The sequence below is a fragment of the Stegostoma tigrinum genome, chromosome 1 (assembly GCF_030684315.1).
Source record: "Stegostoma tigrinum isolate sSteTig4 chromosome 1, sSteTig4.hap1, whole genome shotgun sequence".
Lineage (NCBI taxonomy): Eukaryota > Metazoa > Chordata > Chondrichthyes > Orectolobiformes > Stegostomatidae > Stegostoma > Stegostoma tigrinum.
Genome location: NC_081354.1, coordinates 107,876,259 through 107,948,347, shown reverse-complemented (window position 1 = coordinate 107,948,347; position 72,089 = coordinate 107,876,259). Strand labels below are relative to the sequence as shown.

At 40.0% G+C, this 72,089-nt stretch overlaps 1 protein-coding gene across 2 annotated transcripts; it reads right to left on the bottom strand.

Annotated features, from left to right (window-relative positions):
- Positions 1 to 18,649: 18,649 nt before the first annotated feature.
- Positions 18,650 to 67,240, bottom strand: pdgfra (platelet-derived growth factor receptor, alpha polypeptide). Of its 2 annotated transcripts, none has more exons than XM_048525079.2 (23): positions 66,769 to 67,240; positions 50,024 to 50,099; positions 47,879 to 48,190; positions 45,400 to 45,666; positions 43,131 to 43,261; positions 40,942 to 41,116; positions 39,144 to 39,333; positions 38,091 to 38,206; positions 36,830 to 36,956; positions 36,387 to 36,583; positions 33,755 to 33,849; positions 32,138 to 32,270; positions 31,239 to 31,343; positions 30,470 to 30,580; positions 30,099 to 30,252; positions 27,687 to 27,853; positions 26,320 to 26,438; positions 26,068 to 26,190; positions 25,594 to 25,705; positions 24,306 to 24,405; positions 24,088 to 24,193; positions 23,024 to 23,262; positions 18,650 to 21,874 (listed from the first exon to the last, which is right to left on the bottom strand). In XM_048525079.2, exons 2-23 carry the CDS (start codon positions 50,082 to 50,084, stop codon positions 21,727 to 21,729), a joined length of 3,288 nt encoding a protein of 1,095 aa, XP_048381036.1. In that variant the 5' UTR covers positions 50,085 to 50,099; positions 66,769 to 67,240; the 3' UTR covers positions 18,650 to 21,726. The 2 variants fall into 2 exon arrangements, with proteins under 2 accessions (XP_048381036.1, XP_048381118.1); XM_048525161.2 differs by lacking the exon at positions 66,769 to 67,240 and adding an exon at positions 65,955 to 66,234.
- Between the last annotated feature and the right edge of the window lie 4,849 nt (positions 67,241 to 72,089).

Sequence of the window (72,089 nt, the reverse complement as noted above, 5' to 3'; positions counted from 1 at the left end):
TGTGGAAACACGATGGGCCAAATGGTCTCCTTCTGCATTGTACCATTTCTGTGATTCACTGATTTAGTGACCATGCTGACCTGAATGTTTAGTGAAGTCACAAAAAGTTTTGTATCTGAGTATTGCTGAAAAGGGAGACATTCTGCCAAATTCCTGCACAAAACTATACGCCCTCTCCCGCTTCTCACCAACTGGAAATGCCCAAACCCTGTTCCGCATTCCTGTTCCCAAAAAAATTATCACACAATCTCTCAGGAGGGGGAATTATATACTTTCAATTTAGAAAAGAACTCTGGGTCTCCCCCAGCTTCAGTTAAAGAGGTTCCAGTTGACCACAATGAAGTCACCTTTCCCAATATCGACTCATAACATAACATAACATTTAGAGATTTGTTCGGTTTGTTTTTCAGAACAAGCAGCAATTCCACGCTTACTGTAAACAGCAGCACATTATACATGAGGTCAATGACTTCACTGTGAATTACAGTAATTTGTAACATTTAACCTAGTTCGCTGTTCACATGAGCAAACTCATCACCAGCAATGTGGATCAAAACTAATCCCTTGATCAGATCTACTCTAATATAGAAAGAGAAAATGCTAAAAATATCCAGTAAAACAGACATTGTCTGTGGGCAGAAGAACAAAGTTAACATTTTAGACTGCTGACCTTTTGTCAGAATTGGACAATGTTAGAATAGTTCTCAAGTACAGAGGTAGGAAAAGGAGGAGAGAGGAGAAGAAAGGAGCAGGCAAGACTAAAGAGGCAGTTCAAATGAGCAAGGGGAGGTGTATTTGAGAGCCTGAGAGGAGCTAAGAACCTTAAAAGTGATATTGAGTTAGCATCCTGCCACTCATAGGTTGCACCAGCAAATTTGCAAGCAAATACCAATCCATTTGGAAGTGTTAGTCTATCATTGGGAGATGCAAATAGAGCAATAAATTCTGTTTAAATCAATGATTGAAATTTAATAGGGTGACAAGTCTGTTTCCTGAGTCGTGATCAAAGTCACTGAGGTGTGGATACATTTTGGAGACCGGGAAGACTTCGGACTGAGCAACTGAAGAGCTCCAGCCATGACCAAGTGAGAAACTGCTGTTTGAAGCAGAGAGTGTAGGAACTGCCGATGCTGGAGAATCTGAGATAACAAGGTGGAGAGCTGGATGAACACAGCAGGCCAAGCAGCATCAGAGGAGCAGGAAGGCTGACGTTTCAGGCCTAGACCCTAAGCCCGAAATGTCAGTCTTGCTGCTCCTCTGATGCTGCTTGGCCTGCTGTGAACATTCATTTCTACACCTTGTTATCTGTTATGCTGTTTGAATCACTTGCTCTTGAAGAAAGCTATTTTTGCTTGAAGGGTAGTTATGAAATTCTTGAAAGCCAATTCATCTATTGTGCAGTTCATTTACACAGGACTTAGGAATGAGAGTAGACCTACCCTTCACTGCTGTCAGTATTTCACTGTACTGTGGGAGCAGCTCTTGCAGTGAGTGAGTGCACCTTCTACAACTACTGAGGAACAGCACCATTCACATTCGCAGCAGGAGTAACAATCATGGTGAAAATAAACTTTCAATACTCAAATTTCACCTTTTGACTTTAATACCTCTGACTTTTAGGAACTTAAGCTGGTCCGTCTTGGATTAGTTAAATAGTGTATGCTCAATTTATGAGTGGTTTCTTTGCTATTAACCATCATCTACTAATATTATTTCCCACGAGCCACTAAATTTGTCTTTTAAGAGGTATTTTACTCGAGAGGTCACCCAGCTCTTTGTACCTTTACCCACTGTTTAATTCAATTTTACAGCCTAACACACAGATAACAAAATCTTTCATATCTTTTTTGCCCATATGTTTAAAATATCATGGCCCCATGAATGATACTTTGAGCTCATCATCTCAGATCTCGCGGTCTGACTTACAGGTCATCTGCTATTTTTCTTCTCTCTCAAACTGGCAGTGTTTGGAAGCATTTTCTTTAAAATAATAAACAGAGTGGCAAAGTCGCTTACAGCTTTCAGCATCAAACGAACACCAAAAATCGCCAAGTATTCACAGAAAAAATCAGAAAATAGGTTACAAAGTTATACAGGTTACACAAAGACTGCACAAAATAAACAATGTACAGAATGTGAGCTATCCTTCCACATCCAATCAATATAATTTCTATGATAACTGTCCAGAAGAAATATACTGCTTACAAAACCAACTGTACGTTGCCGCAAAAGTTAAATCTAGAATATTTAGCAAAAATGCAATTGTTTGTCCGAGTTAAACACTATGAATTAACAGCATAGAACACAGCTGTCGTCTTTCTTTCCTCTGCTTGGTTCTCAATAACGACTTAATGACATGAAAAATGTAGCTTGGTCATTCAACATTAACAGTTTGTCACTTTTATTCTGTTTAAAACCCTGTCGTTCCTCTGTCAAGTGAAACTAAGCAGCCACATTTCTTAAGTCCTGCACTGGTTACAATTTAAACAGAAACACATAATACTAGATTAATTGATTAATACACTCTGAACTAAATTAACTAATCATGAAACATTAATTTCCTTCTGTGTTTTTTTTTATTCTCACAATCCGAGGAACTCTCAAGATCTGTAATTGGGTTTGGCTTTACCTTCTCGTCTGCCCACCTTCTTTGTAAGCAAATTACCAGCATTTTGAGGTTGGTTGGCTCACCAAGCTAGTTCCTTCTTGTGCAGGTATTTCATTACCATGCTGGTAATGTGCAGCCTCCGATGAAGCGTCAGTGTGTTTTACCTCCTGGTTTTTAACCTCTGGTGTCCATTGAGATTGATTGCCTCACTTCCAGTTTTTGTAGTGGAAAGTATATGGGGTCAAGTTCAATGTGTTTATTAATAGCATGTTTCATGGAGTGCCATGCTTCCAGGAATTCTCGTGCTTGTCTCTGCCTAGCTTGTCCCAGGGTTTTCGTGTTGCCCCAGTCGAAGTGGTGGTTCTCCTTGTCCATGTGGGTTGAGATGAGTGAGTGTTGGGCCGCGTCTTTTTGTAGCCAGTTGGTGCTTGTGTGCCCTTGTTAGTTTCCTTCCTGTTTGTCTGATTGTAGTGTTTCTCACAGTCTCTGCAGGGGATCTTGTAGATGGCAATGGTCCTGTCCATGGCAGGGAGTGGGACTTTAGTTTGGGTGAGGAGTTGTTGTGGGGTTAATGTGGGTTTGTGTGTCACTCTGATGCCCAGCGGTCATAGGAGTCTTGTGGTGAGTTCCTATGTGTTCCTGATGTAGGGTAGTGTGATGAGTGTGTTGGGGCGTGTAGAATCTTTCTGTTGTTGTTTGTGTAGGCATCTTCTGACACAGTTTTTTAGATATCCATTATCCTTGAAAACCGGGAAGTCCAACTGCCCACCCGAATAAAGACCCACTCCTTGCCATGGACAGGACCAATGTCATCTACAAGATCCCCTGCAGAGACTGCGAGAAACACTACAATCAGACAAACAGGAAGGAAACTAACAGTAAGAGTACATGAACACCAACTGGCTACAAAAAGACACGACCAACACTCACTCATCTCAATCCACGTGGACAAGGAGAACCATCACTTCGACTGGGACAACACCAAGATCCTGGGACAGGCTAGGCAGAGACAAGCACAAGAATTCCTGGAAGCATGGCACTCCATGAAGCAGGCTATTTATAAACACGTTGAACTCGGCCCCATATACATTCCATTACGGAGGAAACACAGAAGTGAGGCAATCCATCTCAACGGACCCCAGAGTTTAAAAACTAGGTGGGAAAGCACACCATCACTTCATCAGAGGCTGTACTGAGGATGTCACCCAGCATGGTAATGAAACATCTGCAAAACAAGAAACCAGCTCAGCGAGCCAACCAACCTCAACACCCGAGCTACAAATCTACTCCAATACCTGCATTTTGTTGATGGTTCTTTTTGTTGTATTTGACTTTTCTCATTGTGGGTGTAATCTTCTCTTCCAACCTGTTCCATCAGGCAGAAGATATGGAAGCCAAACACATACAAAAAACAAAGAAAATTACAGCATAGGAACAGACCCTTTGGCGCTCCATGCCTGTGCTGATCGAGATCCTCTGCCTAACCTGCCACCTATTTTCTAAGGGTCCGTATCCCTTTGCTCCCTGCCCATCCATGTACCTGTCCAGATAAATCTTAAGAGAGACTACCATGTCTGCGTCTATCACCTCCGCTGGCAACGCGTTCCAGGCGCCCACCACCCTCTGTGTAAAGAACTTTCCACGCATATCTCCCTTAAACTTTCCTCCTCTCACTTTGAACTCATGACCCCTAGTAATTGAGTCCCCATACTGGGAAAAAGCTTCTTGCTATCCAACCTATGTATAGCTCTCATAATTTTGTAGACTTCAATCAAGTCCCCCATCAACCTCCGTCTTTCTAATGTAAATAATCCTAATTTACTCAACCTCTCTTCATAGCTAGCACCCTCCATACCAGGCAACATCCTGGTGAACCTCCTCTGCACCCTCTCCAGAGCGTCCACATCCTTTTGGTAATGTGGTGACCAGAAGTGTACACAGTACTCTAAACATGGTCGAACCAAAGTCTTATACAACTGCAGCATGACCTGCCAACTCTTGTACTCAATACCCCGTTTGATGAGGGAAAGCATGCCATAAGACCATAAGACATAAGAGTGGAAGTAAGGCCATTTGGCCCATCAAGTCCGCACCGCCATTTAATCATGGCTGATGGGCATTTCAAATCCACTTACCCGTACTCTCCCCATAGCCCTTAATTCCTTGTGAGATGAAGAATTTCAAGAATTTATCAATCTCTGTATGCCTGCTTGACCACTCTATTGACCTGTGTTGCCACCTTCAGGGTACAATGGACCTGGACACCCAAATCTCTCTGTACATCAATATTCCCCAGGACTTTTCCATTTACTGTATAATTCACTCTTGAATTAGATCTTTCAAAATGTATCACCTCACATTTGACCGGATTGAACTTCATCTGCCATTTATCTGCCCAACTCTCCAATCCATCTATATTCTGCTGTAATCTCCGACAGTCCCCTTCATGATCTGCTACTCCACCAATCTTAGTGTCATCTACAAACTTGCAAATCAGACCACCTATACCTTCCTCCAATCATTTACATATATCACAAACAACAGTGGTCCCAGCATAGATCCCTGTGGAACACACTACTCTCTGTCTCCTGTTGCCTAGCCAGTGTTTTATCCATCTAGCTAGCATACCCTGGACCCCATGTGACTTCACTTTCTCCATCAGCCTGCCATGGGGAACCTTATCAAATGCCTTACTGAAGTCCATGTATATGACATCTACAGCCTTTCCCTCATCAATCAACTTTGTCACATCCTCAAAGAATTCTATTAAGTTGGTAAGACATATACCAACATGTTCAAGAACAGCTTCTTCCCTGCTGTTATTAGACTGCTAAATGGACCTCTGTAACCTCACATCTAATGTTGATCTTGTTTTTGTTCTCCTCCCGTGCAGCGGTAACCTTGTTTGCCTCATTCTATCCAAGCACCATGTGATCTCTATGTCGTTGTTTGCTATAATCTGCCCATGCTGCTCGCAAAACAAAACTTCTCACTGTACTTCGGCACACATGACAACAATAAATCAAGTAAAGTCTGATCATATCAACTGTATTCTTTTTCACTCAAGAAAACCTTAGAATTCACTTTATTTCATTTTTGATTTGATCAATTATGTTTAAATGAAGTGTAGTAGATGAAGAAAAAAAATAAAAATTTTCTTTGCCGACCATAATTCCAAAGCTAAACTAGTCCCACCTGCCCGCACTTGGCCCATGTACCTCCAAACATTTCTTATTCATGTACTTATCCAGGTGTCTTTTAACTGTTGTAGCTATACCCACATCCACCACTTCCTCTGGAAGTTCAGTCCACACATGAACCACTCTCTGTGTAAAAATATTGCCCCTGATTTTTTTTTTAATCTTTCTTCTCTCACATTAAAAACATATCCCCTAGTCTTGAAATCCCCAACCATAGGGAAAAGACCCTTGTCATTCACCTTATCCATACCCTTCATGATTTTACAAGCCTCTAAAAGGTTACCCCTCAATCTCCTACGCTCCAGTGAAAAACATCCCAGCCTATCCAGCCTCTCCTTTTAACTCAAATCTCCATTCCTGGCAACATCCTGGTACATCTTTTCTGAACCCTCTCCATTTTAATAATAGCCTTTCTATAACAGGGTGACCAGAACTTGACAAAGTGGTCCAGAAGAAGACTCATCAACGTCCTGCATAATCTCCACATGACGTTCCAACTCTTATACACCAAGGTCTGAGCAATGAAGGCAAGTATGCTAAATGCTTACTTAACAGCCTTATCTATACGTAATGCAGACTTCAAAGAATAATGTACCTCAACTGTGAACTCTGTCAGGTCTCTGGGATGTGCAGCATTGATGTGGGATTATGAGTAGAGATTGCTCCAGAGCTTCAGAAAGTGAGGTGCTGACTGAGAGATAGTAGGAACTGCAGATGCTGGAGAATCTGAGATAACAAGGCATAGAGCTGGATGAACACAGCAGGCCAAGCAGCAGCAGAGGAGCAAGGAGGCTAATGTTTCAGGCCTAGACCCTTCTTCAGAAAATCTGCCTGGGTGATGCTGTCTGGGTGCCTTTCAAGAATGGAGCCTAATTGTTGGAGTCATGGAAGGCCCTTGCTGGCTTCAGAATTCCCTCCACATAAGATCTGGTGTTTTACCTGTGTATGCTTATATAATAAGCTGAGGAGAATCTAATTGCGTGAAACAACCTCCCCCCCACCACCCTCTTAATGAAGTCCCTCCTACTGATAAGCCCACTCCTACACTTAGCCTCAAAGAATGTACTGCCAAATGCTTCACAGTTTAACAGTTAGAACTGTGCAAGTCACTTTAAGCAGTCTGCTAAAAGTGCCTTCAGAGTCTGTTGTGAACTTTAGAGACAATGCAGATTTTCTCACATGGATGCCATCTGATAAGTTCCCAGCATTATTTAATCAGTTAGTAGAATAAAGAAGCTAGTGGGAAAACAGGGCCTAATGAGACATAATTTATCAGTTAGGGAAACAGAATGAGATAAAGCAGGAGCCAGTGGTCTGTGTGAAAACGAACAGATGTAGAGGGAGATACCATAATTCAATCCTATTTATATTGCTGTTGTTTGAAGTTATAAGTCTTCTAATGAATGCCCAATTAAAAGTAAACTCCTTATGTGGAGTACATCACTGAAGGATCAGTTCACTCTTTCTAAATGCTACAATGTTTGTTCAGGGGAGTTGAGAAGACTATGGATATTTGATGCACAGAGAAGCTGTGTGAGGAAATGTTTGTAGCAGCTTAGTTCCTGGAGCAGTCAATTAACATTTTAACATGAGCAATTTAGATATCAAAAGTCTCATCACTGAAGCTTCAAAACCTTTTATCTAAAACTGTAGAATCTTACAGCACACAGGCAGGTCATTCCACCCATCATTTTCATGCTGGTTCTTCGATAGAAATATCCATTCCTTGGGACTTTCTCCACAGTCCTGCAAATTTCACTTTCTTAAGTTATAGTTAATTCCCTTTGGATTTTAATTCAATACAGTTCTATTGTGTTTACAGGCAGCATATAACAGGTTAGCATATCCTGGGATATAAAAAAACTCATCTTTCCCCATCCTTCTTTTGTTACTTATATTACACTGTTAATTAAATCCTGAAATTTAATTCAAAGCAATAACATTTACCAGAATGCCTTACTCTGTTTTATCTGTTCCAGTACTGCAGTTGTAGTGGTGGCCACCAGGCTTCCAATCAGTAACCATAATAAAGTCATTATAGTCCCAGAGGACCACTCTCTTAGCAGAGAGAGACAACTGGTGGTGGTTTAACCCAAGGGTCACCAAGCCTCTGGCGAGGACCGAGGTTGAGAAGGCGAGTCCTTCACAGTAATCTCAGCCAGTTGTGGAAATTGAATCCACATTGTTGACGCGATTCTATACTACAAACCAGCTGTCCTGCTAACTGATCCCCAACCACAATATTGGGCAAAGTATCGAAAAGACATAGCTTGTACTATCAAGCACACCTGCTCAGCAATAACCCGCTCACTGAAGCGTGGTTTGAGTTCTGTCGGGGTCACTTAGCTCCTGATCTCATTACAGCCTTTGTTGAAACATGGGTAAAAGAGCTGAATTCAAAATGTAAAGCGATAGCTACTGCCTTGATATCAGGGCATGGCTAGTAAGTTTGTGGATGACACCAAAATTTGTGATATAATAGACAATGAAAATGGTTAAACATTTGTGGCATCAAGGGGCACTAGTAAAACTGAACCTATGGGAATCAGTAGAAATCTCCACTGGTAGGATTCATACCTGGCAAAAAGTTAGCAGTTATTGGTGTTCGCCATTTCACCTCCAGGGCATCTCTGCAGAAGTTTGTTAGGTTAGTATCCTAGGCTCAACCATCTTCTGCTCCTTTATCAAGGATTATCTCTCTATCATGACATCAGAAGTGAGGATGTTCACTGATGGTTGCACAATTTTCAAGATGATACTACTCAGATACTCATCAGCCTCTGTCCAAATGCAACCAGACTTCAATAGCACTTCAATTTGTGCCGCTAAATGGCAAATTACATACACACCATACAAATGCCAGGCAACGGCTATCTGTAACAAGAGAAAATCCAACATCGCCCCTTGACATTCAAAGGCATTGCCACACTGAATCTGTCACTATCAAAATCCTGGGGGCCTAGCTTTAATCAGAAACTGAGCCAGACTAGCCATATTAGTACAGTGAGTGCAAAACCAGGTCGGAGGCAATGAAATCTGCAGTAACTCATCTCCTGACTTGCCAAAGCCTGTCCACCATCTACAAGGCACAAGTCAGGAATGTGATGGAATACTCCCCACTTGCCTGGATGAAAGCAAATCCAAAAACACTCAAGACGCTTGACACCATCCAAGATAAAGCTGCCACGTGATTCACATTCTAACGCCTTAAATATACATTCATTTCATTCCTGATACACTGTGGCAGCAGTGTGTGGCACCTTCAAGATGCAGCAGCATGCCATATATCCTCCGGCAACACCTTCTAAACCCTCAACCTCTGCCACCTGCAAGAATGAGGGCAGCAGATATATAGATACACCACTATATGTAACTTACCCTCCTTGGCAGTCACCATCCTGATTTGGAAATATATCACTATTCCTTCAGTTTTGCTGGGTCAATCTCCTAGTACTCCATCCCTAGTCCACCTACATCAAATGGACTGCAATAGTTCGGTAAGGCTGTTCACCACCTACTCAAGAGTAACTAGGGTGAGCAATAAATGTTGGCCCGACCAGTGTCACCCAATTCCCATGAATGTATAGAAATAATCATTATTGATGATTTTAGTCAAAAATAAAATGGAATAATCATATTGCATTAATAGCTTGGGTAAGCAGTATATAGAATTCTTTCAAGACAGTTTCTTATAGAGACACCAATCAGAGGCCAGGCTTCATCAAACATGATGTTGTGTAATGAGATGAGATTGACTTATGGCCTCAGAGTAAAGGCACCCTCAGGCAGTAGCGAACACAATCGGGTTAAATTTTAAATTCCATTTGAAAAGGAGATGACTGAGTTTACAACTATTATTTTAAACTTGAATAATGATAATTATGTAGGCATGAAAGCTGATATAACTGACACAAACTGGACTTGTAGATCACAAACAATCATTAGAGAAACGGTGGGCAGACGGTGAAGGTGATATTTTGGAACATTCAGAATATTCCTACAATAAATAAACATTGCAAAGGGAGGACCTATCACCCATAGTTAACTAAAGAAGTGAAGGGAAAAGCATAAAATTGCACAAGCAAGAGTGGCAAGTCAGATGATTGGACTGACTACAGAAGAGTATCAGGGAATAACTGACAGATTAATCAGGAAAAAGAAATTTGAGTATGAAAGGAAGTTAGTTTGGAATGTAAAAATGGATAACATGAGAGTGAGATTGGGAGTTAATAGTAGACAATAGGGAAATGCTGTATGAAATGAACAAATATTCGGTTCATGCCTTCAATGTAAAGAATACAAAAAAGATCCTGTAATAGTTAAAAATAATGAGGTGGAGGGGAGGTAGGAAACTTGGTAAAATTGTAATCACGAGATCAGCAGTAAAAATCAAACGGATGGAGCTTCAGACTGACAAGTCCAAATGGGCTTCATCCTAGGCTTTTCAAAGAGGTTGCCAATGTTAGAAAGGATGTGTTGATGTTAATTTTCCAAAATTCACTAGGTTCTGGAAAGGTTCCATCAGGCTAGAAAGTAGCAAATTTCACCCTTCAACTCAGGAAGGGAGGGAGGCAGAAAGCTGGAAACTCTAGGCCAGTTAACTTGTCATCTGTCATGAAGAAGTTATCAGGATTAATCATTAAAGATGGGCACTGGGAAAAAATCCAAGGTAATCAGGAAGAGTTAGCATGGATTGGTGAAAGGGAAATCATGTTTAGCCAATGTCTTGGCATTAATGAAGGAGGAACATATGGTATACATAAAGGGCAGCCTGTACTTGGATTTCCTAAAGACATTTGACAAGGTTCCACATAAATGACTATTGTTCAAAATAAAAGCTCATGATAACTTATTAGCTTGGACTGAATATTAACTGGCTGGCAGAAATCAGAGAGTACGCATAAATGAGTCTGTTTCTAGTTGGCAGGACGCAAGGAGTGGAGTCCTGCAAGAGTTCATGCTGGGTTTCAGCCTTTCACAGGTTCTGTGCAAAAGTATTTGTATTATCTGTAACCATGGGTGAGGTGTCAGATGACTGGAGAGTGGTTGAAGTTGTGTCTTTGTTTGAGAAGGGAAGTAAGGAGAAGCCTGTGAACTGTGAACCAGTGAGTCTGACTTCAGTAGTGGAAGTTGTTGGAAGTGATTCTGAAAGATAGGATGGATATGTAATTGGAGAGGCAAGAAATGATTAAGGAAAGTCAGCATGGTTTTACGTTTGGGAAATCATGTCTCATAAACTTGACTGAGTTTTTTGAGGAATTAACTAAGAAGATCAATGAGGACAGTGTGGTAGACATTGTTTATTTGGACTTTCGTAAAGCCTTTGACAAAGTTCCACATAGTAGACCACTGAGTAAAGTTAGATCATACGGGATTCATTGCCAATTGGATACAAATTAGCTTAACAGCAGGAGACAGAGTAGTGTTGGAGAGTTGTTTTTTGGATTGGAAGCCTGTTACCAGTGGTGTCCCACAGGGATTAGTGCTCGGTCCACTTTTGTTTGCTGCATATATAAATAACTTAGATGATAATATATAAGGCATGGTTAGCAAGTTTGTGGATGACACCAAAATTTGTGATATAAAAGACAGTGAAAAAGGTTACCTAAGGTTGCAAAGAGATTGATCAGTTGGCAGATGGAGTTTAATTTGAATAAATTTGAGGTATTGCACTTTGGTAAATCAAACAAGGGCAGGACTTATATAATTAAAAGTAGGGCCTTGGTTAGTGTAGTAGAACAAAGAAACCTAAGGGTTCAAGTACATAACTCTTTGAAGTTTGCCTCACATGTAGACCAGGTGGTTAAAAAGGCGTTTAGAATGCTTGCCTGCATTGCTCAGGCCAATGAGAATAGGAGTTAAGAAGTCATGTTGAGATTGTACAGGACATTGGTGAATGCCCTGTTCTGGTTGCCTTGTTTTGGGAAGGATATTATTAAACTGGAGAGGGTTCAGAAAAGATAAACCAAGATGTTGCTGGGAATGGAGGGTTTGAATTATAAGAAGAGGTTAGATAGGCTAATACTTTTCTGACTGGAGCATAAGAGGTGCAGGGGTGACCGAACAGAGGGTTTTAAAATCATGAAAGGTTTAGATAAGGTCAATGGCAGATGTCTTTTCCTGAGGGTGAGGGATTTCAAGACTAGGTGACATGCCTTTAAGGTGAGGTGAGGAAGATTTTAAAAAAACATAAGGGACAATAGTTTTACACAGACAGTGGTCGTATATGGAATGAACTTCCTGAGGAGGTGGTGGATGCGAGTACAGTTACAACGTTGAAAAGACAGTCGGATAAGAAGAAGAAATGTTTGGCAGGATATGGGCAAAGTACAGGCAGGTATGACTAGTGTAGTTTGGGATTATGGTTGGCATGGACTGGTTAGACCAAAGGGTCTGCTTCTATGCTGTGTAACTCTATGATTCTATATCATGGAGGAAAATCAAAGATCTGATTGCTAAATTTGTAGATGATACAAAGATAGGAAAATGTATTGTGAAGAAGACATAAGGAAATTACAGGTAAATATTTGTAATTGGGGTAAATAGCAAAATATTTGGTAGTTGGAGTATCATATGGGAAAATGTGAAATAGTTCATTTCAGCAGGAAGAATAAAAACAAGAGTAGTTACTTAAAAGAGAATGAATGCAGAATTCTAAGGTGCAGTGGGGTTGTGTTCATGTATTTGAGTCACAAGATGGTAGCATGCAGGCTCATCAAGTAATTAAGATGGCTAATGGAAATTTATCCCTTATTAGAAATTGAATACAAGGTAAGAAAGAACCTGCTGGAGAAGCTCATCAGTCTTGGCAGCATTTATGGAGAGAGAAGCAGAGTGTACGTTTTGAGTCCAATGATTTTTCTTCAGAGCTGAAAGGAGCTGGAAGTTGAAGGCTTTAATGCTGTTGACAGAGGGGCAGCAAGTGAAACGGATGATGAGGGTACCCACATCAAAAGACAAAGGAATGCCTCTGATGGTCTTTGCAGTCTCCACAGTCAAAGGATTGTCTTCCACTATTTCTGTCAAATCCAACGAACGTCCGTACCAAACATATCTTCCCCTCCCCAGCTCCGTCAGCTTTCTGCAGGGACTACTCCATCTGTGACACCCCAGCCCACTTCTCTAGCACTCCTAATACCTGCTCACCTCTCATCACCCCATCATCACCATCCCATGAAAATGCAGAAGATTTAACACTTACCCAATCACCTCCTCTCTCCTCGCTGTCCAAGGCCCCGTATACCTTGCAGGTGAAGGAGCATTTTACTTGTGCTTCCTTCAGTATAGTTTATTACATTCATTGCTCACAGTGCAGTCTCCTTTACATTTGTGAAACGATACACAGACTGGGTCACTGATTTGTGGAACGCCTTTGTCCTAACCATATGAATGACCCTAACATTCCAGTTGTTTGCTATTCCTATAAATCAAATTGCTCCATTACTAACATTTCCAACCTCAGTCTGCTGCTAAGTTCCAATGAAGTTCGACACACGTTTGAGGAACAGAAACTCATTATCTGCTGACAGCTGCTGGAATTCAATGTTGAATTCAACAGCTTCAAAGCATGAACAGCTTCATCCATTTTTCAATTTTGAGTACAACTTTGGTCCCTCAACCCGAGTCATGTCTTGTTTGTATCTTGTTGGCTTTGCTGTCAGAAGAGTAGTCCCATTTTCTCCTTTTCACAACTATCACTTACACCTGTTTTAGATTTATCTTCTTTACCACTATTAGCATAAGAACATGGGGACGTAGGGCAGTCTTTAAAGAATTATTATTGAGTTTACAGCAACTGTATATTTATTCAACGTATGCAATCCTGAAAAACGTCAGTCAATTGTGGCTACCAAAGCAAGTTAAGAATTGACTAAGGTTTGAATAAGGGCTATGAAGTTGTCAAAAATAATAGGAAATCCAATCAATCAGGAGCACATTAGACTGGAGAAAAAAGGGCCAAGAAACTGATAAAGAAAGAGAGAATTGAATATAAGTGTAAACTAGTTCTGTGGCATGGTGGTTCAGTCGTTGGCATTGATACCTCAAAACACCAGAGACCCAGGTTCAATTCCAGACTTGGGTGGTTTGCTCTGATTTACTCCCACCGTCCAAACACATGTAAGCTAGCTGGATTAGCTATTGCAGGGGTGGGGCGGAACAATGTTACAGTGATGGGAAGCTTTTTGGGGTTGCACGGTGGCTCAGTGGTTAGCATTGCTGCCTCACAGCACTCTCAGGTCACTGTCTGTGTGGAGTTTGCACATTCTACCCGTGTCTGTGTGGGTTTCCTCCGGCTGCTCCAATTCCCTCCCACAGTCCAAAGATGTGCAGGCTAGGTGGATCGGCCGTGCTAAATTGCCCGTGGTGATCAGGAATGTTTAGAGTGGGATGGGTCTGGGTTGGGTGCTATGAGGGTCAGTGTAGTCTTGTTGGGCTGAAGGGCCTGTTTCCACACTGTAGGGATTCTATGATGATCTATGATCTAGTCAAAAAAAACCCCACAAAAGCTGACTGTGGAATTTGTAGAGTTACCTTAAAACAAATTTGTGTCTGTTACGGAATCAGAGGAATTTTCACAGATGCTGCCAGACCTGCTCAGCTTTTCCAGCAATTTCTGTTTTTTTTTTGTTCAGAAGAATCTATTTTGGACATACAGAAATGGCAGGGAAGCAACATTATTTCTTTGTGACTGTCTTCACTGAGGAAGATACAAGAAATTTCTTAGTCCAGGACATTCAAGGAAGAATGAGTAGATAAGGAAAATCAGCATTAGAAAGGAGATTGCGTTGGAGAAATCATTAGGACTGAAGGGTGCAATGCCCCTGGGAATTGACATTCGACATGTAAAAGTGCTGAAGGGTAGCTGTGGAGATAGTGGATACACGGGTTCCTGCAGGTACCAAATGTCACCCCACTGCATAAGGAGAGAATCAAGTGACTATAAAGTTTCAGACAGGCGTTGGTATGTCATGCTACATTGTAACGTTACAGACCTGAACTGGCAAGACAATATGCTGATTCCAAAATGAAGTGCTGAAAAATATGAGATAACAAAGTGTGGAGCTGGATGAACACAGCAGGCCAAGCAGCATCTTAGGGGCACAAAAGCTGATGTTTCAGGCCTAGGCCCTTCATCAGAAAGGTTTTTAGGGATAGTGTAGGGGAAGGGGCTTAGGTTAGTTCACAGGTTGGTGCAACATCGAGGGCCGAAGGGCCTGTTCTGCGCTGTACTGTTCTATGTTCCATGTTCTAATCCCCTTCAGAGCAGATTCTTAAGGAATTGTCCAGGAAATTGAAGATTCATGTGGGTAACTCCTCTACACCTAATTAATTATGGATTTCATTCTAACTCCTGAGTAACTATTCGGCAGACCCCGTGCATATCTCATACACTCATAATTATACCTCCTGCAGACTCGTTAAATATTCCAGTTCTGATCCAACACCATCCCACTCCCTCACCCCGCTCCCCAACCCCCAACCCCTCTCCCCCTCTGGGAACTGAGTCCACTTTCCACTGCTCTGGCCTAGCCCAAACTCTCCTCCACAGACCTAACCTGATCCCTGCTTCCAGACATGTCCAGCACTCCCTCTGCATCCATACCTCCCCCACCCCTTCCAAACAGTACCCAACCTCCTGCCCCCACTGCAATCTGAGTCCCTGTTTCAGGTCCAAGCTGTCTTCACCCCCAAACCAGTCTGCAACCTGACCTGAGCTAATGTTCACACCCCTCAGACCTGCCCTGACGCCAATGCCATGACGCCAGAGCCCCACAAAACCTGACATTCAATCTCCCTAACAGACCCTCCAAACAGATCAGATTTCTCCAAATCACCCCAATTTCCCGTAAGTACAGCCCCAATTACCTGACCAAGCAGCCATCGCGCACCCTACCCACCTGGTATCCTATCTACCTGACACCCTAACCCCTACCCAGTGTCATCCAGTTCCACTGTCACCATACAAATGTGGTACCCTACTGCTTCAACAGCCTACCTATTGTAATCCTACCCATGGCCCTCTAACCTCATATTTACTTTATAAACTTATATTGTGACAGCAGCTGTCAAAGGAGTGACCTGGACCTTTAAATGTAAGAATGGGGGTGTGAAAAGAATGTGTGGTTTATCTTCCACTGACAGTACTGCATTACAAAAAAACCATCAGAATGGATGTATGGTTCAGCATTTCTGACGGTGCTCTGACTGGAATCTCCTCTCAGAAATGAGGACCTTCCTTCTTTTATATCAACATGCCTGAGTGGCAATCTGTATGAAATTGCCACTCCTCAGAAAATTTGGCCCATAGTTTTCCACCAGCCACATTGACTGAAACAGTGTGAGATTCAGGCTAAAGAAATATCTAAGGAAAAAGTGTAAATAAACAAAGTCAGCCAAGAAGACTTTTGACATTGAGCCAGGGAGCACATCATTGTAACCGACAGACAACGGAGCGTATGTGTATGGCATGCGTGTAAACAGACTGACAGCAGAGGAAACACCTAAAATGACAATGAAACACAGTGTGGAGCTGGAGGAACACAACAGACCAGACAGCATCAGAGGATCAGGAAAGTCGACATTTCGGATCGGGACCCTTCATCAAACCTGGGGAGGGGGAAGGGACCTCGAAAATAACTAGAGGGAGGGGGGCTGGTGGTGGGGGAAGGTAGGTGAGATGGTGTTGGGTGGATGCAGATGAAGGAGTGGGGATTGGTCAGTGGGAAGGGTGGGGGGAAGAAGTGGGAGTGAAGATGAACAGGTTGTGTCAGGTCAAGAAGGCAGGGATGAGGGAGAGGGTTGGACATGGGATAAGGCCAGGGTGGTGGGGAGGTTTTAAAATGGGTGAATTATATGTTAACACCATCGGTCTGTAGGCTCCCAACGCGGAATATGAGGTGTTGCTCCTCCAGTTTGCATGTGGTGTCATTGTGACACTGAAGGAGGCCCAGGATGGACATGTCGTCCAGGGTGTGGGAAGGGGGTTTAAATGGTTGGTGACCAGAATGTTGTTTGTCAGTTACAGAGTGCAAGTGCTCTACGAATAGGTCACCAAATCCGTGCTTGGTCTCACCGATGTAGAGGAGGCCACATCAGGAGCAACGGATACATTAAACCAGGTTGGAGGGTGTACAGGTGAATTTCTGTTGCATATGGAAAGTTTGTGTTAGTCCTTGGATGGAGGTGAGGGGTGAGGTGTGGGGCCTGGTGTAGCACTACATGCGATCACAGGGAAAGGAGCCGGGGGTGGTGGGGTTAGTGGGGAATGTGGAGCGGACGAGGGAGTCAAAGAGTGAGCAGTCCCTATAAAAGGCAGATAGAGGTGGGGAGGTAAATATCTTTTTAATGGTGGGGTCGGATTGTAGTTGGCAGAAGTGGCAGAGGATGATATGCTGGGGGCGGGTATGTGAAGACCAGGGAGACTCTGTCCTTATTTTTATTGGGGGGTGGGAGTTCGAGGGCAGAAGTGCAGAAAATGCATAAGGTGTGATTGAGGTCATTTTTGATCACTGGAGGGAGGAAGTTGTGGTCCTTAAAATAGGAGGACATCTGGGATATCCAGGAGTGGAACACTCCATCTTGGGAATATGGGATCACATTCTTGCAGGAGGGTAAGTGAGAGGACGTGTAGCTACTGGAGCTGGTGGGTTTGAAATAGATGTCAGTGCCAAAAATGAAGACGGAAAGGTCCAGGAAGGAGTGGGAGGTATCAGAGATGGTGCAAGTGAATTTGAGTTTGGGGTGAAAGGTGTTAGTAGAGTTGATGAACTGTTCAAGCTCCTCATAGGAGCATGAGGCAGCGCCGATACAGTCATAAATGCGAAGGAGGAAGAGGTGAGGGAAGGTGCAGGTGAAACAGCGGAAAAGGGACTGTTCCATGTATCCTACAAAGAGGCAGGCATAGCTCAGACTCATACAGGTGCCCATAGCAATCACAATCAGTTTTGTTAATGTACGAGAGAAAAATTGTGAGCATAGTAACAACTCAGTGCAGATGCATGCAATTTTTTTTTGCTTTTGCATGAAAAGGGGCATGTTTGGTGTGGAAAAGTAAAACTATACTAATGCACCTGCAGGTCTGACAGTCATACAACCTCTTATCGTAAGGCCCTCACTGTAGTCTTCCATCTTGCAGCCATTTCAATAAAGGCACTGTACACACAAGACTAACATCCTATCAGCTTCTAACAACTGATTAATACCATGGGCTCCATTTTCTAAAAGGCCTAAAATTGGCTGTCCAAAACTAGGAATCAACCTGTTTTAATGTGGAAATAGGGACCTTATTATGTGAGACCTTGATTGCCAATTTCTACTGTCATGGCTAGACATCGCTGCTGCACCTGTACACTTCAGCTCTGTGTCAGGGAGTCAATCGGTATGTTTCATTCAAAACAAAAACAGAAGTTGCTGGAAAAACTCAACAGCTCAAGCACTATGTGTGGAAAGAAAGCTTACATCTTTCAAATCCAGCAACACTTCGTTGGAACAGTTTTGTTGCCCAATAAACCAATTAGACACCAGCATGAATTATATTCTTTCATTTATGCGTTGATACTTAAATGCTCAATATCATTTGCAACTGTAACAACAGGCAAGGAAATTTTGCTCTTGTGAATTTCATTTGTTTTGGGCCTGAGACAAACCCAGAAGCAGCTTCGTTTCTCCACCACTATGCATGTTATTGCACAGTCACAATTAGTTGTCAATCACAAATTTCAGGCATTGTGGAGGTAACATTATTGTGAAGGAATAAATCAAACTCAAGCTCAATGATCAGAAATAGCTAAGTAAAACATTCATTTCACAGTAACATCAAGGGAAAGACAAGTTCAATAACTAAATTCATCTGAATTTATTGAAATAGAGATTCTGAGTTTAGACAATGTGTATTTGATGTAACATAAAGAATTTTTTTAAAAAAAGTCTTTAAAACTTCGTGTAATTTCATGATAATAAAATGTTTGAGACTATGACCTACATACAGTCCAGCCACGCATTCACAATTCGATCGCTTTGAAACTTTTTTTGTAACTTTTAAAATATATTTTACTTTAGACATTCAAAAGTGCAACATGTAACGTGCCTGTGGAGTACATCACAGTCAAAAATATAAACATAGGCAGTGATACAGCTAGACATAAATGTATGGCAGTAACTCAGATGACTACACTGAAATACACACATATATATATATATCTATATACACACACACACACACATATATATATATATATATATATATATATACACACACAGAAATGATGTATAACATCATAAATTCCCAATGTCCTTTGTCACTTAGTAAGACCATTGGATAAAATTTTAACCACATTTTAACATTCAAGCCATTCAAAGATAAAGTCATGTTTCCTCAGTAATGCTACATAAATTTCTTTTGCTGCATTAGCTTGGTTATTTAAGGTGTTGTCTGAAATCCTTCTTCAAATGGAAACATTAAACAATCCAGTCTGAAAAATTACATACTATTTTCTTTACAGTTTATCTTACATTTTATAATAAAAAAGTGTTCTAATTGTCACAACATACATGATTTGTTTTCAATACTGGATATGCAGGTAAGTTTTATGGTTTTTAACACTGGCCTGAGTATTAAGGAATGTGTTACATTACTAAAATTAGAATATGTGCCTTGACAATTAGAAGCAGTTGGAATAGTAATTTGTTGTCAGTTTCCTCTTGTGAGTAATCTGTAATGCCATGGTTAATACAGGAAGTATAATGTGCTATGGAATGTATAGTATATTGCATTATGTTAATACTTCAGCAGTTAGAATACATCAGTCCCACTCATTGGATCTGTCATGTATTACAATAGCAAGTTCAATTCTGATGTCAGAAAATATACAATTAAAAGGAACAACAATGTCTTATTGACAGTCAATACACTTTAAAACTGGAAAGGCTCATTATGCACTTTGTTCAATCAAAAATAGATGCACATCATGTAATGTCTTACTGAATTACAAACAAGACTAATAACTGAGAGATTCCAAAGTGGAGTTTACTAACCTTTCCTCTTAGCGACTATATTATATGATGCCATTCCTGTGGGAAAATGTGATGACTAGTTTGAACTTAAATAGTCAGATTAGAAAGTGGTTATTTAGGTATAGTTAACATTTGTTGATTGACTTGAATACTTTCTCAGGTTTTAAACTAATGACCATTTCTGGAAGTCTTCATGGCATCTCTGTGTACGTCTATCAGAAAATGTATTGCAGACTGTAGATGCGTTAGGAAGGCCTTCACTTGCTGTGCACAAAAAACCAATTTTTTTTTTGTTATATCTGGGCCTGCTGTTTGTGATGAATATGGACAAGTTACAAACATCATTCAATAAATACTGTTCTTAAATGAGTTTTTACCATTGAATCATGATGAAGGGTTTTGTCCTGAAACGTTGACTTTCCTGCTCCTCAGATGCTGTCTGACCTGTTGTGCTTTTCCAGTCTCACACCTATATGCTCTGGCTTCCAGCATCTGCTGTCCTTATTGTATCCATTCAATGCGCTAAATCCTTATAAGAAAATCATTGATTTTTTCTTCTGATTTCATATTTAATCAGAAAATCTGAGATTTATCACTAATACCTGCAAAAATATCAGCTTATTATCTTGTAAAATATTTAATTTTTCCGGCTCCAGACTCTGGCTCTTCTCTTAGTCCAGTGCGATTTTGCATCACAACTTCAATCAACATGTTATACCCATGGAAACCAATTGACTTCTGGCACATTATTCAGTATGATAAAATTTACAATATTTACATATTCCAGGCTTTGTGATATCCTCTTAATTAGAATGATGGTAGTCAAGAAATCTCTATGATTTACAACCATTGTTGATGGAATTTGTGTACTTTTAGAACAAAATCTTCTGGTGGTGCCAAATTCTCCACTATCTCCTCATTCAAAAAGGAGGCACTTTTGCTTTCTGCTTCAGCTCACATGAAAGGGAATCTTCTCCAATATGAATTCTCTTCATTACTCCTGAGGTGCTTTCATCATGTACAATTAGTCAATCATATCAATTTTCCATGCTTGGTGAATTCTTCAATTCTGTCGCAGTTGTATTAACAAACAAGTCAGTTTAGTCTTAGGCTCAATCCACTGGCCTATTGATAACAGTAAATTCCAAAGTCTTAGCTTTTAAATGTAGATTGTAGTTAATCTGTTCCATGAATCACTGATTTTCCTGAATTTGCACAAGCAATTAAATCAATTATGTGTAGAAGCTTGCAATGATGCGGGGTGTTCTTCACAATGCAATAGCTTCCAAAAAATTGTGCTTTGCGAAAGGAACTTCATAATTGATCATTAGTAGGAAGTATGCATTGAAGAGAACACATGTTTGCTGATGATGTACACGGCTATCTGAGCAGAATGACAAACAACTTATTGTAACCCACCCGGGAAGCAATTTGTCATCGCCTTTCTTCTGTGACAGGGATAATGATCTAATATAATATCAGGTACACAGATTACATTCTCAGCAACAGTTAACATTATATACGTACAAAGCAATCTGATAAAATAATAAATGTAGTCAATTATCTTAACAAACGTACCATCTTCCCTGTAGCAAAGAACCTTTGAAACACACAACTAACTTTGTACAGCCTTATGTTTAGTTCATGAAAATGGCAGTACGCATATGCACTGACAAAACAATCACCATAATAGAAAATAATACACGGAAAAATGCACATGATATGTACTACACTAGAAATCATATTGTTTTCCCAGGATCACTATCCAAGTTGGGCTCTGTTATATGATATGCCATCAAATTCCCACCTCAAAGTTCTCTTGTTGGGGATGCCTCAAAAAGTGGTTATAGAGAAAACCATGTCTGTATAAGATGCAGTTTATTCTCCCATAAGAAATGAAACAGGTTACAGGAAACTGTCTTCCACTAGGTCTGAAGGATCAATTGCTACGTCATCCATCATTTCCATGTCTTCTATGGTTTCATCCTCACGCTTTACAAAAGTCGAGCTGCTGGAGCCTGTCTCGATTGCACTTTCTTCTGATGTCTGGGAACTGTAAAAGATTTGGAGGGTCAGAAGAAAAGACCATCAATTTCCAAAATACCTGATGGCGTAATGAGCTGGTACACTCTATGGTGATCAATGTGCTGGCATGATGTGACAGGTGTATCATGATTCACCTTTTCATGTGCTCCCAATTGGTTAAATTCAATAACAAGTCATGGAGAATTTCTTGGCCCCATCCCTTAGCAATAAATAACTATGTGACAATTAATGTGGATAGGAAACAGATTGCTTCCTGCTGTCTAAACAAAGAATGATGTATGGCATCCTAAAGGAAGAGGGTAGGGAAATTTAAAAGCTAAGGAAAAACTATATTGAAATTTTGTAAACATTCCTTGAGTTACTGAAACCTGCTTTCTTTGAACAGCCAAACCAAACTACTAAAATAGTCTTCTTTGAGACCTTTGGTGATTAAGATTCTTTTGTCTCTATTTCAAATTATTTTTGGTAATTACTTTGTGTAAAAACTGAAAGTACATACCCATCATATACAAAAGCAAGAGCATTGTTGTAATATTTTTACCCCATACTTAAACAATGCATTTCATGGAGTAAAATTACTGTAAAACAGTACTTCTAAAGTGGGTCTTACATAGATTGAGAAGTGCTAACTTGGAGTTGTGGCCCAGTGCATGGCGATGGACAGGCTACATAGACTTCAAGACTCATACTGTCGGTCACAGAGAACCTAATTTGTCTCCCTAATTACAATGTCCTCTTTTTCACTCCCCAGCCCCTCTATGAAGTGACTCCATGCACCATTGTGCTTGGCTGGTTTGCTCACCCACCCTGCAATCCCTGCTCCTGTTCACACAAACTGAAAGGATTTCAAACCTATTTGGACAATTCTATTATCTCCTTCAATGCTACGTTTCAGGTCATTCACAGTTACACCCTCCTGTCTCTGACCTCATCCTAAATGAAATGACTGCCTCCTGAAGCAAAATATCCAGTTAAGTTGTCCAGCCCCTGATATGTCACAATGTTGTGGGAACAGATGTAAAGTTCAGTTGTCATGCATGATTAAATTGACTGACTGACAGACTTGGCCAATTTACAATGAAATCACTGAGAAATTTCAGCCGTACTAGGATATTCTAGAACATGCATTTCAGGGTACATGTTACTTTAATTGTACCTGTGTCGGTTTCTTGAAGAGCCGGGTTCGCTGTCTGTGACTGGGTCAATATCAGGCAGTGGGATGATGTATCCACTGTCAGCACTTAGTCTTTGCTCATCAAATCCACTTTCCCGATCTTTCTTTTTATCTTCATTGGTGTAGGTAACTCCAATGTAAGGATCACTTGATTCTGCCCGCATGCGAGCAACAGCAGGGTGGTCACTCTTCAAAAACTCATCGTTCAGCTGTTTGTAGCTCTGTTCAGTTTGAAAAAACAATGAAAGGCTTGTTAGTCAAAGTTCATGTTTGCACAATGTAACTTATACATCACAGGAGGCATCTTACAAATATTTAATCACAACAAGGGCAATTGAGACAACCTGAATTTCTAGCAATGAATAGTCTATAGATGTAGTCTGTTTGATCCTCACCAAATACTCAGATCACCTATTACTGTCGGGCAACATTCTGATTGTGCACAGCATGCTACCATTATCAGGCCCTTTTCACAATTAAAATGGTTCAAATTAGCCAGAATCCTTGAAGCATTACTTATTAGAAATAAGATGATTGGTGATTTAGTCCAATGGCTGGTAGTCATGAGTTCAGCTCATGAATTAAACTTTTGCAATAATACCGCAGATCACTTCATTATTTTCTTGTAAAAATTAGGTATTAGACAACTGAGTAACAATGCCTGAGCACTTGAACTGTTACAGTAAGACAAAGGGACACAAGTTTAAATTAGCATAGGACAAAATTAGTAAAGATATCAGGATGCTGTTTTTCACACAAAACATGTTCAACTCATGCACTTCTACATTCTATAATATAATTCAAGGCATAAAACCTTGAAATTGTTTAAGAAACAGTTCATACTGTGGTGGGAAATTTTATGATCTTTCTGGATGGACATGCCAAAGTAGGGTTGATGTTGTTCCCCAGTTGTATCTAGCTTGTCATCTAGTGAGGACGATTTCATTTTAAGAATAGCAGTGACTAGGGCTTTTATCACCCTCAGGAATTACCATAGCTACCGTTAACTGTAACTCTGGCGTTATGCAACCGGCAACAGAACATACCTTCTTGTAGTTCTCTGGTAACAACTTGCCAACAATTTCAGCAAGATGTGTAAAGGAAGGCCTCTTCTCAGGCTCACTATTCCAACACTTCACCATCAGGTCATAGCTATGCGCAGGGGGAATGGAAACACAAATTTAATTTAAAAATTCAATACTATTTATTAGAGTAATTTTATTTTGGAAATTAAAATCCAACAGCTTATCAGCTGGAAACATACACATCTGAAGAAGCATGTTCTGGTTTAGTCATCCTGTAGCCACTTTTTATCTTGTTATAAAAGTTGGAGTCCACCATCATTCCTGGATATGGCGTACCACCTAAGGCAGATAAGAAAATCCCAGTTAGAAATAGTGAGCGGAGATTGTCTTATCTAAACAGTAATTCACATACAACATTAAAAAGGTCAAAATATCGAACATAATCTTTTCAACAATTACAATGGATCACACAGAAGACTAGTGTGAATGACTTAAGTTAGGACTGAATTTACATTTCAAAGAGTCAATTATTAATTTTAAAAATGTAGAATTACCAAACTTAGGAAAGTGTGATATGAATATTGTAAATGCTAGCACTTCTAATTACTTAATACAGCTAAAAACTATTGCAAAATATATCACGAACTCTTTCACTAAATTTCTTAACGCAACTTTTTCATGGTTTTTAGAATAATGAGCAGTCCATTAGCAATGGTATCACAGTTTAGTAAGATAGTAAGGAAGGTGATTGTGGGGGAGATAAGAATATCACTGGACCAGTAATCCAGCAGTACAGGCTACGTGAATTCTGATATCCCTACAGAGAGTGGTGGGATTTAAATTTAATTAATAAAAATGTGGAACAGAATATGAGTCTCAATATTGTTGACTGTCAATCTATTTTTTTTTGTTCAAATGGATCACTAATGCACTTAACTACTGATACCCAAATTCCTTAAAGGAGTAAAGTTTTATCATTGCAGTGACCAATTAAACATCTCATTAAAATGTCAGTGTTAGCTCTTTACAAAAAAAGTAGGCATCTATTTCCAAGATGGGTCAGCTGCAAAAGATAGTAATAACTGATCCCCACAGACCATGACGACTCTAGGTCCAAATACCCGTCTATTCCGCATTGCCTGTTTTCAGTCAGATTACTGGTTGAGGCACTACAATTGCATTCAGTTAGCAGCGAGGAAAACAGAAACACAGCTAATGATTCAGAGATAATAGGAACTGTAGATGCACAAAAGTGCTCCTAAGATGCTGCTTGGCCTGCTGCGTTCATCCAGCTCCACACTTTGTTATCACAGCTAATGATTCTTGGGTCTTACTGACTTCTGTTAAGAGATGGGCATATTAGGTAAGCAATTGAGCAGGATTCACAGTGATCTCTCTCCTAATGAATTTACCTAACTCTTAGAAACGTGGATCATACATCAAATATGATTCCATCAAACAACTGCTCATGTAACATCAATTGTTAGAATACAAGGAATTTAGTATCAACGCATAGTTAGCACCTACCCAAGGAGAATATTTCCCATAAAAGAATGCCATAAGACCAGACATCGCTAAGTGAAGTGTACAGGTTGTCAAATATGCTTTCAGGTGCCATCCATTTTACTGGTAAAAATGTCTGAAAATATAAATCAAAAAAACTAAAATCAACTTTAGAAGTAATAGTATAACCATTTAAAAACGCTATTATTAATAAAATGCCATACAATGATTCTAAAGGAAGTTGTAAACTAGTGTTTACTTTCAAGATTAAAACCTCACAATCAAGTTGTTAAGTATCCATGCTGCAAAAGTATGGAATGTCTTTCAATGCAGACTTTACTCTTCCAGTAATGACAAAAACACAAAGTGGAGATTTTGCACCTGATGATCTCAGATACAGTCATGCTTGAATTCTCCTTTTGATATGATTTCTTTTCAGGTCGCAGAATTCTTTAGGAAAGTATTTTCAGATTTGAGCCAACTTGAGCCGATACTCACGCTGCCTTTAGAAACATAGTTGGAATCGTGCATGATGTCCCGTGCCAGACCAAAGTCACAGATCTTGACAACCTTTCCCTGTGCAAGGAGAACATTACGAGCGGCCAGATCACGATGTACACACTGTGACAAAACAAAGAACAAAATTTCCAATTTTACTGCACTATAACTACAAAGCAAATAGGTCAAAATATAATGAGAGCATTTGTGGATCTGCAAAAATAAGCCTTTGCGTAAAACAATCATACATACATTTTTAGAAGCCAGAAACTCCATTCCTTGAGCAACTTGAAAGGTGAAGCTGATTAAATCCATAAAGGAGAGGCCATCTGAGTTGTCATCTAGGAGAGGGTTCCAAGCTTCACTTGTTTCTATGGAGTAAATGTTCATTGTTAATAATTGCCAGTCAACAATCTGAAGCAACAGTTTCAATTAATGGGGAACTGGATGGTGTTGTAAGTTAAAATTCTGATCTTCTTGGACATGGCAGTAAGTGAAATGATTCTATCCAGTAGCTACTGAGAATAAACTCACAACCTAAAGCAACACCTCTTAGAGGAAAACTATCATAAGAATTGAATGAACCTTTCTTTGTTATGATGACGTTGTTTGCAAGTAATGAAATGATGTATTTCAATTTATATTGTTATATCCCTTATTTACAAGCAAAAATGGAAATAAAATATGAAACATTTTCCATGTAGTCTATGCCACTTTAAATTCTTGGTGAGTGCATTCTGTCGCATCTTTTAGAGGCCAATTTATAAAAAGACTCTACACACACTTAAGCAAATTGAACATTCATCCACCTATGTTCTTGCTCACACCAAGTTCTATTCATTCATCATCCCTGTGCACCAAGTTCAGCAAGTCCTTGATTTTACAATCCATTTTTTTCCAATTCCTCCATGATCTCACCCCTCTGCAATCTCTGCCAGCCCGCAGCCCTTGGAAAACTCTACACTTCTCCAATTTTAGTTTCTCATGTATCTAAAGATTTTAATCACTTCATCACAGGTGATTGCGTTTTCAGCTGCTCATCTCTCAATCTCTCATCCTTTCAACACCTCCTTCTTCTTTAAGATGTTCCTTTAAAGCTACCCTTTGACCAAGCTATTGGTCATTAACACTAACACTCCTATGAAATAGCAAGGGATATTTTGTGTTGTTAAAGTTGATTTATAAATTATTAGGTTATCAATGTATCAAAGAAAATTACAAAAATTAAGTTTAGGAGATTCTACTGCACCAGAATGTCATCTCACTATATTTGGAGTGAAGTTAATTTCTATAAAATGTTTAATGTTGATTAAAAACTAATGTCCAATCCATTCAGTTGTTTCTTACACTTCTTCTTCAGTCAGATGTTGTGAGAGCATGGAATGCGTTGCCAGCAGCAGTTGTGGAAGCAAGGTCATTGGGGTCATTTAAGAGACTGCTGGACATGCATATGGTCACAGAAATTTGAGGGTGCATCCATGAGGATCAATGGTCGGCACAACATTGTGGGCTGAAGGGCCTGTTCTGTGCTGTACTGTTCTATGTTCTATGTTCTATGTTCTAGATGTTCTCATAGGTATCACTAAATAGAAACAAATAAGAGGATTGCTAGCTCTTACCTGTCAATGATTTATTTTTCTGTGATGGTGGGTGATCGTACATGTGTTGCTGTACATCGGTGTATTTGGAACTGCCTTTCCTTTCTAACATTGGTACGTACTGGGTATTTTCAGCCTGTTTCATGTCCATGTAGTCCCCATTGTTTTCAAAGGACAGGATCACATAACTACAGAAACAATAGAATAGCATTAATCCTCAGGCAAATTTACTAATTACACAGACTTGTTCAGGAAATCACAGTGCAAACATTAAGAGTTTTACATTAGCTAGTAGAGAATCCTTTCCTCCAAACACTTAGTTAATGATCCTTTGTGTGTCAGCTGTAATTCTGAGGATAAAATTAAGTTTCACCAGTCATGCGAGAAACAATCAAAGTGTATTGGCTAAAAGGAAAATGACTATGGTATAAAAGATTTCCACCTTACAATAAGCACATTTTGAGTTGCTGTCAAAGGCTAATCTTACTTTCTAAATGCTGCTGTGACCTGGATTTAATTTTAAAAAGATGCATTTAGCACTATATCAGGTCTTCAAAAATGTTTTATATTTGAAATACTTTGAAATAGGTCAATGTTACAACTACTTTACGAACAGCAAGATTCCACAAGTAACAACGAGAAGAATGATCAGTTTAATGTGTTCTTGGGTGAGGAAGAATGTTGGCTATGGTATAAGAAAAATTTGTCACTCTTCTCTGAATAACATGTGGTATCAGATGCATCCATTTGAATGATTGAAATAAACTTTGTTTAACGTCTTATTCAAACAGCATATCTAGCAGCACAGCGCTCCTTCAAAATTATACCAGAGTCTCAGTCTATATTATATACATAAGTCCTCAAAACGTGTCCAAGTCTATAACTACTAATTAAGTCAAGTTGCTAATTAAGTGTTTTGAAGATTGTTATATAAGTTAGAAAGGATGATTGATGACTCTTTTATAAATTCTGATATATTCTAATTAACTTGAATTTAATAGCTGTTAAGCACAAAATGTTAGATTTATCAATCATTTATTTTTCACGCTTTTTATTTAATAATTTCAAAAAATCCAGTCAACATAAGATAAAAGCTGGCATCAATGATGACAAGGTCATTGGCATCAATCTCTCAAAACAAGAATGATGTTGGCTAGACTTCATGATTTATGCATCCTTGGATGCCTTAGTTGGACAGTCCTGGGGCCACAGGTCTTTGGGGAGTGAGGACAGGAGTTGTCCTGAGAAAGAAGGCTCCCAAGCCCAGAGTTCTCTCTCGTGTTCTGTTTCAATCACTTCTCTAAACTAGGGTTCATCTGGTCAGTTTCCAACTGCTTCGTGGTTTGTTAGATAAGCCACTGCTATATGGTATGATTCCATCAAGTTCTTCTCATGCACTAATGCTCATTTGTCACATATTCAAGAAGGCTTTCAGAATTTCCATGAAACCTTTTCTCTGTTCTCCACAAGATCAAGTCCCAGCCTTAAGTTGTGGAAAGATAATCTGCTTTAGAAGCTAATTCTTTGCTTTGTAATTACAAACTCAATCACAATTCCTTGTGGAACTTTCTTTTGAATGAGTTCCATGCCTAGGCTGAGATAAATAGAGGAGAATTGACAGAATTACACAGCCTTATTTAATGCCTATCCTGACATGAAAGAGCTCTTTCTCCAATCTATTACAAAGCACACTCACTGTCATACAGTCAGGCAAAATTTGCAGGACAGTAACAATTTCTTCTGGACATCCAAGTCTCTGGAGAGCTTTCAAAAGAACTTCATGATCCATGAAGTCAAAGGTCTTTCACAGATCAATGCATGCCTTTTGCATTGTTCCAGATACTTTTCCTGAATTTGTTGAGAAATAAAGGTCACATCTGTGCTCCCCTACATGGTGGAAAATCACAGTGAAGCATGTCTTGACTGATGCATAGGAGGCAGACTTGTGTGAAAACCCTCCCACAGAAGACAGTAGGGATATGCCTCTATAGTATCCACGCATTGATTTATCACCCTTCTGTAAAAACCAAACAATGCTGACATTGTGCAAATCAGGTTTTAAAACCACCTCTTCCCAGAATTTTGTAAAATGATCTGACAGTTTCAACAAGAGTTCATAACCACTAGCTTTATGGATTTCTTTAAGAATTTTGATTGTAACACAGGTCTTATTATTCTTCATCCATTCATTTTACCTAATTTAGTATCTTCAAAAACTAATCCAGGGTATGAAAAAAAAACTCTACTATGACAAGTTTCCGCTATATCTCCCACATTACTCTTTTGTTGCATGCAAAGTATTAAAATGATATCACTGTTCTTTTAAAGAGACTGCTTTATTCAAATGATAGATTGATTTGGTTGATATCATTTCAAACTTACTAAAAAGTTATTGCGAGAGAGAATGTCATCCTATTAAGCTATTGAACTCACCTTCTTGTGCTTTCATCAGCAGGATTTATACCAAAAATATCCACTTCCTTTTTTCCCTTTTCAGAATATCGACTTATAAAGCTGTCTCGGTTCTTATGTAGGTAATTTACCAAATCTCCATGGAAACAGTACTCAGTGATAATGTATATAGGACCTATTGCACAGAAAAATAACGTAGTACAATGTATTTCAGAATAAAACAAATTTTCCTCAATGTTGTGCTGAGTGGCACAAGGATTGGCTGGTTGTAAAGAAAAAATTAAATCTTCACTTGTGAAATTTGCAGTTCCCGTCCTAAAGATGCATTCAACACATAATACATTACAAAAGAGGGGTAAACAGGAGAAATACCTTGAAAAAGCAACACTCACCTGCTTTAGTACAAGCTCCTAGCAGGTTAACAATGTTTAAATGTGGGCCTAGATGAGTCATTATCTTCAGTTCTGACATCAGAGCTTGTTTCTCACTGGATCGGGCTGTAGCTGTAAAAACATTTGAAATACAAGTCAGCTATGAAATGCTAATTGGAAAATTACACGTTTTACATGTCAAAATTTCTGAGATACATTCTATTGAAACAAAGTCACAAATTTATCAAAGAAATGTAAATTGTTTAAAAGCAATTTAATTAAATGACACGGTGCATATTTACATCACTTCTATAGAATGTTTAATATTATTTCCTCCCTTTTGTCAGTCTCCCTTTACTGATCACCATGTTACAGCTGTTCCTAAAGTATCTATTAATCACATAACAAGATATATAAAATAGCTCTGCCTGTAACCTTAACTTCCTGCATATGTGTTTTCACTTGCCTATTTCACTATGCTGAAGCAGTATTTTCCCATTTTAGGACACTTATAGAAGAAGGTGTCATAATTGTGAGCCCTTTTAACAGTGATCATCTATTTTAATCATAAATAGCCAGTTTAAATCCTCTGAGGTCTGACTACAATGCGCAGCAATTGCCTGTGAAATATTTACATCTGTAATCTGGCACTGCCCACAAAACAAAATGCATTACACATATAACAAGAAATCCATATAAAAATACATTGCAATAATTGATAAGACTTCCTCAAAATAACTTAATGTCAGAACAATAGGTGCTGTGTAATGTATAAAACAGAGTGACTTACGTTTCAACATTTTTACAGCCACTTTCATAACAGGCTGTGAGCGACTTAAACCATAAGCAGTTCCTTCAACTACCTTTCCAAAGGCCCCAGAGCCAAGAATTCGTCCTTAAAAAAGCACAAGGGATATAATAATTATTGTGACAGGAAGAATTTTATCTGCAAAGTTATTTACCATAAGGTAAACTACCAGAGAGGATAGAACAAAAAAAAGTCATAATGGTCAAATTCCATTCCAGACTGCGAATTAAACTTGCACATTCACAAAAATGTGTGTAATGATGTACTTTGTATTCTAACTTTCTACAATAAAGAGAAATTTTCACCCACTTAGAAAAAACAACTACATTTGATTGGAAACAAATTAAGATATATTTGACTGGTCTGCTGCAGTTTCCTACCATTTTTACCTTTAGGTAATTAGAGGGAGATTATTTGTTACCACTGACAGAAGTCCTGCACAAAAATTACCTTCCATCAGTGTAAAAATGAGGCAACAAAGTTTTGCCCAAAACAACTCGCAAACAACAATGAAGTTGTTTGTGTTTCAATCACATTGTTTGAGGAATTGGTCAGGAAATGACGGAAAATTGCCCTGTTCTTCAATGAAGAGTGCTATGAGATCAATTCAATTCACTTCAGTGCAACCCTCTTCAGAAGGATGACTGTGTCAACACCATTCACCTAGTTTTTATGTTGAAATCTCTGAAGCGGTCTTGAATCCATGGCTTTCTGACTGAGAATGCTATCATCGATGCATCACTGAAAAGACTAAAATGGGGGCTTAATTAAAAGGACTGGATAATATTTTGAATTGAAATTCAACTGAAATAATACCTCACGTTTGAGCCTCTTCAGTTAGTGGCAAATGGGATACATATTTAAAACAGATGAAGACTTACCAAGGACAAGTCCATCCCTAGGAAACTCCCATCTTGTATCATAGGGAAGTTGCATGGGATCAACATAAATGTATTCATGCCCATCTGGACTTATTGATTCAATGACTCTCCACCTTATCTCATATCGTGGTTTCTGTGCAAGACAATAAATTAATGGCTTACAATATTGTAATGAGAGAATCCTTAATTTTCCCCTTCTGTCTTAATCACAAAATATATACACATTTCTCTATTAAGTTATATTTATATTAACATTACTAATATCTCAGAATAGCAACAAATTATCTGAGATCAAAAAATGCCAGCAAAATATGTTTACATCCTTTGAGAATGCCTATTCTTTAGAATGCAATTTAGTTGAAATAAGAATTATTTAGAAGAATCCCAAAAAGTTATTGCAGAGCAGGAAGTCTTTGTATGAATACTGAGACGTAACTACTTCTGAACTCCAACAAAGATGCTGCCAAATGTGTGAGGTAAATGGTAGGGTCAATGCTTTCAATGATTTTAGAGCATTCCTCCTGCTAGGAAGTCAAATTGAGGGTGCACTCCTTCTAAACATGTGTTGTAGGTGCCTCTGTGGTCCACATGGTAATGAAACCATATATGATTTCAATTTTTTTTTAAAAAAGATGAATTCTCAGGTTTTCAGGCCATGTTTCTAGATGAGATCCTCAAGTGGATCGTGCATCTATTCTTTGTTTGCCTAGTTCATGTGATGTCATCAGATGTTCCTGTACCAATCATGAGCTAGCTGCCACAGATGGCCTGGAGTACATAATTGCCAACACTAATGCCACCCTCTTATATGCGATAACCTTGTAAGGGAAGAGCAAGGACTCTATCCCCACAAATCCAGGCTAGAACCTTTAGTGCAAGTCCAGTGTTCCTGCAGTTTGACGTTTGAACTGAATCTCAATAAAATTATAGCAGGTAATTCACGAAAATGATTGTGAATTCCTATTTCCATCATGAGTGTTTGCAAGGTGAAGGGTGTCCCAATGTAACCTATTAACTCTGCCTAACAAATCTATTTTCTTCTGGGAAGTTACCACTCTTTATTCTCTCATGGGATCCAGTCATCACTGGGAAGGTCAGAATTTGTTGGCCATTCCTAATTGCCAAGAGCTGAGTGGCTTGCTTGGTTAATTCAAGGTCAGTTAAGAGTCAGTCACATTGAAATGGATCTGGAGTCACATGTAGGCAAGCTAAGAGTGATAGACTTCCTATCCTAACAGATATCAGTGAACCAAATGAGATTTTACGATAATGGCTTCATGGTCACCATTAGCTTAGCATTCTTTTTTAAAAAGAGGTATTAACTGCATTTAAATTACACCAACTCTCAAAATGGGATTTGTCCCCAGAACATCAGCTTGGGTCCCTGGACTACTAGTCAACCATCATTAACACAGAATTCCTATATGCATGGAAACTGAAATGGTTAATGGACCTATGTCTCAAGCCTTCATGTTCTGATTAAATGTCATTTTATTGAGTCAATTTACTTTTCATATTTAAATGAACAGTGGCGACCTTTTTTGAAAGGTGTGCCTTTCTACCTGAGAATACACTTAATTGCATTTTAACATCAAGGGATTTGCAATGTTTATTTACCTGTTTCCAAACTACAACGAGCACAATCAGAGAAATGATTACAATAACCAACAATACTAAGACTGCAGCAGCCACCGTCAACTCAGAATGGAGATCTGTGAACAAATGTTAAAAGGTTGTTAGTCCAAGAAATCTATATTTTATTCATGTTTTCATTAGAACAAATTCAGATGTAAATTAAAGAGGAAGGCCAGAACTTAAGGAGTGATGGAGTTTCCCAGCTTAGCACCAGATGAGTCAGCAGTGAATGAGTTAACCAGCAGAAAGGGGAACTGCAACTTTCACTTGGGAGAAATGCCCATGTCACCAAACTGCCAACCAAAATCTGATTGGTCAGGAAACAGAGCTCATGGTGGGGAATGAAAATAATGGTTTCTGAGAGAGTAGGAACTGCAGATGCTGGAGAATCTGAGATACCAAGGTGTAGAGCTCTGAAGAAGAGTCTAGGCCCGAAATGTCAGATTTCCTGCTCCTCTGATGCCGCTTGGCCTGCTGCGTTCATCCAGCTCTACACCTTGTTATCTCGAAAATAATGGTTTCACATCTCCCTGTGTCTAATTGGTGAACATTTCTACTCATCCAGGTTGTCAACTAAACAGCCTAGCATCTCAGTAACAGTGACAGAGTCAAGAGAGGTCATGTAATAGTGAAGTTAGCTCCTGACCTTCAGTTTTGCAATAGTGGAGATTCAGCGTGAATAATGCATACTGGCTGCCCTTGAATCCCCTATGCCTTGTTGTAATCATAGATCAATTGAAGTTGACTGTCATTTTTATATTTAGCAAATACTGAACTGATTTGTTTAAAATGCCGAAAATTCAACAGGGATTTCAAAAATTAAAATCAAAGCTATCTGTTGCTTAGTTGATAGAATGGCTGAATATACAGAAATTGATGGTGATGCACACTGCATACAATGGTTCCTAGCTTAACTGTGGCATGTACTTAAATGAAGTGTCCTACACTTGGTTTTAGAAAAGGAGTCAGCAGCTGACAAACTAATATGATGACTAACGTTCTCTGACTTATCATCGATATATATTTTGCATGATGAAAACATAGTATCTTGCCTTCATTGCCACGGACAGCTGTGGAGGCAAAGCAGTTGAGTGCCAGTAAGACAGAGATAGCTAGGTTCTTGATTGATAAGGGAATTAACGGTTACAGGGAGAAAGCAGGAGAATGGAGTTGAGAAATATATCAACCATGATCGAATGGCGGAGCAGGTACGAGGGGCCAAATGGCCTAATTCTACCCCTACATTATATAGCCTTCTGAAGGTTATCTTCCGCTTCTCAATAAACACACTACCAGGTAAAAAACTAAATGTTAGACTAAATCTGAGTTGTTTGCGATTCCCAACAACCAAAACTCAAAGTGTCTTCTATTTATTTGGCCAGGATTTCCAAATTCATTAATTTTCCTTGTTCTCTGAAGAGAAGTTCATGAATTTTGAGAGAACACATCATGACTTTATCCTATTAGTGGAATTTGGCTTTTCCAATTCAGGTTTAAGAAGAGCACAACATATGTCACTTCCTTTTTCTAACTGTTTCTGATAAGACTACGCAGGTTATTAGAGTAAGGATATAACAGACATGTTGAAGCAAGATGTTTCTAAGCAAAAGATAATTCAGCTTCAAGGAATGAAAACTATTATAAATGAGATGGTGCAAGAATGAGAACCATTGTAGTGACGTTAGCACCGGGGAAACTGGAACTTAGTGCAAGTTGGATACAAGCAGTCAAGTTTGGGTTTGTAAAGTTTAATAATTTATCCAGTTGACAGAGCCTATCTCATCATTATATTTAAAAGCTCAAAATAAACCTTCAAAATCAATGTCTTTAGAAAGTCCCAAAATACAAGATGCACTGCAGAAATTCACTAAGGCACTTTAGACAGCATCTTCCACTCCCTTGACAATTACCATTATAGAAAGAAGAACAAAGGCAGCAGATGCTTGGGGATGCCACCAGCTGCAAGTTCACCTCTAACACTTACTGTCCTGGAAATATATCACTGTTCCTTCAGAGTCCCTCTCTCCCTAAAGACATTGTGGGTCTTCATACAACAGTGGACTGCAGCAATGCCAAAAGGCAGCTCGCCATCAGCTTTTCAAGGCAATTAGGGAGGGGAAATAAAAGCTAGACTAGCCAGCAAAACCCACATTCTATGAATGACATTTTACTTTTCATTCATTAAACTATAATTATAAAAGCTCTAATGCTAAAGCCAACTCCCACCACCAGACATTTTCTATATGGGGTTGCAGGAGCAGACTGCAAAAGTAGATGCATGTTTTCAACGTAGGCAAAAAAAAGCCTTTTACAAAGTGTGACTTTGTTTCATGTTAAATTCTCCCAGCTCTTGCAACTCAACACTTTTGAATCAGACTCATGACAAGATCCTAGACTATAAATGTTGCATGAATTATAGCCTCAGGTTCATCCCCCATGCAGTTTGCCTGAGCTCACAACTTTGCATGGTATTTATATCGTGGAACCACCTCCAAAAAAGAAGTGTCCTAAGATGGACTTTACGACATGAAATGAATTATGCCACACATTGGACTGTTCACAGTAAACACTGAGCCACTGTTTGAGATGGAATAGAACAGAAACTCTTACTTACTGTGAGCCACCAGTTTGACTTCACGTGCAACGGCTGCAAGTTCATTCTTTGCAATGCATCTCACAGCCACTGTGTTATCAACTTTCTGAAAGGTCAGCTTACTTTCTACAGTATTTTTCTTGGTCTGATGGGTCTCAATACTGATATCACTGGAATTGTTGTGGAGAACATTCCAGAGCAATGAGTCATTAGCACACCTATAGTAAGACACAAAGATTCTTAGTCATATTTTCATTCCATTACTCATTGGAAATTTATAATATCTGAAAACAATTAACATGCCACTTGCTTAGGGGCCAAGAGGGAAACACTTATCCCTACTGAAAAATTTCATTTTGTTTCTTCTAACTGACTGTTAATTAAGGGAACTGGAATTTTTTTATTCAAAGAAACTTTTTTTCCTCACTTAGATATGCTGCACGATTGAATGATTAAGTCCTCACTTTTTTAAGTCTGTACATATCAGCCATTCAACCTCTGGGCTCGGTGTCCCATCTGCTGAACATGAAACTATCTGGCCACTCGCAGAACCGTGGTGGACATCAACAAGATTGATGATTTTTGCAGGCACTGTAAAAGAATAAGTAAAATGACATGAAAACGTTTGATCTCACTTGTCTGCCAAAATACAGTCTGATTCACTGCAATTTACTCTGCACTAACATCATTAAGGATATAAGTGACATGGGGAATTGACAATAATTACTCACAGCTCATAAGGGTTACCAACACAGAATCTTTAGAATATCAGCTATCTCACACAAAGATCAATAAGGCATAATGTCTAAGATCCTAGATAATTAATGAAATAAGACTCTCATCATGTTTTGTTCTTTTATTCTTAGAGTTTACTTGAACATGACGTGGAACCTATTAACATAGCTAAGAAAATCTAACAGAAAATATGAGAACAAATATCAGAACTAAGCAGTGAACCCACTCAGGTCAATTTAAATCTAACTCAGGGAACTGGTAAGCTTGTAATTAAAACTGTGCTGGTCGATTACCTTCTTGACAGTCACCCCTTTCCTGTCAGCCTAATGGAGAGGATTATATAGACACAGGCCTCATGAATTCATATCAGACAATATGGGACCGTATAGTTGCATTTAACGCAGATCCACTGGCTGAAATCAGATCAGCAGTTTTTGAAAAGGGGGCGAGGAGAAGACCCAGAGTTAATGTAGAATCCTTCTTAAGTGTGACCTGGAGCAGTGGAAGTGCTCCTTCAAACCCCACAAGAGAGTTACTGCCATTACTGCCCCACGTCTTCCCATTCTCCTGTAATCCCTTGGAACCCTTTGAGAATCCTTTCCCACAGCTTGCCGACATGATGACAATTTTTGCTTTAGTGCTGGCTGTTTTAGGCAGAGCAGCTGATCAGTGGCATCAGTGTGGGCCTCAAACTTAGACCAGCAAAAGCATTTTGCACTGTTCCTGCCTGAAACCCATTGGCAGTTCAAACTAATCTGACCTTTTATGAAAATTGCTCTGTGACTGACACATTTCTTTTTAAACATTGGTTGAAGTGCTAATGTGGTTCCAGTGTTTGATTATCTTAAGATTATCAGCATTATGCATCTGTAATCTTAACCTTCTAAAGTTGGAACTACCACTATCTTAAAAATTAACATTAGCATAGCATTAAAACAGGTACTACGAATATTGAATAGTTAAAGAACATACTGGTGTCTGTGCACTTACCTTTAACTTGTAAGTAAAATGTATGATTGGTACTATTATCTTCATTTTTAACAACAATAGTGTAAGCACCACTGTCTTGTTTCTTTGCACGAATTAAGGTCAGGTTACTTTGATACCTGGACAAAATACAAATCAAATAGCAAAGAAGGAGTTAGTGAACTGACAAAGCTGAAAATTTCCTTTTCTTAGTGGAAACATGCAGCTTAGAGTGAGCTCAGGGCGTTGGCACTGCTCCAATATCAGAAAGCAGAGCAGACCATTTTCACACAAAGTCAAATGAGATATATGATCTGATAATCTGAGTTTAATTGATGGATAAATGGCAAGAAAAAGAATTTCCAGCTTCAAAATACCACTTTTAGGAATAGGAACCTCACGTCCCACCTGAGAGGGCAAATGAAGCCATGGCTTAAAATCCAAATTGAAAATCAACACCCCTGACAGTGTAGCATGTCGTCGGTACTGCATTGAACTGTTCACCTCGATTTTCTGTTGAATTATCTGAAGTGGAGCTTGAATCCATGATTTTCTCACTCAGAGTTCAGAGTACTATTAATAGTTAATGCCAGAGTTTAGAAAAATATGAAGTGCATACAATTCTGAGTGAGACGGACAGGGTCGACACTGAGATGCAGATTACCTGTGCTTGTGAGTCTAGAATTAGGGAGTACCGCCTCAGATATTTAGGGTAAAGCTAAAAAGAAATTTCTAACAGTAAAACTTTGGAACTGTATTACTGCAAAGAGTTGTCGATGTTCAGTCAGTGAGTACATGAAAAACAAAAGTCAGTGTTACGTACTAAGGCAATCGAGGGATAAGGGGATAGCATGAGAAAATGGAGTTGAAGTGAGAGGTCAGTCACACTCTTAATGAATATTATTGAATGAACTCAAAGGGCTTAATGACTTGCTCCTACCCCTACTTCTCATGACATAATCCCAAAGAATTATCAGTGATGTAAAAGATGAATAGTTTGCATGGGTTTCTTCCAGAAAATTTATTGTGTGTTTGACTATGTATTGGACTTCTGCTGTTGTGTGACTTCTGCTTTACCTAATTTCCTGGATTTTTACTGTGTTGATCATCACCTCGTTGTTATCTTCTTGCAAGGTGATGTTGTCTTTCAGCCATGATACAGTGGGCTCTGGATAAGCCTCAATGTTCACCACAAACTGCTTGACTTCATGTAGGTCTGCAAATTCTTCTGTCCCATAGTTGGGATCCAAATTAATAAATCCTTTGTCTGGGGGAATGAAAAACATGGCAGGCAAATAAATTATATCAATCCAATAAAACTTACTGTAATTCTCTGCAATCTAGACTTTTTAAAACCAGTGAATTAGCGTGTCCACCAACTATCATTTTAGAGCAAAATCATTGCCCATTAAGCACTTTGAGAAGTCCCTGCCTCTTTCAGAAACCCCTATGTCCACCACTGCAGTAAAACACATTTGTTTCTTCTGTCTAGCACTTGGCATAACCTTTATCAGGATTGCACCTCAGTTTTATTTCACTTTGCATTTTATTGAAATTACAAATTGCATATTTTATTTGATTCACTCACACAATCTCAAGATGTCCAAAAACATTTATAGTCAATTAAATATTTTGGAAGCCAATGTAAGAAAATGTTCCAATGTATGAAAGATTGCAGCAAATTTGCACACAACAATCTCCCACAGACAGCCCAGGACCTGATACATTGTTTTGGTGCTGCTCATCGCGAGATAAAAATGCACAATAGTGTGATTGGATCTTTTACGACAGTTCAGCAGGACCTCAATTTAAGACCCTATCTGAAATACAGTGCAATACTTCCTCAGCACTGCACCAAAGTATCCACCCAGGTGGCATGCTCAACACTCTGGAGTGGGATTTGAATTCACAAACTTCAAATTAAAAAATAAGAGTGCTAACCAGACAGCTATGACTTACACCTGATATTGGAAATACCTTTCTGCTTGCCATTGGTTTGACTTTGCAACAAATTCTGGACATCATCTAAAAAAATGTGCAAAAATGCTGAAATCCCATGTTACAAAAATGTAGAATTTTACAGAAGATTATGTTGTTAGAGAATGTATCAACGGTGTTTGGACTTTGAAACTTATTTGGAACAAGGTTAATGGGCATCTTGTATTTATCCCTGCTCCTCATTTCCTTAAATTCATACCAAGCTGTTACCAAGTGTAACACTGCATTAATAAACTGGTTTATTGGTCTGGTTATTAGATAGCTCTGTTTATAGCAAAAGCCCTTCAGTGAGCCAACAGAGCAAACAGTTGGTCACTTCTGATTTGGCTCTTTCCCCTTTCTAAGAGCAACTCTCACACTACATCCCTTTTTTGCCTTCTACCTACTTGGCTACAGCAGAAAACCTGGATTTCAGGAAATTTGATCACAAAATATTTCATAAAGACAATATTTTTCACCTTGTAAGTCTGCCTCAGGGGATTGCCAATGGATGTAGAGAGGAAATGGCCAGAAATCTCTCCTATCCCCCTCATTCTCATTCAATGGTATAAGCTCACAGTAGCATACATCTCAATTCATAAGGGTGTGTGTGGTTGAAGGTGTGTGTGGGGATGGGGGGAGGAGATGACCACATGTTTTTTAGTTCCTAGCAATAGCTCATTTCTATTGTATTCAGTTGAATTTTAAATCTAAATCCTAAAATCTTTCATCATGTATGAAAGTTGTACCAAAATGTGCCTTCTGTGTGGTATAATAATATATTTAAAACTTTTCAAAGAGCACCCCTTGTAAATGTGTGGTTATTTGCACATGGGCATGCATTAGAACATATAACAGAGAGAAATAAATATGTAATTCCATAGACATTTATACCCACCGCTAACATGGATGTGAACTCGTTTTAATCTCTTGGTATCTTGAGTTGCATGTAACACAGAACATTCATAGAGTCCAGTATCTTCCAGAGTGGCTTTCTCAATTTGCAAAGTCTTCATTATTTTTAAGCTTGGTTGTCTTACTTCCTTAAGTACTTGGTGTACCTCAGTTCCTTTCTGCAGTGAAACAAGATGTACATATGAATGATTATGATTTATTTTAGTAATTAATAACTGGTTTTGCAACAAAATGCTCTTTTTTTAGCAACAGAGTAGACTTGAAAATTCTTGGAAGACACTGCACTAATAATAGTGTTAAATTGAAAGGTTTTCACTTCAGAGCAGTACTAAAGTTGACGTGCCAGCAGAAATTTTCCCAAATGATTCCTCTGTAGATCACACTAGAGCCGTAGAATCCATGTGTGGTCTTACTAAAGCCATATGGAATTGCAATTAGATGTGTTTACATTTTTACTCCAATTGCTAACATACCATTTGCTTTGCTAATTCCTGTACCTGCATGCAAACTTTCTGTGATTTGTGCGCAAGAACCCCCCCAAAATCCCTTTGAATGCAAATGTTTACCCTTGTCTCATAATTGAAAAAACTTCTGTTTTTCTAACCAAAATAGACAACTTCACATTTCTACACATCAAATTTCAGCTGCCATGTAGTTCTCCACTTACTTAACCCATTTATACACTTTTGTAATGTCTTTGTTTCTTATAGCTTACTTGTCCAGCTAATTTTGTATAGACAGCCAAACTTTGAAATATTATATCATCCCATCATCCAATTCATTGACGTAGATTGTAAACACCTAGGATCCAAGCCCTGAAATGTATGGTATCCCACTAGTTATAGTCTGTCATTTAGAAAATCATTCATTTATTCCTACTGTTTGATTTCTGATCATTGACCAGTTTTTGATTTGTGCTAATATATTGTCTATTTCCTAAGTCCTAATTTTAGTGTAACAGTGTATTGAATGACATTTAATCAAAAACACTTTCAAAATTCAAATATATTGTATTCACTCATCCTTTTATCTTAGTAATATCCTCAACAAACTGGATTAGGCAAATTTGACTTGCCTTTGATAAATCCATGTTGATTCTGCACGAAAAATATTAAATTAATGGCCCTGTCATTACAATTTCTCCAAACGCTGCCTCTAAGAGACTCACGCATATTCACACTAATCTCTTCATTCTGACATACCTATTGAGGCTGTTACAATCTATTTTTGTGTCTCTCACTAACTTACTGTCAAATCCTATTTGCTTTTCTCATATGTCTGTCTTGCTTAGTTCATTTCTAGAATTCCTAAACTTAATATTTCCTTTGGCAATGACAAAAGCCCCTTTCTTTACTTTGATATGACTTTTCAACTCATTTTATTAGCCACAGATTTCCCATGAGGTTTGAATTCTTTAAGAGGATGCAATTTATTGTAAAAATGAATCAATTATCTAAATTTTTGCCTTTGTTATCCGTCATCCTATTTACTAATGTTGTATCCCAATCAACCTTAGCCAAGTAGGTTTTCATACTTTCCCAAATTACTTTGTGCAGATTTGAGGTCCAGGGTTCTAGGTTAACTAAATCACTCTCCAACACAATATAGAATTCCACCAGATTATGATCACTCATCCCAATATCGATGAATTATTGGTTAATCATGTTAGATTGCATAAAAATATTTCTAAGACTTTAAAGATAGTAGGAACTGCAGATGCTGCAGAATCTGAGATAATAAAGTGTACAGCTGGATGAACGCAGTAGGCCAAGTAGCATCAGAGGAGCAGGAAAGCTGATGTTTTGGGCCTGGACGCTTCTTAAGGGTCTAGGCCCAAAACGTCAGCTTTCCTGCTCCTCTGATGCTGCTTGGACTGCTGTGTTCATCCAGCTTTACACCTTGTTGTCTAAGACTTTAAATTTCCAATTTGGTTTCTTGATATACTGCTTCAGAAAATCACCACGAGTAGTGGTTGCCAATCTCAAAATACACTGAAAACTTTACAGACATTGTCACCTTCAGATCTCCATCATTGCGTACTGTTAAAATATTACTTATACTATGAAAATATTACATCACCATTATTTTCAGCAATTAAGCATTGTTCTCCCAAAAATTGATTCCACATGAGGAAACAAAGTAATCCAAGAAAACAAAATCAATTTTATTTACGTTTTTCCTTGGATAATTCCAGTCTATGTTCACCACTTCATTATCCATTACCAGGCACGTCACAAAGATTGGTTCACCCACTTTCACTACGGTTTTCTCAGCTTCTATTTCTACATAAAGGTCATCTGCCACTAGAAAATAAAACACAAAATGTTATTATTAAAATGCATTTCAGGAAGAACAGACACGATAATGCTTTTGATTTAGCAATAACAAGTAAATGTTCAAAAATAATACATATAATTTATACTTCTTAGGAAGAAAGATGTTATGCATTTGCAACAAAATTGTGGAATAGCAAAAATGATTTTACTGTAAATGGCAAAAGAAGAACACTTCCCCCTTATTGCTGAGGATGAGGAAAGAAACTCATTTTTACCGGGGAAAGAAATTCTGAAGTAGATGCGATTTTATTGGCTGATAGTATCCCTAATTAAGCAACACTATATAGTGAGTAATCATGACAAGTCCTATATATGGTCATACATGCTGATTGGTTATTACCTTAATGTACAAAGCAAAGTGTGTTGAGTATCATTTAATATCAAGATGTAAAGTCATCTTAGACATCTTCTAATTTAAATTTCCTTGATCTTTCAAAAGTTATAGCTAAAAATTCATCCTTAAAGTGTAACAATAGTATTAATCACCTTTAATTGTCTTCATGTTTCAGACTAAGTTATCATGTGACTACACAAACGTTTGTGATAGGGTCCATCTACCACAATGTGTTTATGCCTTGTAACCAGGGTTTGAAATGAATCAGTTCCAGTAGATTGAAAATCTCTTCTAACTTTTATCGTAGAGGACTAATGTGAAATTGGTTTTTGCAGCATCCACTTACTTCCTATTTAGTCTGGAAACCACATCTCAAAACAACAATACAAACAAAAATGCTGTGGTTGCTGAAAATCTGAAACAAAAACAGAAAGTGCTGGGAAGCGAAAACTCAGCAGGTCACGCAGCATCTGTGGAAAGAAAAACAGAGTTAATGTTACCAGGCCTGGGACTCTTCAACAAAACCCTCACTTCTCATAATTTGACCATCTCGCTCAGAACAGTTAAAATAAGAAAAGGCAAAGAAAGATTAGCATCTTGGGCAGTACAGTAACCCAACGGTTAGCACTGCTGCCTCACATCACCAGATCTGGATTCCATTTCAGTCTTGGATGTCTGGATTTTGCATATTCTCCCCAAGTCTGGGTAAGTTTCTGCTGGGTGCTCTCATTTCTTCCCACAGTCCAAAGATGAGCAGGTTAGATGGATTGGCCATGCTAAGATTGTCCCTCATGTCCAGGGATGTGCAGGCAGGATAGCCAAGGTAAGTACACAGATGGGGTTAGGGTCTAAGTTGGATCCTCTTTGAAGGGTCGATGCAGATCAATGAGCCAAAAGGCCTCTTTCTGCACTGTAGGGATTCAATGCTATGGTTTATATGGCACCTTTCACAACTTCAAGACATCCCAAAGTGTTTTACAGTCATTGGAATATTTCTTTAGAATGTAGTCAATGTAATGTAGGAAATTAAGTGGCCAATTTATACCCACATGCTTCCCATAAACAACAATGTGATTATAAACATTAAATCTGCTTTTATGGTGCAAATTGAGAGAGGAAGACTGACAAGGGATAACTCTCCTTCTTTTCTTTGAAATGGTGCTATGGGGTTGTTTATATCAGCCTGTCCTGTAGAGTTAGTATTGCACACAGAATAAATCACCTCTGACACTACAGTACTCCACTGGAGCCGTAGCCCAGATTTTTGTAGTGAAACTGCAACTTTCTAACACAGCATCAAGTGTGCCATCAACTGAGCCACAGCCGAGTAAGCAACTGGGGTGGGGAAGCAGGGAACTGACGCTAATACAAAAGATAATGCTGTCCTGAGGCTGAATGAATGCGTTATTGAATAGAAAACAGGGAGATCATACTGTGTCTGCCTGTACTACACGTGGCTGAGGTGGGCTCAATGCTTCCATTCGTCAATGCTTATGTGGTTTACAGTGAAAGAAAAAGGCCTTGAAAACAGAGTTTAAGATTTCTTGAAAAGTTGCAATTAATTGCAATACCAAAATTCTTCAGACTTACTAGTACCATGTTATTCAAATGTTCAACAACATTTTTCTACATTGAGTGTTGAATTGATTGATTTTGAATGAATGGCAAATAAATTTATGAATTTATGAACAAAAACATAAAAACATAAATGTTCAATACATCTCAACTAGTGTTGTTCTAATGGAAGACAATAAATCAAAAGTTGCTTCACCTTTAAATCTATTAACAATGTACTCTTCTGATCTGTGCTCCACACCACTGATCGTTGTGATACAGGTATACGTCCCCTCTTTGAAGAGGCCACTGAATCCTTCTTTATTATTATAGGTTGTAGAAATCATGGTATTAGTATCAACATTAAGCAGAGTGACATGGACATCTGGATCAGATACACGACATGGGATTTCTGCAATTTCACCCTCTGCTGCTATTACTATATTTTCAAAATACGCTTGTGGGATGAAAGGATAGTCAGGATCTGTAAAAAGACCAATAGATTTCATAATCAACTGTTTTGCCAAGGTTTGAAAGAAATAAAACTTAAAATGAACACACAAAAAGTCTAAATGTATCTGTGATCATTTTGCAAAATATTACTCAGCATCTCCAAGAGCCAACATCAAAATACTTTATCCTAAAACATGTGAAGACCGGGAGCATTTTCGTTTCACACACGTATTTTGCACTATTTGCACTCCCTGACTGGAACTGAGATACTGGTACACTGCTTTTGTTGGAACAAGAATTTAGATGTAAAGATTAACTTTTTTTCAGTGAGAACTATTATCTTGTGCCTTGTTTCCACTGCAAAGTTTTTCATGAAAGGGAACGAGCATTATTCAACACCTGGAAGGAACTCTGGCTTATAAAATATTGCACTGATGCCATATGAGAATGAAAAGACACCTTAGGGATTTTAGTCCGGGCCATGGCTACACAAAGCCATCTAATTCAAAATGCTAAGTGTTTGGCAACAAAATATTGTAACTTCAACTAATTTTTTTTTGGTCTGAATGACTTTCAGCAGCTCACAGTCGATTTGCCAAAGGGAGTTTCAGCTTAGAGCAAAGGAAAAACTGATGTCATCCAACTTGTCACTCATATTTTAACTTCTACCAGCATCCTGGAAAGTCTCCAATTCAAACTGTCAGATGGAGAGGTCATACTTTTTGCATGAACTAGTTGTGTAGAATGCAACAAGCTAATTAGAAGAATTTCTGCTTTCATAAGAAATGAGGGTGATCAGACTGTTCGCTTTTTGGTTGGGTTTTTTGAGGTAAAGTCAGTGGAGATTCAAAATTCGTTTCAGTGAGCACATAATAGAATGGAGAGCAGAATGTTGTAACCAGAAGGAAAATAATTAAACTGGGGATCTCTGGACACCTTTAATGGTGGGAGCTGGGAGAGGTTAAAGACAGGGTGGAAGTCTGAAGTTGACAACCACGAAGAACTGAGGGTAGATGGTCAGACATGGGGTGGGCAGAATGGGTGGCATGGTTGGCTAAATAAGAGGGTTAAAGGGGCTGAAAGCATCGATGACATGGAGCAACAAGCAATCATCATCATTTATGGCTTAGCAAGTCCCAGTGAGGGAAGGTAGGATACTTGAGATATGGGTGATGAGGGTTGAGGATAACTGTTGTTAAGATATATATATGATATTCCAGAAGTAATCAGCCAAGTCAATCATGTTAGAGATGATATAGGAGGAAAAACATGGAATAAGAAAGCTACTAATTTTGATGTCCTTGTTTGCAATTGCCACACCTCTGCAAATAATATTTGCTTTACAAACCATGCTAGTAAGTCTTGAAGGATTCAAACATCAGGAACCTTGGTTTCAACGATGACTTGCCTGTTCAAACTTAGTAACATCTATCCTTGAGTATGTTTGGCAGATGTTTATGTTTCCTTTAGCTTTTCTGCAGTGTTTGTCCTCCCCTGTTGACTAACCTGTTAATACTCATCAGTGGTGTTCACACATTAGTGAGGCAATAGCAACTGTCAGTCTGTACCCCAAAAAAGGAGTCAACACCGTGATGAGAGAAAGGAGAGAGATTTTTGCTCAGAAATAGATATGTTTATTGTGTCAGAGCTTGTAGAGCCAGCACAAATTTCTAAGTCAAGTTTTTAGGGGCTTTGAATCCGAATTTGAAAGAAGTAATTCCAGCAATTCCAAATTAGAAGGGAGCTGCTTTGACATTTCCATTGGTGAGTGCAACGCAACGTGTGGAATTGAGCTATGCAAAATCTTTGGAAGTGCCAGATCCAATCTCCAGCCTCAGTTAATTGATCTCAACCAGATTGATGTAATTGGTGCCTATGTTCATGCTATAGAGTAAGAAAAGTAAATTAACCAAAGTTCCCTTTTGCTGATGGCTGTGTAGTAAGTATTGCTGGAAACTGTGAGCTTATGAAATGCAGTCATGCTGGGGCTCAGTTACAACCTGTGCATGGATTAACAAACTGTCAAAACTGACTGTACTGACTCACACTGGCTCTCAAGAATGACTACATGGCTGAGGTAGGAATTGGGCGGCACCCCCCAAGTAGTTTCACACAGCAGAATTGGACTTTCAGAAGAAATAGGGTGAAAAATAGTTCAAAAGGCAGCTAATAAAACCATTGACAGTTAAACCTAAAGCTTTCTTGTGTACAAACTTGAATTGTTCCTTTCAACGTGCACAGACCTGGAACAAAAACGTAGATATCTCGTCCCTCAATCTCATCATCGAGCTGGAGTGATGGGTAATAGCAGGTGTACCTGCCAGTATAAATTCCTGTTGCATTATGGACATCTAGTGATTTCACAAAGTTTCCACTGTTGTTGTTTTCATCTTTTCTGCTGATATTCTCCTCAAAAGATTCATAAACTGGCAACTCCCAATCCACTTCATTCTCCCCGGAGCACTTCAGGCTGAATGACGAATGGAGAGCAACTCTTATTTCAACTGTGCTGGGGTAGACATCTGGTATTGTCTGGCACTCAACCAGCTGGGGCCCTGTAAGCCAGAAAAAGAAGTATGATGATCATTCATAGAACTGAACGAATACTCTGCTGTGCTCAATTATCTTCTGTCAGAGCCAATTACTTCAGTGTCACCACAAACATAATGAAGTGCAGTTCAAACATTGGAATGCTCGTAGATGGAATAATCATTTACAGTGCTCCCAAATATACTATTCTTTCCTTCCTTCAGCACAATACCATTCACCACTTGAGAGGGGAGCTGATTGCTCTGGCACCAGACCTCTACCAATCAATTTCTGCAACACCCAGCTAGTTGGTTCAGGGTGGTCTTTCCAAAAGGTTTCCCCCATCTGTGGCAAGTAGCTTACATCTGATTAGCTCCTGCCTTAATGACCTGGCAAAAATTTGGAAGATCACTAATCCATGCATTGAATACTTCCCATGCTGGATCTGTGATGGAAATTTAGAAGGATAAGAGGGGAATTGATTGAAACTTACAGAATACCAATGGACTTTGATAGAGTGAGCATAGAAAGGGTGTTTCCAATCATCAGAGAGACCAGGACCTGAGGGGGCTGCCTCAAAATGAAGGGATGACCGTTTAGAACAAAGATGAGGATGAATTTCTTCAGCCAGGTGGGGGTGAATCAGTGGAACTTATTGCCACAGAAGGCTGTGGAGGCCAGGTCATTGCAGGTATTTAAGACTGAGATAGATAGATTTTTGATTTGTGAGGGTTATGGCAAAAAGGCAAGACAATGGGGTTGAGAACCATATGGAGCAGTCTAGGTGGGCCAAATGGCCAAATTCTGCTTCTATACCTCATAGTCTATGTTCTTATAACACAATATATAAGAATTTTAAGGCACTTTAAGGCCCTGGTAACTAAAGTCAGTGTAAAGAAAAAAAGCTTAAATATGTTGCTTCTAATATAACGTACATAAAAATACATTTTTGTAAATAGCATAGGCAATGAAAACACATAATGGACCAGTTTCCAAATGAGTGCATTGAGGGTGACACCTCGCTGATGAGAAACATGTATCAGTACATTTTTCTGACACATTTCCTCTAAATGGTCAAAAAGTCATGTGAAGCATTCCTTTAGATCTCATATTGGCAGTTGAAGTTCCTAGATCATAGCATGCATTCCAAAAATTGAATTACTTGTTCTCATCATTGCATGGATTGATCTGATAACAGATGAGTAAGAAGCAATATCTAGAGACATCAGAAAAATTCAACAATTTGGTGTACATAGATACTTCTATTACCTTCTGTGCTTCATACAATTCCCTCTTTAATTCCTCGCGATTGCCTTTGCATTGGCCGCCACACATAAGCAACTTGCCCCAGCTGACCAACAAAATTCAATACAGGCATCTGTCATTTTAGCAGTTGATAAATACAAGATAAATAAACTTAGGTAGAAAATTTGACAGAAAAACTAGGCTACTTGATGACAGTCTCCTGCGTGAGGCAGACATCAGATTTTTTTTTGGAAAAGAGAAAAAACTGGGACAGGACTTGATTGCCATTGTGTTCCTCAAATCAGATCAGAAAATCCGTAAATCTGATCATAAAATCCTCAATGTTTACCCACACACCAAACAATGAATGACAAGGAGACAAAACACGATACAAATCAGCAACAGACCATCTCCTTTCCTTCAAAGGAGAACAAGCTCACCCTCAGAGATTTCAATTCCTAACTAGGCTGGGGCCACAACAAACAGAAGAAGGAACATACTTTTCTGTTTCATATTAAGAACTTAAGTCAGTTTAATATTTTCGGTTGTACTGCACAGCCAAAACTGCATTTTTTAAAATAATTTTAATTTAGAATGCATAGTGAGATGGTTACCTTTGAAGACTTCAAGGAAGAGGCAATCCACTATCAGGAATATCTTCCAGAATATGTCCATCTTTGTGGAAAGTTACTGAGGAAAGAAAAGAGAGGCATGATTGCTGCAACATTGAAAGGTTTTCTATAGTTTATTATTAAGAGCAAGGTATGCTATTTCCCTGCTATACTCAAATCAGTAAGGGCCTGTATAGCTCATTTGATACTAAGTCACTAAGTTACAATTTGTGTTACAGCCATTAGACAGATTTCTCTTCTGATTTTCAAAAATGCTTGGTAAGTAGGATTACATATGCTGCAGTATATTTTGGGCAATAGATTACTTTTAGTTAAAATAGCATTTTGATTAATGAATTTGCATATTCAGTAAATACTCTAATTTTAAAAAGTATCTATCATTCAGTCATTTTACTGTATCACTGCTTATAAAATGCATTTTTTAAATTAAACTTTTTTCAGCAGATACATTGTGACAGGAACACACATAGGATGGCTGAGCTATCTGCCCAAAGCCACCCTGTTAACAGAGGAGGCCCCGCCCTCAATCACTTTGATCTAAGGAAACCCTTTGCATCCTCAGTCATGGACATACCAGAGCCAGTTACCCAAACAGGAACCATGACTATTTACATTCTCAGCCAACTTGAGTTTGGGCTTCTTGAGAAAACCACTATTTTACAAGAAATCCAAAAGTTGAACCATACTAAACTGAACTTAGCCAGATCAAGTCGAACTGGTTCAACTAAGATAATAAAGTGTGAAGCTGGATGAACACAGCAGGCCAAGCAGCATCTCAGGAGCACAAAAGCTGACGTTTCGGGCCTAGACCCTTCATCAGAAGGTCAGCTTACCAAGAGATTGTACTGCTTATGGAACTGACAACTTACTTTAGCCTCATTGGGTATAGTTTTTTTTTCCTTTTATTTGCAATATATCTAGAAACAGCTTGACATTTCCATAGGCATTATACTAATCTCTAAACTGAATGGGCTTTGAAGTTTTGGAAAAATAGCAATTAAGTCATGGGCACAGAAACAAAAATTGCTGGAGAATCTCAGCAGGTATAGCATCATTTGCAGAGAGAAAGCAGAGGCAATGTTTCACGTTCAGTGACCCTTCATCAGCCAGACATGCTGAGTTTCTCCAGCACTTTGTTTTGTTTCAGATTTCCAACATCCGCAATCTTGGTTTTAGTTAGCTCATGGTGTCTGCCATTGTTAATGAGGAAAGAGAAGTGGCAACAGTAATGAAGAGATATATCAGAAATTCCATTTTTTCACAAGTTGCAACAATGATTTACCCCAGTCCATGGTAAACCTGACCAAAGCCAAAAGTAACTCTTGTCATGAAATTTCTGGATAAATTTTGTTTATAGGAATAAGTCCCACCACAGACATTTTGAATTACTAATTCACGTCATGAGGACGTGATTCATGAGTCCAACATGCCAACAAGCTTCCAGGCCCAACAACTCTACGGTCTTGCACCCACAGCTGGCAAATTATTTCTAGAGTTTTCTGAACTTTAGTTTATTTATTGTTTTTCTCTCCAACTTAACAACGATTTTTATTATTTCTCTTTCTATATCTGAGGTGACTTGCATTTACCTCATTTCCTGCTCTGTTTGTTTGTTTTGTTTTTCTCTATTCACAAGCTCATTGGATAAGGAAATAAATGACTGAACCCAATATTCATGAGGTGTCAAAGCCCACATTGGCTTTCTGCATCATTATCAACTTGCACTTCTAGCACTTAACAGTAGAAAAACAATATAATCTGAAGGCTAAAGTAAAAATCCAATTCATGGAGTATGTCAAAAGATGTACCATTTCAGCAATTTCTGAGCTAATCAATTGCAAGCACTCTGAATGTACCATTATAAGAACTAAACCTGAAAGATTTGAGAATTTCTGAAGGTCTAAACTTGAAGTACCACCCAGTGTTTATAGGATAATTATTTGAATGTCACTTGGCCATTTAAGAGCAGCTATTTGTCCTTTGAAGCCTCTTCTTTAATTACTGCCTTGCCATCATCAGACACTATTGGTCATACCTCAGTTGGACTTTTCCTTCTTTGGGACTAGAATGCAGCAGCCTGGTTTTGATGCTGTTAGCAGCGCAGCCAAAAAAATTGGATAGAAATCTGCTCATTCCAAGCAATTCTTCTCACGGGAGATATGCCGTGAGGATTTTGAACATTACAGCTGGCATAGGATGTATATCTTTCATAACCACAGTTTGGAAATTAAATAAATTCAGATTTTCTCACTGATCATTTCACAAAGTGTTGCATTCTTTTTCTCACACCCACAATCCCTGCCTATGTTGCCAAGAACACCCACATTCCTGCTGGACGCCAGAGCAGCCTTTCAGGCTTAGTCTGTTATTCTTTAGCATTCCTCAGGGTATCACCCGCCTCATCTAATTACATTTTACTCTACCAGGTAGTTTACACATTTTCTCAATGCATCTCCTCAGTTTCTCTATTCCTGTGTGTATGTCTGTGTGTCAATGTGTGTGTGTCCTGGGCAGGATATCAACAGTTCAACCCTGTGATATTTGTTTGGCAATTTCTCACTAATAGAGTGCAGCACATTCAAACAAATGACAATACACAGTTGTTTTCACAGAATGGCCTTCTTTTCTTTGGGTTTTTGACTTCTTCCTGCAACCACAAGTCTCCAACCATTTGCAGACTGTGATGTAAACGTTGGCTGGGATCAGCTGGTTCCAAGCCCACTGCAGGGATATAGAGGGCATGGTCAGTTTTTCCATTGGCGTACATCTACCCGTCTGAGATCTAATATGTGCAGAAATGCACATTCTGTGAGCTGAATATGAGCACTGGTCTACACAGATTTCCAACCCTCTAGAGGGAAATGAAATTATCTGGGCAAAGGCTGTTGTAGATGTAAAAAGAAAATCCATGGAGAATGGAAACATTTCAGTGAATGATTTTATTAGGGTCCCATTCAGAGATGCAAATTTACTGCACATTTTTGTTCTGACACTGGTAGATATAGACAAGCCTGTCGGGGCTTTTGTTCTTACCAGTGTGGATTTCAGATTCTACAAACTCTTAGGTAATCTTTTAAGAATTGAAAGACCTCATTACATATTGATATTCAATCAAAGACCTTTCTTAATGTAATGATCATCGGCTCCTAATGTCATGAAAGGATAGAAAACTACACAAGGGATTCAAATTCACCTTCAGATTGGTAATCATAAAATATTATTTTTGGATCAACAAGATTATGTCAAATATAAATACTTGGTTGAGAGTCAGCTGCTGACTATTCGAAACCTCTTACTTAATAAGCACAGTGTGAACCTAAATCTGCTGTACCATACAAATTCACCTGTCCTTGATGAGTCTGTTTGCATGGGGGATAGGACATGACCTCTATCAGTGAGAATGACTTATTTGACTAGAGTCTGGTATAGACAGTGCAATTTCAAAGTCTGCTGACAAATCAAACGTTGTAGTGCAGTAATCAGTGAGGATGGTATCAACAGACTTCAAGAGGACATCAGCTGCTGAAATGACATACGACAGATACAAGCTACTGAGGATAATTTTCAGGTTCTTACATTTTGGGATGAACAACATGGAGAGACAGGACAATTTGAATTGTGAGGTTTTAAGGGGTGTCGGAGAACAGAGGCTCCTGAGGTAGACGTGCACAAATCTTTGAAGGTGGCTGGAAAATTGATACAGAAGTAAAGAAAGTGTATAAAGTGTGAAGCAGGATGAACACAGCAGGCCAAGCAGCATCTCAGGAGCAAAAAAGCTGACGTTTCGGGCCTAGACCCTTCATCTGATGAAGGGTCTAGGCCCGAAATGTCAGCTTTTGTGCTCCTGAGATGCTGCTTGGCCTGCTGTGTTCATCCAGCTTCATACTTTATTATCTTGGATTCTCCAGCATCTGCAGTTCCAATTATCACTAAAGAAAGTGTATGTTTACTTGTTTTTAACCAAGACCATTGAATACAAAAACAACAAAATAATGCTAAAACTTCACAATTGTTTTATAACTTCATGCAAATTTCTGGGTGCCACACTTTAGGAAAATGACAAGGACATCCTGAGAACTGGAAAAAAGACTGCAAAAGCAGTTTTACCAGAATAATAGCAGGGATGAGGGGCTTTTCTTTGATGGAAAATGGACAGAAGCTGGGATTTTTCTCCTCAGAGCAGCTAACATAACAATGCAAGTTAAAAGAAGTATTCACAATTATGAGGAGTTTGTCAGAGATGGAGAGACTGCCTAGTCCTACAAATGAGTCAGTAACTGGAGGTCATGGATTTTAAATAATTGAGCTAGAAGTGGAAGAGTGAATTTTGCCTCCACATACTGTGAGTGGTTGTCCACATCAGGAATGCACAACCTGCAAGAGTGGTGAATACAAAATCAGAGGAAATAATTCAGAGGGGCAGTACAAACTGTCAACTAAAATGGCACAGATTAATTAAGGACAGTCAGAACAGGTTTGTTGAGGGAACATCATTGCTGACTAACATGGCTGATTTTTTTTCTTTGGAAAGCTAAAAAGGTGGATCAATGCAGTAAATATGCTAGCAAGGAATTTGACTCCTGGAATCCAAGGGCAAATAGCAAGTAGAATACAAAACTGGAAAAAGCAGAGGGCAAGGTGAGTGACTGTGCTTTCGCAAATGGAAGGCTGATACCAGTGGGATTTAGCAAATGCCATGATGAGGTCTTTGCTTTTCATCATATCTATATGTCAGTAATTTAGGCTTAAATGTATGGTCACGACTGAAATTTTTACAAGATAATACAAAAATTTGATGTGAAATATTGGTGAGAATGAGCGCAAAAGATGACTGGATAACATTAAAGATCTGACCAGATGGATGGAGAGGTGATTGATTCAGAGAATTGTGATTTAGTGCGGTTAAGAAGGTCAAACATGGAAAGGGAATACACCATATAGAGTAGGATGCTGAGAAATCTGTAGAAACAGACAAACATCGAAGTACACATGCACAGCTACCCTGAAGGTAGATATGATGATAAGGTAGCATGTGGGACACATTTCATTATTAGTCAAAGCGATGAATAGAAGACCAGTTAAGTTATGTTAGAAGCGTCTAAAGCACCAGTTGGGCCACAAGTAGAAGACCATATCCTGGTCTCCAAACTGCAAAAAGGATGCAATCAAACTTGAAAGAGCACAGGAAAGATTTACAGAAGTGCTGCCAGGAATGGAGAAATTTAGCGGTGGGAAAAGTTGGCATAGATAGATTATAAAATGTGAGGCTGGATGAACACAGCAGGCCAAGCAGCATCTCAGGAGCACAAAAGCTGACATTTCGGGCCTAGACCCTTCATCAGAGAGCCTCTCTGATGAAGGGTCTAGGCCCGAAATGTCAGCTTTTGTGCTCCTGAGATGCTGCTTGGCCTGCTGTGTTCATCCAGCCTCACATTTTATTATCTTGGAATTCTCCAGCATCTGCAGTTCCCATTATCTCGGCATAGATAGATTGTTCTCTTTAGAACAGTGGAGGCTGGGTAAGATTTATTTTGTATATGCAAAATTGTGAGAGGTCTATTTCCCTTGACAGCAATAACTGCAGCCAGGTAAAGTGATAAGTAAAAGGGTTCAAGGGTAGTTCAAAAGAATTGCTGTCACCCAGAAGGCAGTCAGGGTCTTAAAATTGTGGCTGATAGAGAGATAGAGGCCAAAACTCTAACTGGGTTTTAAAATATTCCTGGATATGCACATGAGATGTCTATGCCTAAAGAGCTAAAGATAGTAACTAGAAAGTAGAGACTTACATCTCCAGGGACTACTTTACTATTTCAGTCAAGGTCAGATTCTGATTCTAAATTTAAGCTGGAAGTTCAGCACAGTATGGCCAAATTTGAAATTGGCCTGTTTAAGAAGTTCTACTTTAATGTCAGCCAGTAAATAGGGGATAATTTTACACTTAGCATTGGGAGTTTCATAGCAACATTGTTTGGTGCTGGACATAGAGTCACGTAAGCAAAACTGCACCATTTAAGGTGGCATCTCCTGCTACTTAACCTTCTGTGTCATTGCGGCCATTCCCTTATATCAGCACATCCTCTCACCATTTCTCCCAAGAACTGGAGAGATAGCAAGCTGGACGGTCAGACAGAGTGGGAGAGATGGGGAGGAAGTGGTTTGGAGAGAGTGGAAGAGATGGGGAGGAGGGTCGGAGAGAGAGGGAGAGTTGGGGAGCCAAGGGTTCGAGTAGTGAGAGACCGGTGGCAAGTTGAAGCAGCAGTGAGCTGGAAGTAAGTCAGAAGAATCAGAATATTCTCTCATTTTAAATGATCTTTTACGTATACAAAATATAGGAATTTTGTTAACTATTTCTATTTACAGAGTATAGTATTTTAATTGTTTTCTGGTGAGAAAGACCTTACAAGACCTAACTACACATTCTATGTTGGTTTTAATGGGAAAATATAATCCCGCTTAAAAGCTGTTCTTTTTCTGGAGCACATTTCTGAAAGACAACTACAATGTTAAGCAAGAACTAACTATTTCAGTGTGAAGTGGTTCAACAGGTAAGTGCACTTAACTGCAAACTTAATAATCCTGGATTGATTAGCAGTAAATCAAATGCAGGTCAAATCAATTACAAAACATCTGGAAGATAACAAATTCTACCTTCACCTTGCATTTGTTCTGACAGTAGAGTTTTGTGAACAGCAACTTTGAGAGAGCTACATGAAATATTTAAGGTTTAAACAGTGCCAGCTAGTTTTTGATTGGCCACTCTGGCATCTAGCTTCAATGAGCCCAGTCATTGGAATTGCTGTCATTCTTGCTGCATTGGGCATCCTTGTATGGGAAATCAGCAACATAAGAACCGCCATGAAGGGTAGTGTGTAAATGCATATGCATTCTGTGTATGTGCAAATGCAGAAAGTGTGTATGTTGGGACATGCAAATGATGCAAAGATGTGACAATAAGCACACAGAGTTGGAAGAGATTGTACAATGTACCAGTTTGTGCATCAGATGAATTCTAAAAGAAAAACTCTCACATTGGGTCATCACGTGATTTAGACATTCCACCCACAGGAAATGGTCCTCCCTACATCAAGTCTATTCAGCCCTCTTAGAACTTTACATGTTTGACAAGGCTGGAAAGGCTGAAAGCAGGGATGATGTTTTCGATTGTGATTCTAGAACCAGTGGACACAACCTCAGGGTACAGAGTAGACCATCTTATGACTGAAATGAGGAAAAACTTCTTCCCTCAAAGGGCAGAGAACTTATGGAGCTCTCTATCACAGAAGGCTGTGGAGGCTGAGCCACTGAATATATTCAAGAAAGAGATAAATAAATATTTAGATTTTAGAGACATCAAGAGATATGGGAAGAAAGCAGGAATATGGCATTCAGATAGAGCCACAATCAGATTGAATGGTGGAGTAGGCTTGAAGGGTTGAGTGACCTGCTCCTGCTCTTAGATCCAATTTTTCTTCTATACACCACAGAAATTTAATTGTCAAATAATCATCTTCTACCAGAAAAAGGCATCTGCACAGTTGTTCCCATATCTGTGTTGTGGTAGCCAACATGTAGCATAATACATTCCTTGCTTTGAAAGATGCTACCCCAATTATTATATTTTTGTGGAAAGGGGAAATAGGTCTGAAGATGAAACTGTGTTTGATAAAAGGGTAGTGTTGGAATTATCAATCATTGCCGTCCTTAAACAAATAGGTGAACTTAGAGATTTGTCATTTTGTTATATTGATAATTATTGAAGATACTTCTTAAAACTTCACGAGTCCACATTTCCTGTTAAAAAATACAACTCATTACTCAAAAGGAACAATAAGAAATAGAGTCCCTGGAACCCATTTTACCGATCAGCACTACTGCTTTGGCTTTTCTACAGTTTTATCCACAAATTATTTAAAATTGTGACTGGATGATAGCCTGTTCTATCTGAAAGTTCTAGTCAGGTACTGGCTTTCAACCGGAAAAAACACCCTCCTCTGTTAGTTATGACACATTGCTCTATAATGCCCTGAAGGTGTTGACAGAGGAACAAGGAACTCTGAGTGAATGGAAAGAATATGAATTGCATTTATAAAGGACAGATTCCAGGCTTGACTTCCACTCACAGCAGCTTCCTGCAGACGGCATGTTTTCCCAGGTTCAACCAGATAATCTTTAGAATGGAAAGACCTCGAGGTTAAGAAGGATGGCCCCTCTCCAACTTTACTCCCTCAACTCCCCAAACTCCATCGTCTGCTGGATCAAGAGATGCATAGTGATGATTACTTCTGTGATCATTACTGTAGCCGGAAGCATCACAGGCAATAAATTAATGCAGCCAAACCTGCTGAGCACTGAGTCATCCTGTAATTCGTGCAGTTCTTGTCTTTTGCCATCAATTTGTGAGCACTATCATCATGCAACATTGTTCCCACTTTCTCCATAAACCTTCTGATCCCTTTAGCCCTAAGAACTACATCTAACTCATTCTTGAAAACATTCAATGGCTTGGCCACAAACACTTTCTGTGGCAGAGAATTCCACAGGCTCACAACTTTCTGGCCGAAGAAATTGCTCAGTCCTAAATGGCCAGCTCATATACTTAGCTATGCTATGAGTAACTAAATTGTAGACTGATTTATTAAAAACCTGTTTACACTTTCATTTCATAAACATAGAAATTTCCTCTCATAGTAAGGATCTGATAACAATCAAGCCTGCCATTGGAGAGTTATCTTGGCTCTACTACTCCATGGTCCTATAATTAGGTGATTTATAATTCCTGTAATTAGTATGTATAATTGGGAGAGATGAGAGACATTAGGGTAGAAATTCAAATGCATTATAATAGTATTAGATTGTGCTTATTGTAGTTTATTCAAATAACATAACATCCATCAGCAGCAACTCCCATTTACCCTATAACTTTAGCCCACTGAAACACCACAGAGTGTTTCACAGGAGCATTATCAAACAGAATTTGACAACAAGGTCCAAGGAAATGTCAAGAATTTCTCATAAAATCAAAACCTTCTATATGTTAAATTTCACCTTGAAACACTGGCAAATGTGCCTGTAATCCTGGGGCATAATTTCATCTCATCCTGTTCTTCTGATTACCTGCTTTGACTCATGTTTAGATTAGATTCCCTACAGTGTGGAAACAGGCCCTTCGGCCCAACAAGTCCACACCGCCCCTTAGAGCATCCCACGCGGGGTCATCCTCATCCCCCTATAACCCACACACCCCTGAATGCTATGGGCAATTTAGCATGGCCTATCCACCTAACCTGCACATCTTTGGACTGTGGGAGGAAACCGGAGCACCCAGAGGAAACCCACACAGACACAGGGAGAATGTGCAAACTCCACACAGACTGTTACCCAAGGCTGGAATCGAACCCGGGTCCCTGGCGCTGTGAAGCTGCAGTGCTAACCACTGAGCCACCGTGCCGCCCATTTACAGCAAACATACAAAATCACAACCACCCTCACCCATACAGTCCCCAGCCCAACTACGATTCTGTACATTTCTGTATAAATCTTGTTTGGCATGATTTAATCTGTAATTCTTTTGCAGATTATCAGTGATGAAAGGAAGGTATCTTCACTATAAACCTGAAAAGCAATATACTGACTCTCAGACAGTACTCAGAGACAGTATTTATAATGTCGCTGGGCTGTGGATGTGCAGCATCCAAAACATTACATCCTCTCTCAGTTAAACCTTAGAGCACCGTTAGAGCATCGGGTCCAAAATCCCAACTAGATTGCAGCACCTAGCAGTTAAATGCACACAACTACCAAACTTAGGCAATATTCTGTGCCAAAAATAGAAATTGCTGAAGAAACTCAGCAGGTTTGACAGCATCTGCAGAGAGAAGACATTGAACATTTCAACTCCAGTGATCCTTCTTTAGAACTGGCAATACTCTGTTATTCTGACACATTATTTTGTTGTTTTAAATTTTATAAATTTGAGGAGTTTCAAAGGGGCAGTGAGTTCCATGTTTTGGTTGGACCGAATTCTTCCACATACAAGCATATGTATCAACAGCAGGAGTCAGCTATTCATCCTCTTGAGTCTGCAATGCCACTCAATGGATCATGTTTGCTCTAATCGTAGCCTCAACTCCATATTCCTGGCTACTCCCAATAACCTTGGACTTCTTGGTCAAGAATCCATCTGCCTCTGCCCTACAGTGATTCAATCACTCTCTTCTCACCAATCTCAAGGGAAGAGAGTTTTACAGGCTCAGCCCCCAGAAAGAAGTTTTATTTCCCTCATCTCCATTTTAAATGCAAAACCCATTATTTTTCAATGATGCCCCCTAGTTCTAGTCTGTCCCTCAAGGGAAAATGAACTTTCAGCATTCACCCTGTCAGGTCCTCTCGGGATCGTACATGTCTCAACAAGATCACGACCTCACTTTTCCAAATTCCACTGGATACGGACCCAGTCTATCCAATCTTTCCACATAAGATGCCCACATCCAGCTGCCCATACTCAAATCTTAAGTGGATTTAGATAATTTCTTAGCTTCTACCATTTGTGTTTTCAGACAAATTGTTGTAGATTGTAAATTAGTTCAGTTACATATACTGACACAACCTATTTCTGAAAGCACTCTGATACTCAAACCCTACCACTCTCAAGATCATCACAAAAACTAAAGTATCATCAAATTGCTCAATGTCCCAAATTTCCTTGACTTGTAAACTCAGGTTAGCAGAAAATATTAAATTTCTGTACTTAACATGGAATGACTATTTATTGCAGTAAACCAATTCTAATCACAGGCAAGCAAAATATGATTTAATAATTTATAACACTTTAACTTAAAACTCTACCTCTTTTTAAGTTCCCATACACACAATAATGACCTAGACAAATAAAACATTGATAAAAGCAAAATACTGTGCAGACTGGAACTCAAATAAAACTTTAAGATGCTGGTGTAGAACACTAGGCCTAGCAACAGCCAAGGGGAGAGAAACTGAAGTAATATTTTGAGTCTGAAATAATTCATTCACCAGGTCTGCTGAGCTTGTCTAGCATTTTCTGTTTTTTTTATTTTTGAAAAGTAGGTGTTACTGGTGGGGAAGAAAAAGTTAATGGATCATAGTTCCATAGCAGCAGTCCACAGGATTCATTGGGGAGCCATGTTGCATCTTCAAATTCCTTTTAATCTCTAATCTTCTCCTTTCCAAGATCATTAATGCAGACTCAGAGTACTTGACATGCTAATTGTTCAGTATTTCAGTCTTTCATTCTTAAGCAGCAGCTTACATATAAAAGGTGAGTGAAAATAACTAGCCATCTTCAACTTCTATATTAGCTCTTTGCAAGGAAGGAGATGATGTCTGTTCTGATGGCTCTGGAGATTTTCTGCCGTTGTATTGTTCGCACAAAGGCAGTTCACCTGCCCAAGGAGCCAAATCAGAGAGCTGATGTCATGCTGAGCACCCCGATCGATACGATGGATCCGGATTGAAAAAAAACAATCAACAAGGACTGTATCTCGGCAAAGCTGCCGTGAACACACCCATGGTACTGATGGACTCAGCAATCCTCCCCCATTACTCCAACAACAAAACAGCGTAAATACAATGTTTAACGAGCTCTAGTTTTAAAACTGAAACGTCTCCTTCCACACTTTCCTAGGTTTAAAGCAGTATCCTTTTCCCATTTGTTCTACAAACAAAAGATAAAGAAACATAAAAAGATATGATCTTTATGATGGATTGATCCATATTTGTGATATTAATATTGATAGAATATTAATGATAACATTATCACTTCTATAGTATTATTTGCTAACCCATACAATCATAAGGTTTCTGCGCAGCAGCAATCCATTTCGCCCCGTCGTATCTGTGTCAACTCTCTGCAAGAGCAACCAGTCCGCTCGCCTGAACTTTCCTCCCAGCTTTTTTCTTTTGCTTCAGATAGTGAAGCTACAATTGAACGTGCATGCACAATAACTCTCAGACTGTGTGTTCCAGATCCTGACCACTGACTACTGCGTAAAAGAATATTATTCTTCGGTTTGGTTCAAACCAGTTCCCCCAAAAGCCAAGAAGCAGCTCATGGAGAAGTTCGCTGTGAAAGGGATAATGGAGCGAAAAGGGACGAGTTCACCGTCTATGTTATACCGAGGGGAATTGTCGGCAGGGGGCACTGTTTCTCCACTGACCAGCGGCCTGCAGCAGGGTGTTGTCTGTACCGTTAAGGTCTAAACTCGCTCCCACCCTATCATTTAGAAAGGCAGTAGACGCACAAAACTCCTTTGGACATGCACAACGTCAACTCTAACTGTATATTTTGCTGTATATATTTACGTTCAACACTGTAATTTTGTACTTCTTTTTCAAACGTGGACTGGTACTGTTTGCAGTTTATAGTAACATTTGCCTCTGAAAGAGGAAACAACCCTTCAACACTTTGCATTGTTCTCCAAATTCCGATCCAAAAACAAGTCCAAAAGCAAACTCGTCACACTAATATCACGTTAAGAGCAGCATACTAATGGTACAGCCGTTCACATAGGTAGAACGTATTTACCTTGGACGAATTCCAATTGATCTATTTATTCATTTCTCGAAATAATTATCAAATTAGATTAACGTGGCTTTGACGCTTCCATATAAAACAAACAGGAAAAAGGCAAGTTTTCATCCTTACCCTCTAATCAGATGATAACGGGAAACGATTGCACAAGAGAGTAAAGCAAAAACACGAGTATTTCTTGGGAGATAGCAAGAAATGCAGATGATGGAGAATCTGAAATATCAAAGGTGTAGAGCTGGATGAACACAGCAGGCCGAGCAGCATCAGAGGAGCAGGAAAGCTGACGTTTTGGGCCAAGACCCTTCTTCAGTCTAGGCCCGAAACGTCAGCTTTTGTGCTCCTCTGATGCTGCTTGGCCTGTTGTGTTCATCCAGCTCTGCAGCTTGTTATCTCAGTATTTCTTGGGAAATCGATTTCACAGGAAAAGTGCTTTCAAAATCCATGTTATTTCCTCGAGACTGTTCACGCTGACAACCCAGACAATTAGGAGTTACTTTTAATTATCATTTCTGAGAATGGTACCTGGGACAAACCTAACTGCCACATCGGCCGAATAAATTTGTCAGGATTTAGTGCAACAACATCCCCAGGATTTTAGCCCTGAAATGAAAGTTTGAATAAATGGGAGCACTTCCCCGCTTTAAAACACAGACTCTCAAAAGAAAGTACATATGGCTATTTTAGTTTAAAGAAGTACTCTGTTCCTTAAATGAAGGTTAACTAACGTAATAAGTATATAATAAGCAGGGTTGTTTACAAACGTCAACCGCTTTTAGGGACCCTGGCGCTATGGGATTACCATGAAATGACTGCATTCCTGCTTCAAGCCAAAGCGTGGCTCTCTAATACAACTGAGATCGTCAACGGAGAATTCTTACTCAAAGCCCAGTGAAACACACCAGATGTTTAGACCTGTAAATAAGGTTTAAACTGTTTGTGTGTCCAATTTCCAAAGTGGAACACACGGGTCTACACTGGGTATGTGCACACAACAGCAAATTGGTTATTGCAGCACTTTAGTGAGGCATCCCACTGGCAACATCATTTTATTAATGTCTTAACGTTGCAGTCGATGTCGGTTTCGTTCTATTTCTCCGGTTTAGCCTGTTAGAACTCGCCAGAACATTGAGACCACCGAATCCGGAAATTCTGAGGGTCTTTTTTCAGAATGAGAAGCCCCTGGGTGTAGCGCTCCTCCACTGTAGACAGGAGTAACACTCTCATTGTGGTATCACAATGACTGGAACCAATCCTTGTCAATTCAGTTCTCCCCCGGGAATGTCACTTCCTGAAATCCAGTTATTACCATTTATTGGCAGTCAGCGGGGAACAAGAGGGGCGTAAATGATTTATTTTCGTTCAATCCCATTTGCACTTCTCCTCTGGTCTGTAGGGGGTGCTAGATGCACACGTGGGATTGTATTTACATGCATGTAAAGTTTGATTGGGTTTTCTTGTGCGGATAAGGGCGCTGCTGAGAGAACTAGACTTGGGTGAACTATACATTGGCGTACCTTGTAACTTTATTAAGGAAAACACACACACACACACACACACACACACACAAGTGTTCTCGAAATACTTGCAGTAGGGAAAAAAACGTACAGCACCCACATCCCAGTTTTGTCACGTGCAGGAGGGTATCCTTTGTCATTGTCAATCTGATGACATTTTAAACCTCTATTAATGTTTGTGAGAGGAACAGCAAGTTACAGATATAGCATTTACATTCTGCATTCAATATTCGTAATCCCAAGCGATGTTTGAAGGTAGAAAAAAGAACCTGGTGAAGACTCGAGTTGACTCCACGTTACAAAGGGGCGAAACAGCCAGAGACCTGGGGGACAGGCTGCAGGCCACTCAGTTATACCCACCCGCCGCTCTCATCCTGCCTGTCCGGGATTACTCAGCAGCAGAGTGGCTTGACCTGAGTAACCGGCTTTGATTCAGGTTGTTTTTGTTGTGGAGGATGTGCATTTGGGACGTGCTAAACCCTAGGGTAATTTATCAGATTCCTCCAAGCGTCCTTTAAGTGCAACAAGACGGGGAGCAGACTCCAGTGTGAGGAGGTCAGCTCCAAACTACCCCCTGGATTCGCCACCAAACCCCTGGGATGTCCCAGGGGAGTGAATAGGCAAAGCGCATCCTCTCTCCGCTCGGTCAAAATCCTGCAGGGGTCCTGTGAGCTGGCAGTGCAAATAGAGTCGCCTCCCAAAGGCGAACATTTCGAAATCTTTGGGACACCACCCGCTGGCTTGATTCTGCGTCGAAAATCTCACCTCAACAGGGCTCCAAGATAACAAAGTGTGGAGCTCCGCTCCGTTCATGAAAGACTGAACTGTGAGCAGAGGATGGGACTGGGAATAATGACAACAGAGAGGCCAGGACAACTGAAAGCGAACATGTTTTAGTCACAGTCTTGGTTAACTTGGTTAAATAAAAGGATTAGAGAGAAAGAGAGAAACAGAAAGGATTTCCCGACAACAGGAGCTGTTTTATCAGAAGATAGCCTTACAGAAGTCCCATTGTTACCGACTTTACTTTTCTCAATAAGAGCTGGGGCTTCTTAAAGTGCCAGCTACCCACCGCGCGGAGCGCTGCGCTCTCTCTCTCTCTCTCTCTCTGTATCTGCGCTGCTCTTAACCATTTCAGTGCCACCCAGCAGGGTCTCGGTTTCAACAGCCCTCCCACTGGCTTTTGGCACTTCTGATGAAGAGCTGCGACTACTTCGGGCCAAATGTTTACCCGTCCATCGGTCCGTCTGCCGCTTCTCAATCTCCGGATCGAGTCCCCGGCAAAAAGAGGGGAGCAGGGGAGATCGGCGCGGGGAAGTGCTGTGTGGGGTGTTGGGGGGGGGGGGATGCCGGGCAAAGGGTCTGCTCCGGGTGTTTCCTGAGCAAGAGAAGGCAACGGGCACACGGAGCAGGGCAGACAGCAAATCAGACGCACCTCTCAGAGAAAACAAAAAATCCAGTACCAGAGTAGAGAAACTATTTTTGGGTACAGCGGTAAAACAGAGAGAGTGGGGGGGGGGGGAGTTGGGCAGTGGGCGAGTGGATAACTATAGAGGCTAAAGGACCTGGGGGTGGGGGCAAAGTGACAAAATAGTGCGAACGATGGAACAGCAAGTGGGAAAAGTCGGCTTAGAGAGAATCGGAGTAAAGTTGTAAGTTTTACTGTTCATTCTCTTCCAGAACTGAAGGGGGTTTGAATGAAGGAAATGATTAAAATGAATGATCAAGTTTCCTGAGAGTGAGTCTAACTACAGCCAAATGATGAAGAAAGAAACAAGTTATAAGAAAAGGAGCGAAGAGAGAGATATTACTGAAATACTACATTGATTCCTACCTCGTTTATCCTGCTGCTACTTTCCCCTCTCGCAAGTTTCGCAGAAACCTCCCGATACTGCTTTCCCTCACGGACTAGCCAACAAGCATTGGCTCACTTCTCCCTCCTTCCTGTTTACGTGATTCATCCGCACGCCAGAACTCCTGTACAATCCCCAAATCTCTCCCTCCGCCACCCTCGATCCCAGGACAGCGGAGTATTCCCAGGAAGAGAGAAGGAGAGACAGAAAGCCTCCACTTCGTCCGAAATTCCTCAAATCCCTGACGCAGGCTCACGGTGGCTCCCACATCCAGCGCCAATGTGTTTGTCATTATTATAGGTATTATGCAATGGAGCCATCAGTCTGCAGCGCGGCTGGCCAAGTTAAATGCAGCGGGACGGTTATCATGACCCAAGACCGTGCACAGAGCCGCTCTGTTTCCTCACTCGATAACGGTACCGCTCTAACATGCCACACACTCTCAGATAAGCGCTCACTTCCAAACTCAAAACATGCACTCCACTCAATGAAACGCACCACTTTCATACTCCATCGCTGGCCAAAGCGAACAGCCTTCTGAGAACAATCGACGATATGAACAAGACTCTTACATAATAAAGTACAAGCAGTTCTCCTAGTCCTTAAGATGCTTGTGCCCCTTTGGACCGACGGCGAACCAGCAGAGGGATGTGTGCAGGCACAGCTGTGGGTGCAATCTATATTGTCGTCTGGAACGCCAGACCTATTTACTAACAGATTTTACACAAGGAGATAAAACAGGGCCCCCACTCTCGCCCCGCACGCCTTTATAAAAATGATTTGTTTGCCCCCTACCTTGTGCAAAGTGGTAAGTCCACCAACTTCTGTTCCGAACAGGGGCAGCATGTACGTTTCACTCTGGAGCTGGGCTCAGATTGTTTAATGGCTCAAAGAACGGCGACTTGTAATTGATTCAATGTTGCAGTCCATCCTTCCAAAAAAACTAATCATCTGCTTTAAGTAAATAACTGTCAGGAAATGAAGCCCCTGAAGTCGCTTCAGAATAAGAGTCCGCAGATCACACGCTGCTCTTGGAGCCCTATTGGCTTCAGGCGGTCGAAGCTAGCCTTCCCAAACTCTTATCCACGCAGGGCAGTCACATTCAGGCTGTCTTGCGCAGAAAATTGCCATATGTGCATTTTGAAGCAAGTTTTATATGGACGAAAATGTTTCCCTCTCTCTCTCTCTCCCCAAGTTGCACCCCTCCGCCCGTGCTGACAATACGCTCACGGAAGGATAGCTAGTCTTTATGAATGAATTCCCAGCCCTTGTTAAACGCGGCTGATCTGTGCTCAGTACCAATGTAGTGGGACAGTTACGTTTGTAATGTTAGTGTCACTCAAATAGAAATGGCTTGAGAGATTTGAGGATTGTTTGCCAGAGTTTTGTTTAGAGAGGTGTGGGGGTAGGGTTTGGGGGAAAGAGAACTGCATAGTATTTTTAATGTCCTCCTGAACGTTGTCAACCGCAATAAATCTGCAAAGTGTTTTATTTTGGGATTATAGGAAACAGAAGACATTCCTAAACACTGGGTAAAATGATTTAAGTATGTTGTAAACAGATCGTTTCGCGTAATGACCTGATTCAATATTGACCAGTGAAGGCAGGAGGCGCCCTTGTTCTGTTCCTTGGGAGTTATTGCCCAGGAGTGAGGTGAGATCGCCTGCTCTCTTTGCATTTAAAAACCCGAACTGGCTGCATGAAAAGGTCGGTTTGACATGTTGTCTAACAAGCTCAGACCGTCTCCATCTTCTAATCAATTGGGATAAAGCAAGGGTGTAAATATCGAAAGAAATGTGGCGGGGAGCAATTGTGCAAACTATGTGCCAACACTGGGTGCCCGCTGGAAGGAGCGGGCTTGTTCGTTCTCCTGTTTTTTTTTTGTGTAGCTCGCTGCTGTTTCTCATCTTGCCCCCAGCCGTTAGCTGCAGTAATATATCTTCAGCGCTGGGAGTGAACAGGCCAAATATTACTTCCACATGTGTTTCAGGAAATCATTGGAGGCAACAGCGAGGCCAATCTGGGGAACCTCTTGTTTCTGGATGCTCGGAGATACCGTATTATTCCGAAAGAAACAGTCTCTTACCCATCTGAGAGAACGTTCGAATGTGTTTGATGTAAATAAGAGCGTGTTTATAAACTATTAGTGACGGCACACGCGCCGATCGATAGACTAACTTTTCAAAAAGGGAAAAAAAAGCCGAGAGTTTTGCAGTCCCTGTCCATTTCAAACCCTGTTGTTATTTCCCGAATACTTCGCTGAGTTTCTCGCTCTTTGGACTTGTCATGTTTTCACCCTCGGTGGTACATTTAGCTGTTTTTCCAACTAAGAAATTATTTCAGTTTATTGTTTAAACACCGACTGCGTTATCTTGTAAGAAATCAAATAACTCTAAGAAGCCACGCTGGGGGGTTAGAGTGTAGCTATATCCTATTTACAAGTCTGAGCCTGAGATTGTAATGGTTTGAGTGTACATCAGTCGGCAGACCGAACAATAGTTTGAGTCAATTGGTTGCAATTTGAAAAACATTGCTGCCTCTTGCAAACATCCAGTTAATTGACTTTGTCGGGAATGATGAATACGTGGATGGAAGGTCAAGCACAGAGTAAACTTGATGCAAGGTGAAGGTGAGCTCTCTGTTGCTGAATTACTACAGTGTAGATTTCCAATACAAGGTCACTCCCTCGGCGCACTGACCTGCAGCGTTTGGAGGGGTGTGTGGGGAGAAGAACAGGTCGGTGGAATACCACCTCCAGTCAGCAGCCGAGCTCCCTGTGAGCCCTAGCTAGGTACACACCGCCCTGACCCGCCAGTCAACAATCGAGGCTCCACTTTCAGCTTCTCACCAACAGGCCATCTTGAAGGGATTCCGAACTAGAGGAACACCATTAACCCCACCCGCCTGCTCCCAAGGATGATGTCCACGGCCTATTGGGCTGGTTGAAGGTAAAGGTCGGCAAGATTGCAGGCTTGGCCAGGGCAATCGTTTGGCCCAAAGAGCTGAGATTGCTCAGCCTCCAGTGTAATAGAAAATCCCTCGTCTGGGCGCTTGTGCACCTGGCCCATAGGATGCAGGGGTACAGCAGAACCACCTCTATACCTGCTGGAATAAACCCAGCAAGTGCAGAGGAAGACTTGCGATTTTGAACGGGAGATTATCAGCGTATGCGCATATTTATTCGCCTGGATTGGGAGGGTTTCTTCTGAAATAAAACGGAAAGATACACGGCCCACTCGATCAATCCTGATGTGGACAGATGTGTCATTGTTAGATCATAACCTCGTTACTGTGGGAAGACGTGCGTCCACACAACGCAAATTGGTCTGACGTAAACATGCTCTTTACCCAGGTTACTCTTAACATTACGCTACAGCATGTTTTAATTCAGCAGTCTGGTTGGGGGCGATTTCCATTCCACGACATAACATGCGCTCTGCTTCAGTACCCCGGCACTCCGGCGAAGATAAGCACAGAACTGTGAGACTTGCATGTGTTGGTAACACTGCATCTTCAGGGGGAGCTCAGTGCCTGCCCGTCAGCAATGAGCAGCGCTGCTGTTATCGATCTAACTCCCGTTCCCAGACTCAGAATAACATCTGCAGTAATTTGCTCCTTCATTCCCAAACCTCCGCTTTGCTCTCCTTAACGAATACTTTAAACAAATAAAGATTCCACGGTGTAATAAGTTATTTGCAAGTTTGGGAGTTTGGTGAAAGGATTTTGTGTTTAAAAGGCAATTATCACTCTTTTTGGAGCTAACCTAATTGAATTCAATGACAGACTAACTCCTTGACTTTATTAGGGGGCTGCGTGGGTGCAAATGACACGGAGACCAAGAAAGCCATTTGACCAGAGGGGGCCCGCGATACTGTTGAAAGCAATCCGTAACTTGTCCTTCCTCATGATTTCTTTTCTTTTTGGGGGTAGATTAGTCAGAGCAGCTGGGTTCCGTTGCTCCTACTGGGGTGAATCAAACTGCCGGGAAAGACAATTAATAAACTACCCAGCCAGCACAGAGGCGCTGTGTGGTCCGAACGGGTATAAGGGAGGGGGGGTAAGAAAATGTCTCCCAAAGTGACAGGTCTGTTTGTTTATTTGTCTCTTATCAGGCCATACTCTAATAGGAAGCGTTTAAATGCACACCATATGTGTCCGTGGATGGCTCCCTGACTGTCCCAACTCCCTTCACCATGTGTCACAAGGGACCTCTCGCATTGATAACAGGCCGCTATCAAGGTCCAATCTGTGGGATATTCTATGAACTGTTAGCTCGTATTTGTTCAGTGTGCTCTGTGAAATTCTGTCCCCACCACCCCCGCTGTGAGTGTTGTCCACGGGATAAATAATTTTTTGCTCGATATGGAGCTGCCGGAGTTGTGCGGGGGTTTCAAGTCTTTTTTTTTTCGGTGTAATCTGGCCGTTGTGAACGCTTTGGGACTGAGTTGTCAGCGAAGGCGAACGCAGTTGCTTTCCCTTTGATGTAGCTGACTGGTTCGTAAACCGAGACTTCATCTGGTTTTCGATCCCAGCTTTAAAACTACAGTTTTACAAACTGATGCTGGCCATTTACAACCAGGAGCGCAATTAGTTCTAGTGTGTGAGCTTTGTTTTATGACCACATTCGATCCGGTTCAGTCTTAATGATCGTTTGGTTTGGCACCTTCTAGAGTATCCTCACTTGAATGTTGTTTGACTCGTATCTTGCGTTCTGAGACTCGCTCCTGAACTTAAAAGCTCCATTCGTTTCCAGTGGCAGTGTACTGATTTCTCTCTCTCTCTCTCTCTCTCTCGCTGGCACATGCCCCGACTGTAACAATGTCGTTCATGAACGTTTCACAACAGATGAACAATGTAATCAAACACAGGTTCTTTCGGAACTGGCAAAGACATTTTGCTGGACCAACTGCACTCTACAAGACTTTTCATTGCACCTCTCAATCCTGCTTTCTTCAGAAACACGGACCACCAGCCAGAACTCGGTTTGTACCGTTTGTTTTCATCAAGACTATTCTCAATACCTTGCCCTCACACTAAAGCAGTTTTAAAAAGCGGGACCTTTTCGTGTCATATCGGATTAGAACACTTGCTGGAGTGGAAATGAGAAAAGGTCAACTCCCAGTCTATCCGTCTAACCCACTCTACTGTCACCCAGGATACTGCGTAGTTCTTCACCATAAACTATTTTATCATTCATAAATACTATTCTCTCTTCAGCCATTTGCGTTTCCATTTAACTTTCCGATTCATATTTAATGAGCGTACTCGTAAAGTTCTTTACTTTTTATCTAGAATAGCAAGTCATCGACAGTTCCTACTATCTCTGAAGTTCTGGGACGTGTTATAAAATTCGCGGGGAGCTGTTAATCAATTCTCAGCCCAGCGTTAAGCCAAACGGAGCGCTACTTGGTGTATAAATGTGAAAGGGCTTTCTCTCGGTCTGCCAACTGCGGTAGAACTCAGTACGGTGGCTCTCTATGTGACTAGCTCACACCTCGAGCCCAGCTCAATGAAACGACAAATTTAGTTGCCTATCTCGCCTGCAACCTCAGGTTTTAAAAAAACCGAGTCCTGTTCGCCTCCTCTTCTCCTTTGTCACTCCAGCCTGACTGAATGATTTCAGGTGCTTCTTGTCCGCAGCAGAAGACCACAAATGATGCAAAATGTGGCATTTCCTGAATGACTGTTCACATGGAAAAGCAGCTGGTTAAATGCAATTGACAGGTAATTGGTCATGAAAAGGAACAGATGGCACAGGGATGGCAGTGATAGATGGACGTAGGCAGTGACAACCAGAGACAGACCAACAAGAAAGATGAACAAAACCAAAGTTGCTGGAAAAGCTCAGTAGGTCTGGCAGCACCAGTGAAGGAAAAAACAGAGTTAAAGTTTCGGGTCCAGTGACCCTTCCTGAGAAAGATGAACAACGCTAGGTCTAATAGGTATCTAGGAGGAATAAGTCAGCATAGAGGTGCTAAATGTCATCATGACTGTCAAAGACTCACAGAACTTTTGTTTTATTTATTCACGGGACGTGGCTGCCCCTGGTTAACCAAAACCAATTACCGCTGTTGCTCAATCCAAGCAGTGCAGGGTTTAATATAAAAACTGGTAGA

Bases quoted from the DNA above. Each gene is read 5' to 3' on its own strand.
- pdgfra (XM_048525079.2), bottom strand. From the start codon at position 50,084: ATGGACATATTCTGGAAGATATTCCTGATAGTGGATTGCCTCTTCCTT. The intron at 43,262-45,399 runs GTGAAGCAACTT...TTTATTTTCTAG, and splicing joins CATTGTTAATAGATTTAAAG to TGGCAGATGACCTTTATGTA. The intron at 21,875-23,023 runs GTACAATTAAAG...AATCTTTTACAG, and splicing joins TCTTCAAGAAACCGACACAG to TTCCCAGACATCAGAAGAAA.